We start from the raw sequence: 72089 nt of genomic DNA, 5'->3' as shown, positions 1-72089 counted from the left end.
GAAAGACAGGGAAGGAGGTTAAATAGAAACTTTAACCTAAGTATGAGCTATTAACAGCTCAGTTTCCCATGTCTTTAAGATGATAGATCAAATGAACAAATATGATCTAAAACTTATAAATTTCTATAGGTTTTACAACTTTAGCCTATTTTTTATCCCATCAAATAACAGAAAAGTTAATTACTACTTTGGAAAGACATGTCATTATCCCACCGTCAAAGTTGGGGACATAAAACTGAAAGCAAAGATAGTAGGGAATTAGAAGGAAGTAATTTAGAGTAGAATACAGAATGCTCATCATTCCCATTTAAGCTCATTGAAGGTCAATATATTAAGAAAGAAAGACAGATTTAAGACAGATCTATCTATTGAAGAGGATTATAAATGACTTTGTCCACTCTCCTGGTTTTAGCATATAGCATTCTGTGGACTCCACTAATTAGTTGGACTTTTCTTTCTTCTTTAATTCAAAAATATGAATTAAAACATCATTTCCCCTAAACTGCCCTTCAGTGGTGTCTTTTTTATAACTGGTTTTAATTTCTACCAAATCCAGTACATATACTTCGTTTTTAAACATCAATAAATGCCATAGAACTTATAAGAAAAAAAGCAGTAGCTTGCTCTGCCCCTTCTCACTTCTCAGTAGGGACCCTCAGAAAAAAACCACTGTCAACTTTTAGCTTTTCTTCTGACATTATTGCCCTATTTCTAAATAAAACACATACTGTGCTTTTTTTTAAAATTTATCTACTTTAGACACTGCTTATTGATTTAAAAGCTGCTCGGCCAAATTACTACCTTCTGCTTATATTTCCTTTCCTTTTAAAAACTTTTTTTGTTGAAGCATTTTATTAATTTTAAAAAACCCCTCAGCTTTACTGAGATATTATCAATATATATGCAAGTTTACAATGTGATGATTTGATACACATATATATACAAAATGATGACCACAATGAGGTTAATTAATACCTCATCCCCCCATGATATTTTTGGTGGGTCAACAGGACAACTTTCAAGTATACAATGCAATATTTTTAAAACATTTCTTTGTTCCTTACTTTGCTTATTATTATTTCATGACTCATAAATATTTTTTAGCAAACTCTTCAAATTAATTAAACTCCCAGATACATCTATTAGCTTTTTTTAAAATAATAATATGACCTTTCTGGTCAAAGGTAGCTGTTGTCAAGGTTTGCTTTCTGTCTTCCCAGAACTTGCCTTTACCTTTCTTCACTGTTGATTTTGTTTCCCATTATTTCTTTCTTGCTTCATTCTCATGGTTGGATCAAACAACCTCCAGACATTTCTGAGAAAAGCTGCACCTAAGCTGAACTTTTAAGCATGAATGTCTCTAAATGTCTTTATTCTACCCTCCATATTTGATATACAGTTTCAACAGAAATAGAATTCAAAGTTTAAAAATTTTTTCCAAGGAAACTTTGAAGTCATTTATCTTTTAAATTCTAATCTCAAGTGTTACACTTAAGGATATCAAAGTTATTCCCTTTCTCTATACTTAAACAATCTTTACTTTCTTTCAAATCTTCTAAAATCTTTAAGTCTCTGAAATGTTATAATGATGGGCTTGGTGTGGACCATTTTATCAACTTTTCAATCTAGTTACACATGTCCTTCAGAGATATGCTGCTTTTATTCTTTGAAGACTTCCCAAGAAATTACAACATGTATACTAAACAGATTAAAGTTTAATCAAAATTTCTACCTCACAGGAAGATTTATCATGGAGGTAATGAAGCTTAAATTTCAGGGACCCATGCCTGCCCAGACTCCTTCCAAGCCTGGCAAAGCCCTGGCAATGTGTTCACTTTGTCATATACTTTTATAAAATTTGGAAAAATAAGATGTTTTCATTGTAATTGCTTAAATTCCCTGTTTCTACTCCTACTTTCCCTCTTCCACATTTTTCCCTAAGTGTACTAAAGCAACTGTCATCATTTTGGGGCTCTAGCTAAAGAGAAATTGAGTTGAGAAGAGTTTAGGTTTAGGAAGATTTGTTTATAAGATTTGCTTGGATAATTATGATGAGTAAGTAACAGATCTAGGATTTTCAAGCAGTTTGCCTTATCTTGAAGAAGTGAAGTGAAGTCGGTCAGTTGTGTCCGACTCTTTGCGACCCCATAGACTATAGCCCACCAGGCTCCTCTGTCCATGGGATTCTCCAGGCAAGAATACTGGAGTGGGTTGCCATTTCCTTCTCCAGCGGATCTTCCCGACCCAGGGATCCAACCCAGATCTCCCGCATTGCAGGCAGACGCTTTAACCTCCGAGCTACCAGGGAACGCTTCACTATCCTGCCATGAACAGGTCTTTGATTCCTTAACATTAAGGCATGATGATTTATCCTTGTCCACCTGACACTATTTGTTTGATATTATTTTCCATTTTCTGCTTACCTACCTGTTTCCCATATACTTTTTCTGCCCATTTTTCTAATCTAATCTGTACATTACACTTTATCCAAACTGAATTTCCTTGTCTTTGCCAAACCATGTCTTTGTTTATGCATTTCTCTCAGTATGGAATGACTCTGCCCAATTACATCTATACAGATTCTTTTTAACTTCTTCTGATTCGACATTATTGACATCAGTGAAAAAAAACAAGACTCCCACAATTTACTAAATTAGACATCAACAATAAATTAGTGTTGTCAATTCAAACAGTATTTAAAATCAGTTACTTCATCAAAAAAAAAATCTTGATATACCCTGATCTTAAACCACATTATTGAATAAATTGGTAGAGTTTGTTTCAAATGTGACAATAATCCAAAAATATACATATAACATTATCAATAATTTGTGAAGTTGAAAGAAACTTTTCTAAATTAAAAGATAAAATTTCTATTAACTATGCTACAAAAAAGGTTGAATTTTTCTTTTCTACAGAAAGTATGAAATCATTATCAAATCAAAAGCCAGTCAGATACTAAAAATTTGTATTAAAGAGCATTAAAATAAGAAAAAGATACCACTTTTCTTTCTCTTGTGAAATTTGTGGTATTGGTCAGATTTCTTATCCCTGTAATTTGCTATTACTTATTTTTTATATTTTAAAAAATGCTTGTTTTCATACCTTTTATGGCCTGAATTATATTTTTCCAAAATTCATATGTTAAAGCTCTAACCCCCAATGTGATTACACTGAGATAGGCCCTTTAGAGAGATAATTAAGGTTCAGCAAGATCATAAAGATGGAGCCTGAATCTAACAGGACTGGTATCCTTGTAAGAAGACAAAGAGATACCAGAGATCTCACTTTTTCTCCATACATAGAGGAAAGACATGTGAGGACACAGCAAAAAGGTGGCCATCTGCAACCCAAAGAGTCCTCACCAGAAACCAACCCAACTGGGCCCCTTGATCTCATATTTCCAGTCTCCAGAACTATGAGAAAATATATTTCTGTTGGTTAAGCTGCCCAGTCTGTGGTATTGTTACCGCAGCCCAAGCAGACTAACATAATATCTAATTTTGTCTTCCTAATAATATATTCTTAAAAAAAAATAGGGTCTAATTGTTTAATTTTACACCTTAAAAAGCCCAGATTCATTTCTGTTTTACCTTTCTCCTGAACTGTACAAGGCATTTAAGACAGTTTAACTCCATTCATCTTCCACCTGTCTTGTATTATTTCTGTTTTGTATTTTCATTCTTTTCCTTAGCCACATAGTACTATTTTTGTTTATGCAGTCAATTTTCATTTAGAGGTAGGTAGCTTCACTTTTATCCTGAGGAGGGGGAAGGTGCCTTCTGGCACGTCAGCTTTACAAGTAGGATTTTCTACTAGATATCCCTCCCTTGTGAGGACCCTGAGTTTTGTCTCCAGTCCTCCAGACTCTGGGAAGCTATCAAAACTGAATCTGCTGTGTATAAGTTTCTGTAAAACTCCTCAGGGGTAAATGCCTTCACAGTCCTACTCAACCCTGCTCCACTCCCACTTTGATGCATATTTTGTTACATCGGACTATTTTAAGCTTTTATGAAGAATTTTGAAACTATATACCCAATTGTTTCAGATAATTTCAGGAGAATTGATTCAAATAATTTAGCCTTTTGGTGGTGGTGGAACTGATTTGAATAACCCAAGTTTTCCATCTGCTTTCCATCTTCTAAATATTTACTGATATTTCTAGTCTGCTGTTCTACTCTGCATTCTCTTCATCCTTATGAGTCTTATTGTTTTCACCCCTTTACTTTCCTCTTTAGCATGATTTCAGGGAGGAACAAAGATAAAAGAATATGTTCAGTTTTCTGAAGTCGTTCTATACACAAATTGATTTTTTTTTACATTTTGAATTATTCTTCCTGATTATCAAAACATGGTTACTATAAAAATTTTGAAATTCAGAAAAATATAAAGAAGATGAAATAAGTAAAATCATTCGTGATCCCAGCACACAGAAGCAGCCACAGTTAACATCAGCAGATCTACCAAAGCACAGGTTGTAAGCTCTAAATGTTGATCTTTAGCTTCAGGGACTATATAATATACAACCATTCTGGGCATCACAAGGAAAAAGAGATCTCATATGCTGTAGGCTCATTTCAGTGTTACACTAACAAATATGAAAATATTAGAAAGGACTACATCTAGAGGTTTATGGGAAATTGGGAACAGAGAAGACTGTTTAGGGGAATTAACTCATCTAACAAGAAAATCTAGCATAGAGAGAGGACAATCTGCTACTACTCTGAGGTGAATCCAAGACCACATGGAACTCTCATCACTAATGAAAAGAGCAACTATTTTCATCAAATAAGTAGTTTTTAACATCTCAAAATAAACACCTATTAAAATATTTTTTAATAGAAATACCAAACTGTCCTTTTAAAATGTGCATTTAACCATGAGAAAATCTGCTATAAAAAAGCAACATATTGACCAATTTGCAAAGCAAACATTAGTTTTGTAGCAGGTGCACATTTACACAATGATTCTAATTCTAGGAATTTACCCTATGGATAAACTTCACACATGCAAAAGGATGCATGCATAAGATTATTCACAGCAGAATTTTTTTCCAACAGTAAAATATTAGAAACAACCTAAATTAACATAAAGAAGCTTGTTAGATAATTCAGAATACATCTATAATTTATAAAACTATGCAGATAATAAAAATAAAATGTGGGCACTCTTTCTGTACCAATATGTTTAGATCTCCAAGACATACATTAAGTAAAAAAAAAAAAAAAACGAAGATAGTTTTCATGTTACCATTTCTATAAAAGAAAAAGAATAAATATAGGCTCTGAAAAAAAATTTTTCTGAAACAATCATTAAAAAGCTGACAATAGTTTCATTTGTAGGCAAAAAGAAGGAATAGGAAGAAGAGGAGAGAGACAGTACACCTTTAAATACTTTTTGATATTTGAACTATGCACTTCTTTTCAAAAATAACAAATTACTCTTTAAAAAATGATAAAAATAAACATAAAACCTGCCAAAGAGTTACACAGTTGACGTAAGATATCAGTGGCATCCATCTAACACAAGGAATTAAGAAAGACCTACACTGAGTGAAATTTGCTTGACCATGTTCCAGAAAGATGTAGAGCTGAAGAGCAAGTTGTGGGCAACCTTCCAGGTAGGTCTCAAACAGCCTTAGCATGCTCAAATCTGTCACCCTATCATTAATCTGTTTTTCCAGGAAGTTTTCAGTTTTGCTGCCATACTTGAAAGCCACTTGATAACCTTGTTTCAAGGCAAACCAATACCTGTAAAGTAAACATGAACATTTATCTTCAGTAATAGATTCTTCATGTGTGTTCATATACATAATAATTTTGAAAAAAATACGTGTTTAAGAATAGAATTTTCCCACAAACTTTTATCTGCTACAATTTTGTAAACATTTCACAGTAGTTGTATTGAGATTCAAGACTCCACAATTTTTATTGGATGTTTGATGTGTCAGTGTGTGCTAGCACTATTAAGCATACATGATCTTATTTCATCTTCAAAATAATTATGAGACATGAGTCGGTATTATTCCCAATTAACAGTCGGGAAAAGTAAGACTGAGAACTAGAATGATATGCTGAAAGATACACAAAGTGTCAGGAGCAGACCTAGAGTCCAAACTTTTATCTTATGATTCCTAGTCCTAACCACTACTTTCTGAAAGACAAACTGCAACGTCCACTTCACGCAATTTATCTTAATTATAAGACAGATATTAATACATGCCCTTATGAATATGTCAAGGTTGAAGATAAGACTGAATATTCTTTCAATTTAATCTAGCAAATAATTACTTGACCCTTGAACAACATGGGGGCTAGGGACACCAACCCTCTGTGCAGTTGAAAAATTCATGCATAATCGCTAGCTGGTAGTTGGCCCTGTGTCCTCAGTTCCACATCCATGGATTCAACCAACCTCAGACTGGGTAGTACTGTAATATTTACTACTGAAAAGATCTGCATATAAGTGAATCCACACAGTTCAAACCCATGTTATTCAAGGGTCATCTGTACTCCATAAATACAAAGCATTAGTCTCTGTGACCAACAGCATCCTGAAAAATATATAAAATTTCAAAGACTCCTAAAACATCCTTGCTCAGGCTCTTCTTTACAAGGAATTTTTAAATGAACATGAGTTATCATCATTCAAGTAAAATTAATGACAAAAATAATTGAAACAATTATTTTTAAAATATCTGAGGCTAGCAATAAGACAATTAGGATTCTAGCCCAAAGTTTATCAAAATTCTTTATTTATACCTCAATTTCCTCATATATAAAGTTACAATAGTGATATATATCCTGCTTCAACCTGCTCTGTCAATGTTTCCCATTTCAGTAAAAATGGCACTAATATTCATCATGTTGCTCAAAACAAAATGTGGGAATAATTTCCAATTTCTTTCTTTTTCTAACACCCTATAAAAATTCCCAAAAAAAAAAAAAAAAAAAAAAAAAAAATCCCCAGTGGGTTCTCTTGGTTCTTAGTTCAAACTCCAAATATTTCCAAATCTAAACACATCTTATCGCTTCCACTGCCTCCATCCTAGTTTAAGCAGCCAATGTCTCTGGCCTGAATTACTTCAATAGCCTCATAACTGGTATCTCTGATTCTACTCTTGCTCCCTATACAGCATCTAGGTTGAACCTGTTAACCATAATTTAGATGCTATCCCTCCAGTCAAAATATTCTAATGCTTTCCATCATACTTAGAATAAAACACAAAGTTTTTACCCCATCTTACAAGGCCCCCTGTAATCTGACTCCCACACACACTGTAACACTGCCTTTCCCTTTCAAGTCTCCCACACTTCCAGGGTACTATTCGTGCTGTTTTTTTCCAACTTAAAGGCCTTGGTCTTTGCTATTGCCTCTTCCTGGAACTCTTCTAAACCCCAGAGATTTTACATGCTTTCTCCTTAACTTCATTCAGGTCTCTATTCAAATGCCACATTCTTACTGATATCTTTCCAGATCACACCATCATATTCTCTTTATCCTATTATTTTTCTTTATTACCACTTGACACATTATATATTTTTATTTGTACCTTCTCACAAGAATGAGATCTGCATGAAAGCAGGGACTTTGTTTTGTTCATTGCCATATCCTAAGCAACTAGAACAGTCCTGGGACATAGCAGGCTCTCAGAAAATATTTACTGAAGGAATGAACAAATGAAAAACTCATGACAATTTTTCCATAAAGAGACAGTAGATATGAAAAGGCTTTGAAAAGTTGAAATACATAAGATATTCTGATTGTAAACATGATGTATACATATATGAATATGCAAAGATTCTTCACCTAGCAAATAGAAGTATATTTTTACCATAATAGTTTTAGGATAACATAGTCCATTATATTCCATGTGGACTAGATGCCAGGGCACAAGGTCTACAAAAATGATGAAGACATGACCTCCACCTTCAATGACCTTACAGCCCAGTAGGAAGATCAAGCCTATGAACTGCTAACTGCAAAATGAGGCAGAAGAAATAACCACTCAACAGAAATATAAATACTATTGATATATTGTAAAAGCACAGGAAAAAATGATTAACACTGTCCAGGATTTACAGGCAAGATTCGTAAGATAATTTGTGTTTGAGTTTTTTCTGGGTATCTGGCACAATAAGGGGGGCTTCCTGGTGGCTCAGACGGTAAAGCATCTATCTGCAATGCTAGAGACCTGGGTTCAAGCCCTGGGTCGGGAAGATCCCCTGGAGAAGGAAATGGCAACCCACTCCAGTACTCTTGCCTGGAAAATCCCATGGACAGAGGAGCCTGTTAGGCTATAGTCCATGGGGTCACAAAGAGTCGGACACGGCACAGTAAGGAGTTCCCGTGTGTACATTACGTAAGACTAATAAGCAATACAGTATGTGGTTCCTGTTTTTAAAGGTATCTATCCTTTTAAAGCAAGAGGATAGATACCACTAACTGAAAAACTTGAAAAACACACAAACATTATTGGTACATGCTCAGAGCAAATTAATATAGGTAGCACAGAGTGGGAGAGCTAGCAGAGTACAGTGATTAAGAGCAATGACTCTAAAAAACTCAGGATGCTTGGATTCAAATCCTTGCTCCAATACTTCTTAGTGATGTTTCAGGTTGCTCATTTGAAAAAGGGAGTAATCATCATACCTACCTCATTGGGTTGATATAAGGATTAAAGGAACTAATACATGTAAAATGCTTAAGACCAGTAACTGGCACATGTTAAGTGCTATGTCAATGCCTGTTAAACAAAAAAACAGATGGGGCTGTTCACAGATGTGCACATTAATATTTCCAGGGACTTTAAGGAGGAATATTTTCCAAATCTGCAGCACTTAGTGGCAAATGTATACAAAGTTCTGCTTATCTAAGGATAATTTCATGCAAAGGGGAGTATGAATATAATTTTTTAATCAACAGGATATTGTTTCAGTTTTATGGGATAAATGATGAAGAGGCCAAAGAAAAATAAACAGAAGGAGCTTTCTTAGCATATTTTATCATAATGTATTATTTTATTTGAGATAAAGAGGCAACAGCTTCTAGTAATGATGGATTCCTTTGCATCAAGCTCACCCTCCTACTGATGACAATGATAAATTATAAAGATAACAAGGCACTGAAGAGCAACCAAAAGTAGGAAGAAGCATGAGGTCACTTAACCCTTGAGAGAAGGGAACAATACTACAGGAGAAGCACATGTGGCTTTTCCTCTAAAAGCATCCCAAAGTCCAAGCGGTACAAAACAGACACAGTTCAAGCAGAAAGTCAAATTATTATTGGCTCAAAGTGTCAGAGGACTGAGGTTGAATCTGCCAGAGTGGTTAGAAATTAAGAGGGACCTCAGAAAAGAGGGAGCCACAGAGTAAAAGAAACCCCAAATCTGCATATACTCTTCTTAAATCCTCGGTCAAACCCTTACTATATATATATGTAGGGTGAGACTCCAAGGAACTGAGGAACAATGGCTAAATGGGACCTGGGCAGAGATTTCAGCAGCTATCTACCATAAGGAAGAGTATGGAGTTTGCAACCCACCAAATTCAAGGAGCTTGGTAAATACTTCAGGCATCCCATTGAAACCCCAAAAGGCCATGTTTTAGAAATAGAGACTATATTTTGGGTCTGTGAGACTTTCCCTAGGACTAAGGACAAAAGCAAAAAACAGACCTTCCCTAATAAAGCTTAAACCAAGTCTCTGTAATACATCAAGGTAATGTGCCAATAATTTAGCTATTTGCTTTCTCTTCAATGGAAGATAACAGCAATTACAGTCACTACAAGGTATCAATCACAATGCCCATTACACAATAAAAAAAATTACTTGAGTAAAATTTTTACTTGAGTAAAAAAAATTCACTCTTAATGCAAATTAAGAGTAAATGTAACTTATGCTAAAGGGGAAAACCAGGTAATAGAAACATATCAGTTAACAGAAACATACCCACAGATGACCCAGATATTGCAATTAGCAAACACACACAGAAAAAATTAGGAAAAAACTAACAGAACCTCATAACACAGGTGTAATTGAAGTCACAAAAGAAACAAAGAAAATGGGACAGGAAAAAAATAAAACTTGACAACATACTGGCCAAAAATATTTTCCAAAGTTGATTAAAAACAACATACAGCTCAATGAACACAAACAGAAAACATGAAAAGAATATAATATGTAGGCCAAGAAAACAACTATATCAATAATTGCAATAATATATGAAATGGAAATAGATTAAATACTTCAATTAATAAAAGACTGTCAAGCTGGAAAAAAAACATTAGGATTCAACTCTCTGTGATTTGGAAGAGACTCTCTTTATACATCTTGAGCTTCCCTGGTGGCTCAGATGGTAAAAAAGCGTCTGCCTGCAATGCGAGAGACCCAAGTTGGATCCCTTGGTTGGGAAGATCCCCTGGAGAAGGAAATGGCAACCCACTCCAGTATTATCACCTAGAAAATTCCATAGACTGAGGAGCCTGGTAGGCTCCAGGGGGTGGCAGAGTCAAACAAGACTGAGCAACTTCACTTTCACTCTTTATACATAAAGATACAGACAGTTTGAAGGGCAATCAGAAAAAATAGTTAGTATGGCTATATTAGTATGCCAGACAAAATAGATTTCAAATCAAAGAGCATTCATCATTCATTCATGATGATATGAATAAATTTTTCCAGCACACATCTGAATGTACCTAATAACAGAGTTTTAAGACACATGAAGCAAAAACTGTCAAAAGTAGGAGGAGAAAAAGATAAATCCACAGTCTTATAGCATTTTAACACTCATCTCTCAGTAAACGAAAGAAAAGGTAGGCGAAAAGAAAAAAAATCAGTGAGAATATAAACGACTTTAATGACATTATCAATATACTGCCCTAATTTATATTTATAGACCACTATGCTCAACCAGGGGCTTCCCAGGTGGCTCACAGTGGTCAAGAATCCACACGCAGTGAAGAAGTGTTCAAGTTCTTGGTCAGGAAGATCCCCTGGAGAAGGAAATGGCAACCTGCTCCAGTATTCTTGCCTGGGAAATCCCATGGACAGAGGAGCCTGGTGGGCTACAGCCCATGGGATCTCAAAGAGCTGGACACTCAACAAAGGCAAGTCACAAATTCTTTTCAAATGGAATATTCCATTTCAAATGGAATATTCACCAAGTTAGACTATGTGCTGGGAAATGAAATGTCAGTTAATTAAAGAAGACTGTAATCACACAAATTATGTTTTCTGATCAAAATAAAATTGAATGAGAAATCAACAACAATAACATATCTAGGAAAATCCCCACATATTTAGGGATTGAAGGGCCCAGACTCTCAAGTTTCATATATATTGCACCCTAGGAACTTGAACATTACCAGATGATCTCTATCTAAAGAGCTTTAAATAGAAGAATGGGTAAGGAAAAAATGTTCAACTATTTAATGCCCATTTAAGAAACTTCGGGCTTCCCTGATAGCTCAGTTGCTAAAGAATCTTCCTGCAATGCAGGAGACCCTGATTTGATTCCTGGGTCAGGAAGATCCGCTAGAGAAGGGATGGGCTACCATTCTTGTGCTTCCCTTGTGGCTCAGCTGGTAAAGAATCCGCCCGCGATGTGGGAGACCTGGGTTCAATCCCTGGGTTGGGAAGATCCCTTGGAGAAGGGAAAGGCTACCCATTCCAGTATTCTGGCCTGGAGAATTCCATGATCTCTAGAGTCTATGGGATCACAGAGTTGGACACGACTGAGCAACTTTCACTTTCACACTTTAAGAAATTCCTTAAAGAAGGGCCTAGGGACCTGTGGAGGAATTGAAACTCTTCTCCCACTGTACTCTGTTTCACACAATTTGAACCTTTTAACCAGCTATTTAAAAAGAGCAATAATAACTTCCATATTGCAAATAAAACAAATTCTTTTCATATATCCATCAAAGGAAAAAGTCTCCTTTGGCAAAGAAAAAGGTATTATCACAAGTCATACATAAAATAGAAATACAAAAGTGTCATATAATTTATATTCTGGAAAATAAATCGTTCTACCCCACAGATCACTAAGCAATAAGAACACACTTAGTAGCAAGACACTTATACCGAATAAATAATTCATGTTGACATTCCTTGTCTTTCATCTACCAACACAAACTCAATTTATCTATTCTGTAGGGAAATGAATCTGTAGTTTAGTATATTTCATGTTTTTGCATACTTAGTTTAGACAAATCCTTGGATAATTTGGCCACTTTTAAGAACCGCTTTAATTTTTCCTTATTTCTCACTATTCATGTCTGCATTGGGTCACTTCCTGCACCAAGAAAACACAAAGAAAAAGACAGACAAAAAGAGGAAAATGTTTATTTATCAAGTATCTGTTTAACAGTAATGAGTGAGTTCAGTCGCTCAGTCGTGTCCGACTCTTTGCGATCCCATGAATCACAGCACCCCAGGCCTCCATGTCCACCACCAACTCCCGGAGTCTACCCAAACCCATGTCCATTGAGTCAGTGATGCCATCCAGCCATCTCATCCTCTGTCGTCCCCTTCTCCTCCTGCCCCCAATCCCTCCCAGCATTAGGGTCTTTTCCAATGAGTCAACTCTTCACTTGAGGTGGCCAAAGTATTGGAGTTTCAGCTTCAGCATCAGTCCTTCCAATGAACACCCAGGACTGATCTCCTTTAGGATGGACTGGCGGGATCTCCTTGCAGTCCAAGGGACTCTCAAGAGTCTTCTCCAACACCACAGTTCAAAAGCATCAATTCTTCAGCACTCAGCTTTCTTTATAGTCCAACTCTCACATCCATACATAACTACTGGAAAAACCATAGCCTTGAATAGATGGACCTTTGTTGGCAAAGTAATGTCTCTGCTTTTAAATATGCTGTCTAGGTTGGTCATAACTTTCCTTCCAAGGAATAAACGTCCTTTAATTTCATGGCTGCAGTCACCATCTGCATTGATTTTGGAGCCAAAACAATAAAGTCTGACACTGCTTCCACTGTCTCCCCATCTATTTGCCATGAAGTGACGGGACCAGATGCCATTATCTTAGTTTTCTGAATGAGCTTTAAGCCAACTTCTTCACTCTCTTCTTTCACTTTCATCAAGAGGCTTTTTAGTCCCTCTTCACTTTCTGCCATAAGGGTGGTGTCATCTGCATATCTGAGGTTATTGATATTTCTCCCGGCAATCTTGATTCCAGCTTGTGCTTCTTCCAGCCCAGCGTTTCTCATGATGCATTCTGCATATAAGTTAAATAAGCAGGGTGTCAATATACAACCTTGATGTACTCCTTTTCCCATTTGGAACTAGTCTGTTGTTCCATGTCCAGTTCTAACTGTTGCTTCCTGACCTGCATACAGGTTTCTCAAGAGGCAGGTCAGGTGGTCTGGTATTCCCATCTCTTTCAGAATTTTCCAGTTTATTGTGATCCACACAGTCAAACGCTTTGGCATAGTCAATAAAGCAGAAGTAGATGTTTTTCTGGAACTCTTGCTTTTTCGATGATCCAGCGGATGTTGGCAATTTGATCTCTGGTTCCTCTGCCTTTTCTAAAACCAGCTTGAACATCTGGAAGTTCACAGTTCACGTATTGCTGAAGCCTGGCTTGGAGAATTTTGAGCATTACTTTACTAGCGTGTGAGATGAGTGCAATTGTGCAGTAGTTTGAGTATTCTTTGGCACTGCCTTTAACAGTAATAGGAAACCTAATTCAGTTTTTCTTTTTCTTCTTTTTTAACTAATAGGCAAAATATTCACATAAATCAAAAATCAAAAAAGAAGTTACTAACTTTTTGAAAATACTCTACCCCACTCCTATGACCTAACTAGCCAGTTTTCACCCTTCCCCATGACCATAAGAATTCATGATTACTAGTTTCATGTATACCCTTTCTAGAGTTTCTTTACACATATACTAACACATGTAAATATGCCTTTTCACCACCTTTTAAAAATAGACTGTATTATATCATGCCTGTTGTCTGCACCCTGTCTTTTCACTTAAAAGTACATCCTGGAGATTTTGCCATTTCAGTATATTAAGTACTTTATCATTCTTTGTAATAGTTATTGTAGTATGACATAGCATAGATATACTATAAACTCTACCAACAGACATTTCAATTGCTTCCAGTATTTTGCTCTTATAAACAACACAACTGAAAAGCTATGCATATGTCATTTTACATGTATGCAGGTATGATAAATCCCCAGAAGAGGAACTCTGACCTAAAGGTATGTGCACCTGAAATATGCTCAAACTGTCCTTCACGTGGATTGTACCAATCCATACTCCCATCAACAAAGTATGAGAATACCTGTTTTCCCATACCTTACCATGAGAGTGTATTATCACTTGGATTTTCACCAATCTGGTAGGTAAAGTATCTCAGTGAAGTTTTAATTGACAGTTTTTAAACTATGAATGTGGTATAGTATCCTTCAGACAACTTAAGAGCCATTTGTATTTCCTCTTCTCTAAAATATCCTCATTCTTTTTCCCATTTTTCAACTGGGAGGATGACCTTTATCTCTTTGACTTCAGAAGCTCATGAAATATTAAAAGACTAGGTCTTTTTCTATTAAAAATTACAAATATTTTCCCCTATGAAAACTGTTTTCCTTTTTGCTTTGCTTTTGTTTGTTGGGATATTTTTGTTTTTATTTATTGCATGCAATTTCTATTGTCAAATCTATAATTTTTATAGCTTGGGGATTTTGAGTTATGGTTAGAAAGGCTCTCCATTTCAAGGCTATAAAGGAATTTTCCTATGTTTTCTAATAGTACATTTCTTATATTAAATATTAGAGTCATTTGAAATTTATCCTGGTGTCTGGTATTTTACCTAGCTGTATACTCTATAATATGCAACCTTAAATTATCCCAACTCCAAAGTGAAACAAAACTTTTACTGTTCTTATGTTGCATATACTGGTTATTACTTCCTCTTATTTCCATTCTAGTCAATTTCTACAATCTGTGGTCTATCCATTTAAATGGCAAACGGGGGAAAAGCTGTTTCCTTGTCCATGTGGTTTGGGTTTGGTGTTGGGGGTTGCAGGTGGGTGATGCTTAGTGTCTCTCTGGAAACAAAGCTCTTCCAGTTTATGCTTTCAGATATTCTTCTGATTAGGAGGAGTTAGAGCCCATGACCTGTCATATAAAAGACTGAGGAACTGAAGACATAAACTGCAACATTTTAAAACTCTCCCAATACTGTACCCATCTCTATGTTTCTACCAATGTATTTCTAAAGATTTCACCTTCATTACAGAACAGGCTAAACTTCTTTTCAAGATCACATACCATGCTAGAGCATAAGCTAAGTATGACCTTTGTGTGAAGGTCCACTTATAGTTTATTTATTTTCTCCAAATGACTATCTACTTATTCCAACATCTCTAATTACTAAGCATAAAAATAAGTAAGAATGTAGAATCTCCATTGCATGTACAAGGGAATTCCCGTAAAACTATCAGCTGCCTTTTTCATAGAAATTCTACAGACCAGAAGGGAGTGGCACCATATAGTCAAAATGATGAAAGAAAAAAACCTATAAGCAAGAATACTCTACTCAGCAAGGATATCATTCAGATTTGAAGGAGAGAGATAAAATTTTACAGACAAGCAAAAGCTAAAAGAGTTTAGAACCAGCAGACCAGCTTTATAAAAAAATGTTCAGGAAGCTTCTCTAAGTGGAAAAGAGACCACCACTAGAAATATGAAAATTATGAAAGGAAGAATCTCACTGGTAAAGGCAAATATACAGTAGAGGTAGTAAATCATCCACTCATAAAGCTAACAGGAAGGTTAAAAGACAAAAGGAGTAAAATCACCTATATCCATAATAAGTATCCAAGGAACACACAAAACAAAAAGATATAAAATATGAAATCAAAAACAGTAAATATGGGTGGTGGGAAGCAAAAGTGCATGGTTGTTACAAACTGTTAGAACTTAAAACATCATCAACTTAAAATAATCACGTATCAGTATGATATCACATATCACATATCAGTATGATAATCAGATTGTTGACTTCCCTGGTGGCTCAGGCAGTAAAAGCGTCTGCCTGCAATGCAGCAGACTGGGGTTCGATCCTGGGTCGGGAAGATCCCCTGGAGAAGGAAATTGCAACCCACTCCAGTACTCTTGCCTGGAAAAAACCACGGATGGTGGAGCCTGGTGGGCTACAGTCTATGGGGTCATGAAGAGTCAGACACGACTGAGCAACTACACTTTCAGATGGTAATAATAAAACAAATATCTATAACAGATACACAAAAGAAGGGAAAGAAACCCAAACATAACACTAAAGACAGTCGTCAAATCACAAAGGAAGAGTGCAAAAGAAGAAGAAAACAAAGAACTGCAAAACAGTTAACAAAATCGCAATAAGACATATCTAACAATAATTACTTTCAATGTAAATCGACTGAAAGCTCCAGTCAAAAGACACAGAGTAGATGAATGGACACAAAAACAAGACCTGTATATGCTACCTACCAAGACTCACTTCAGAGCTAAAGACATATAGACTGAAAGACAAAGTATGGGGAAAAGTATTACACACAAGTGGAAATCACAAGAAAGCTGGGGTAGTAATACTTATATCAGGCAAGACAGACTTTAAAACAAAGACTGTAACACGAGACAAAAAAGGACTTACATAATGATAAGGGGATCAATCAAAGAAGAAGATATAACAATTGTAAATATATAAAAACACAACATAGGAGCACCCAAATACATAAAGCAAATATTGACAGACATAAAGAGAGAAACTGACATAGTAGGAGACCTTTAGATCAGGGGAGAGATGTAAGATCCAGATAGAAAATCAGTAAGAAAACACTGGTCTTAAATGACACTGAACCAGATGGACTTAACAGATTATATACTGACCATTCCATCCAAAAGCAGCAAGATACACACTCTTTTCAAGTGCACATGGAACAGTCTCCACGATAGATCACATAACAAGCCACAAAACAAGTCTCAATGAATTTAAGAATATTGAAATCATATCAAGCATCTGTTCTGATCACAATGGCATAAGACTAGAAATCAATTACTAGAATGCATAAAAAACAAAAATAATATGCTACTAGACAATCAATGGGTCACTAACAAAATTAAAGAGGAAATAAAAAAACACCTGAAGACAAATGAATATGAAAACACAATGACACTGAATCTATGGGACACAGCAAAAGCTGTTCTATGAGGGAAGTTTATAGCAATACAGACTTATCTTAGCAAACAAGAAAGATCTCAAATAAACAATCTAACAGTAACAATCATGTTGGATATAGCAAGAAAATCTATCTTAAGTTTGTTTGGAGTACAGAAGGAAAAGAGACAGAAATACAGTAAAGAAAATGTTAGAAAAGATAATGGCTAAGAATTGTGCAGAACTCATGGAAGCTAATAATTCACAGAATCAAGACAGCAAGCAAATCCCAAGTGAAAGAAATAAAAATAAATTCTTCATATGGATATATCATAAACTGTAGAAACCCAAATATAAGGAGAAAAATCATAAGAGCAACCAGAGGGAAAAGAAAAACCCTTTTAAAGAACAACAGCAAGACTGACATCTAACTACTCAATAATGACAATGGAAACAAAAAGATGAGAGAATATAACATACAGAGAGAAAATAACTATTTACCTAGAATTCTACTACCACTAAAATCTTTCTCAGGAAAGATGACTATTAAAATAGTTCAAATTCAAAACCTAACTGTATGTGAAGTAATTAGCCTCCAACTAATAAAAAATTTAAAAAAAAGAAAAAAAAACCTAACTGTAACAAAATAGCACATTATCCTCTTAATATTTGTCTTTAATTCTACTCCTTACCTTTAATATATATATATTGTTTTGAACAGAATTAAATCTAAGATAATGAAAGAAAAGGTCATGTGAAATTAGATATATGGATAATCATAGAATTCTCGGGGCTCATTTAGATTCTACTTTCTTTAACCATAAAATAGGTTTTAAACAACATGATTTTTTAAGTTTGTTTTTAGTTCTGAGTGATTCTGTACCTAGCTAACCACATGACTACTGCACTATTGCAGTAAAAATTTCATCTCATTAAATCAACAGTACAAGTTACTTAAAAAGTAAGTGCTCTATCAGAGTTGCAGGTGATAGGCTGTATTTATATAATCAGTTTTAAAATATAGAGGAGAAAAGATTCACAAGACATAGAAGTGAGTCCTTTTCTTTCTCATAAAAATGTGATATTAGAAAAAGCAACTTAATTAGGTAAATTAAAACATTCTATTAATGAACCTGGAAAATTCTGACAGTACGACGACTCATGCAAGCATTGCTAGTGAGAAGCAAGTAACCTTTGTCCTACATGCAAACAGAGAAACTTTGTACCTTGCACTAACCAGATACAGAAAGTAGCTTCTGTCTGAATCAGAGAATAACAGTATTAAAGATCAAAAGTATATGCTCACCTTGTAAAAACTCCTCCTTGCAAGCAATGAAGTAGAAGAAAACAATGATGACTTTCTTGGCCTGCTTCCTTGAAATCAGCCTTGAACCAAGAATAACTAAAACACTGGACCACAAGTGTTCCAAAGAGCATAAAGCTTACTGTTAAAACACCAAAAACATACTGTTTTTCATGAAAAAATCTGACAGACACCCAGATGTCCACAATTAAATCAGTTACATAGATCATAATGCCAAGGACTGACATCATAAAATTCAACTTAGTATATTTCATTATGAATCACTATATCTCTTGGTTATTTACCTCCTCCTCTCATACAAAAAGAAAAAAACAAATATTAGTGCATTCTGTGGTGTAGCACTGAATTTTAATTTCCACTCCCTAAATATTTAAAAAATTAAACATTATGAAATTGGAACACGAAAACCAAAGTGACTAATTTTAACTTTCTTTTCTCAACCTCTAGTCCAGTTGTTACTAGGCTTTATTCAATCTTGTTTCACAGTGATCTTCATTACAGATGATAACACCTAAAATGAAACATAAAAAATTCCAAAAATCTCGGTTCTAACATTAAAAATCCTAGGCCATGACTTTATCAAAGCACTACTTTTTCTAAAAATAATATATTACCACTAAATACATTTCTTACAATATATAGCTTTGGGAAAGTAAAGGGTTAGAAATATACTTAATAGTTGACAACTTCCTCTCAGACTATTTGCTTTTTAAAAAACATAACCTACTCACAAATATATTTACTAAAGGACTATATATAGTGGCAAAAAATTGGAAATAATCTAAATGTGTCAACAAAAAGAATTAAATAATTATAGATTCATAAAGTGGAATATTACAAAGCTACTAAAAATATATTTAACAAAGGTCCAGCAGTTGTGAAAATTCTTAATGTGCTTTGATACAGCAATCTAAGAATCAAGCCTAGGTAAATATCTACAAACATGCACAAAGGTATATGCTCTTTGCAAGAAACATTTTTAAAACAGCAAAAACTGAAAACAACCCAAATGACAATTGAGAAGTCTAATTCAATAAATTATGGTACATTCACACTAAAGAATATACTATGCAACCTTTAAAAAGAATGAAGTAGCTTCGTATAAACTGATTTCAGGAAGTCTCCAAGATATATTAAATGAAAAAAGCAAGTACCAGAAGGATAAATATAACATGTTGCAGTATATGCTTTTTTATTATACATGGAGAGGGAAAAGGAGTTGAGTGGGAAGCAAACGCAATTTCAATCTTTTAAATATTTTTTTCATATTGTTTGAGTTTTTTACAACAGATATGCACTAATGTGTTTTATAATTTCTTAAAAATAGTAGTAAATGATACTTATAAAGAATTTTGATGACTGGGGAAAATACTTATTCTATTAATAAGTTATTACATGCCAGGCATTGACCTGTATGTTGCAAATAAAATGTCCTCATATAATTCTTACATCAAACTTAAAAAGTAGATATTACTATTATGAAGCCTATTTTATAAACATGAATGCAATCTGAAGATGACATCTGTTCAACTCAACAGGGATTTCTTTAATTGTACTAATGAATTGCCAAGATTTCATATAAAAATCCAGAGTTTTCACTGCTATCAAAGAACTCAAAGATCTGCTACAGTAGACTATCATTTCTTAATAAGCAGTGGGTACCCACCCTAGATGCCAAAGGCTCTCTCAAGTTCACCACAGCAGCCAGTCACCCCACTTCAGTCATTTCAACAGTGAGGTCTCAGTGCCCATGCAGCTATCTAATAGCTGTGTATCCTTAAATATGTTCTTTTTACCTCCCTATCCCTTATTTTCTTCATCTGAAATATGGAGATAATAATGGTATATATTTCAGAGGGTTGTTGTTAAGGTTAAGAAAGGTAATATATATAATACATACAAGCCTCTAGAAAACTACATGGTACAGTAAGGGCTTAAAAACTGTTAGTTACCATTATTACTTTGCCTGTCTGCCTGATACCTGTAAGCATCTGAGTTTGCAGTCTTTGACTTCACTTTAAAGAATGTTAAGTGGAAAAAATACTGTTATAATCTCAAAGCTTTGAAAATGTAAAGGAAATAGGACTGGAGAAATAGCAAAAAACGTTAACAGTAGTTTTATCTGGGGAATTAATGGTATTATAGATGATTTTTTTCCTTCATCCTTTTCTATGAGTATGAACCTCAAAATTCATACGTTGACATACTAACCCTCAAAGTGACTGTTCCTAGAGACAGGCCTTTATGGAGGTAATAAGGTTAAAAGAAGTCACAAGGACAGGTCCCTAACCCAATAGGAGTGGTGTCCTTATGAGAAAGGACACAGCAAGAAAGAGCCATCTGCAACCCAAAGAAAGAGGCCTCAACAGAAACCAACCCTGCTGGCACCTCAGTGTTGGACTTCGAGTCTCCAGACTGTGGGAAAAATTATTTTCTATTGTTTAATCCACCAATTTGTTGGATTCTGTTAAGGCAGCCTGAGTAGACTAACATCCTATGTATTCTATAAAGAATATTTATTACTTTAAAAATTAGGAGGGGAATATGTTACGTAAAAAAAAATCTAATACTTAGCAGTGTTCCTGTCATTTCAGCACTTGTAAGTATTTTCTTTAAAAGTTTTCAGAATAATATTAAAAGATAGTTCACTCTTCTTACAGTAAAAAAAAAAAAAAAATACTCATTATTGCTACTTTTCCTACCAAGAATGTTGTGGCCAACAGGATGGAAAAATTTTTTTTTTAAGTCTGAGTATTTCCAACCTAATAGGGCATGAATTTCCCTGCAGTGGGTTTCTTATCTTAAATGAAAGACGTCATGTTTAAGCATGGAGTTTAGCAGGATGAGATTTCATCAAAAAGTTCTGCTTAATTAAATATTTAATTAAACCTACAATGTGCTATTTTAAGCTCTTGAGATATATCATGTGTAAAAGAAACAAAAATCCCTACCATTGTGGAACTTACATCCTAGCACAGAAAGATAATCAAATAACAATAAAAATAAGTAAAATTAGACATCATATTAGAAGGTGATAAGTGATACAGAAAGAACAGAGCATGTTAAGGGAAATCAGGAGTTGGAGTAGAGGCAGGTGCATCACAGGTTGTAATTTTAATTAGAATGGTCAGAGCAGGCCTCACTGAGAAGATAGCATCTGAGTAAAGAAATTAGCCATATTGCCATCATATGAAAAAGCTTGCCAGGTGGAAGGAACAGCAAGTTCAGAAGTCTAATGTACTAGATTTTGAGTATGTGGAACAAAATTCCCCAAAATGTTGTCGGATTTCTTAACAAGATTATATTGGATGTGTTTAATGTGTATCCAAGTCCTGTTTAACAGCATCTAAAAAAACTGCAATTTCCTAAGCTTTCTATTGAGGAAAAAAAATATTTCCACATATAGCAGAAGAATAGATAGTAAGAATAGTAGCTACCACTGCTGAGTATTTACTATGTGTGAAATGTTTTACAAACTTTAATTCTCACAAATTCCTGTAAGAAGATTATCATTGGCCCCATTTTATAGATCATAAACTGAGGCTTAGAGATGTTGGTATTTGCGTGAGTTATCTCTAATGAGTAAACTGATTTTAACGTACAGGCATGCCTTGGAGACACTATGAGTTCAGTTCCAGACCGCCACAACATAGCAAATATCACAATGAAGTGAGTCACACAGTTTTTGGTTTCCCTGTGCATATAAAAGTTATGTTTAAGCTATACTGTAGTCTATTAAGTGTGCAAATATGTCTAAAAACTGCATATACTTAAATTTTAAAATTCTTCATTGCTAAAAAACTTCTAACCATGATCTCAGCCTTCAGCGAGACAAAATCCTTTTGCAGTCGTAAAAGATCACTGATCACCATAACAAACATAACAATAATAAAAAAAAAAAAGTTTGAAGCACCGTGAGAATTACCAAAATCGAACACAGTAACACAAAGAGATCAAATGCTGTTGGGAAAATGGCACTGGTAGACTTGCTCCATGCAGGTTGCCAAAACGTTCAATTTGTAAAAACCACAATATCTGAGAAGTGCAATAAAGTGAAGTGCAAGAAAATGAGGTAGACCTCCTTGTGCACAATTCTTAATCACTCTCCCCACAAATATAGCTTTCTTTACCTGGCATGGAAAAGGAAAACTCTAGCCATTTTGAACCAAGATTTACAAGATGGGAAAAAATAATTTCTAAGAAACTTAGAAATTGCATTATTGGCAGAACATCAGACTCAATAAACTAATCTGATCTGGCAACTTTTAAATTCCCAATTTAGTGAAGCAGAACATAACGCCAACTGGAAAGAAAACTACACAGCAAAGTACTTAATAAATACAGCAGCTCTCATAAAAAAGGGCCTGCACTTCCTTCAATAACCACTTGGTCAGATAACTTGTATGAAGGATATTCATCTTTACCCCTACAACTGATCACTGTTCCAATACCACCTTATCAGAAATAATGCCAATCTACAAAATTTCACTTCACTTAGAGAATTCGGAACACTGACTGACTTAATAGGCGTTTCAATCCAGTTTTTCATTCAGAGGTCAACCCACCTGTGTGACTATCTGGCTGCCAGCCAAAATATATAAACTTTGCCCACTGTACAGCTCTCTTCCTTTCTTTGCAATAAAGAAGATAGCTGAAGAAGTACAAACTAGCAAATGTTCACTTGTCAATCAAATTTAACACACATAATATATAGACTTACTTGTCATATATAAAAAGCCTTCTTTAATTCAAAGTTCCTTCTGGAAAACCTTCATCCTGGGAATTTTTTTTTTCTTCCTCACGGAAAATAAGCATTATTAAGGAGTGTGTAAACCTTTAAGATCCAAACCAAAATGAAACTGAAATCACCTGTTAGTCATATGTGCAATATTCTAATCCAGTGATAAGAGTCTATATCATTGTGACCATAGTACATCCTTTTTTTTTTTTAACTATCACCTTGGGGGAAGGAATTACATGGCTCCTTTTACAGACTGATGAGTTTATAAGCTTTTACTATATTATCAATTAATTTTTTTAAAATACAATTTGCCTCACAGCATATCTAAGTGGACAATTCATGTTTGAAAGGGAGAGATTCCTGAATTTCAAATACTCTAATAAAGAATTTACAACGTATTATTAATGGAGCCCTACCTACCTAATTTTTCAAACTTTATACCTTCTCAAACCCTATGCTCCAAGAACATATGATCGCTAGTTTCTATTACCAAAATAAACATTACAGTTCTTATTTCCAAGCCTTTGCTCAAGGTTATTTACTGTCCAGAAAGCCCTTCTTCCTCCAGCTACCTGATAAAAGTTATATCAATCCTTCAAGAATCAGCTTACATCCACTACTGTTAAGCTTTCTCAGATCATCCTAATTTCTCTCCTTCCTTCTTGCAATCTCATCACTTTCACTATACTTCTATAGGATTCACCTGAATACGCTCTAAAATATCATGTACATCTCCTTTTTGGTTATAAGCCTCTATAAAGCTATCCTATTCATTTTCACACACATTCCCACACATCAACAACAATACATGTTAGAGGTAGTTGATCAATTATTGTAAATATAACTGAACAGAACGTAAAAATCATTGGTCATCTTTCTTGGGAACTTAAAACTTCAAGTTACATTGATATTCACAAAGACTCAGTTTTGAATCTGCAGCCTCTTTCTTCCTAGCTCAAGCCATACATCTAACTATTTGTGGATTTCTTTATGGGGATATCCCACAATGACCTCAACTTAAACGCCTCTAAACCAAGTTCATCACCTACACTGTTCTGCTCTTCTGCTAGTGTCTAAAGTCTCCTTCTATGACTCGACTCAAGTCACTTAACTTTTCAATTATTTGTTGGGCCCATTTCTTCATCTACCAAATGAAGACCCTGGCAAGGACCTAAATGAAATTGGGATGGAAGGTACAAGGAAAATTCTAATTAACGGGGGAAAGAAAAAAAAGGAATAAGTAAGTGGAGACCACGAAAATAGTTTCACTCTCTTCTCAAAGGTTTGCTGACTTTCCAGTAGAGAGGTTTTAAAATGGGAAGCCAGCTTCTTGCTGGAAGAGCTACTGATAGCAGACAAATAAATATTGTCGAGTTGAAAATACTTGATACAGGGAATTTTGATGATTACTCCAAGCAGTCTTTAAAGGACTTGTCGCTTGCCTTCCCATTACAAAGGGGATAATTCACATGGTTGTTTCAATGAAGGTTTTTGAAACATTTTGCTATTAAAAGTACATCTTGAAGACACAGGGAAAGAATTTGCCACACATAATCCAGGTGTGTTTTCAAGAAATCTGAAATATTAAACTCCCGATTTGTAATATAAATACTGCATACAAAGCAACAGTCCTTTCTCCAGAAATACCTGCCAAAAAGGATGTTAAAAATGCCTGCCCTACAACCTAGACGGGTGGGACGGGGTAGGAGGGGCATTCGAGAGGGAGGGGGCACGTATGTACCTATGAGGCATTCATGTTAATGTATGGCAGAAACCAACATAATATTATAAAACAATTATCCTCCAATTAAAAATAATTATCTTTAAAAATGCCTAAATTTTGGAACCACTAGCCATCTAATGTGTCAATTTATCATTTCTTTTGAAAAAGGCATGGGCTAGGATATCACATGTGTTCCACATCTTTTAGGGTGGTTACATACCCGTAACGGAATGAAACTGATCATGGGATCTGTGCATTTCCTTTTAGGAAAACAGTAACCGGAATTTTTTTTTTTTTTTTTTTTTTCAATATGGGGAGGGTTAGTTAACACTGGGGTAGTTAACTGCTCAGCAGATTAGAAAAGGACTCCTTACAAAGAAAAAGAAGTCCTTTATGTCTTGGACACAACCTCCCACCACAAGCACAACCCCAACAAACGCGCTCGCGGCCCCCCTAGTCTCGGGGTAGGTGGGGTACCGCAAGTGGCATAAAAGGAAGCGGGGCTCCTCGAACCCGCTGCAGGAGTGGCGTCGTGTGTCGGTACAAGGTCGGGGCAAGTCTCCAAACCTCCGTTTTGCGCCTGTAAAATGGTCATAAAAATATTGCCTTCCTCTTCACATTGTGAAGATTAAATGAGATAGTAGTGTTTGTAAAACGCACTCGGCACAGCAGTTAAGTGCTAAATAAACCTCCCTTACTGCTATTTATATATTTATATATAAAAGATAAACCAGTTCCCCCTCACACACTCACCCCAACCCTCGCCTGAAAACCCGACTAGCTACCCTTCCCGGGATTCCGTGCTCTGTAACTAACCCGAAACCTGCCTGCCCCTTGCTCCATCACAAGACTTCCCTGGTTAAAATGTGTCTTGCAGTCGAACAAACTCGCCTGCCTGAAATCAAACTCCTGCGAAACCACCACGCTCTGTGACACGCGGCAGCACGCAAGTGCCGGAGTCCAGCCTCGCCTCGGGCCGCCGCGCGCCTCGCGCCAGCGAACAACCTCGCGCTGCAGCTCACGAAACTCCGCCAGAGTCACGTGCCGCTGGCCCCGCCTCACCCCACATCAGCGACTCCCCCACCCGCTGGGCTTGCGCGTCTACTGGAGTTCTCCGGCCCCGCCCACGGCACCAGGGCTAATTTCCCCGGCCCGCCCACTTCGCTCGTGCTGCACCGCGTGACCTCTGTCCCCGCCCCCGGCACCGCTATGGGTCCACGCCCCACTCCACTCGCGCGGCGTCAGGTGACCGCCGGCGCCGCCCCCGGCCTTGTTGCTGGTTCCGGGATTGGGCGGTCCTGCCTTCTCTGCGGCGGCGAGCGGTAGAGGAGATGGCTGCCACCTTGCAGCGCATAGAACGGCTGTCCAGTCGGGTGATTCGCGTCCTGGGCTGTAACCCGGGTCCCATGACCCTGCAGGGTACCAACACCTACCTGGTGGGGACCGGCCCCAGGTAAACGTTTCTCCACGCTCGCCATCATACACACCGGCCCGCGGGACGCACGGAGCTGGGGCTGCGGGGACTGCTCGCGGCGGGCGGAGAGGCTGTGCGCCCGCAGCCTGCACCGTGGGGTCCTGCCCCAGCCCACCCCGATTCGGACACCCCCGCCCCTAAATAACTTCCTCCCGGGGTAGTCAACTGTCTTAACTTACAAATGGCTAAGGAAAAATGGACACGTTTCCTGTTTTCGAAACCCAGTTTACTTTGTTTGATTTTGAAAGAGTGTTTAAGCTGTTGAGACACTAGGATCGCCTGGAGTTAAGAATTCGGGAACGCGTCTACTTTCCTCACCTGACTTTCACTGGTATTTGGCTCTGAGTTTGACTTCCGTTCACAAAAGCGAGTGGTTGTATTGAGGCCTTTTTCTTAACTCGAGAGAGGATTTCCTTGCTTCAAATTGCTCGAGTCTGGGAAAACGCTAGCTAGCTTGGGGAAAGAAGAGCTAACTATGTTTCTTGTTACTGTTGTGTGGCCTTATTTTAAATATTTTTAACTTTTAAATTATTCTGCGAATGGAATAACCTGTCTGTATTTCCAAGATTTTTATCTTGTTCAACGCATTCTGTTTTAGTGGTATCATGGAGAAACAGGGACGTCATTTGCTTGCAATGCAGAAGACATGGGTTCGATCCCTGGGTCGGGACAATCCCCTGGAGAAGGAAATGGCAACCCACTCCAGTACTCTTGCCTGGAAAAACCCATGGAGGGAGGAGCCTCGTAGGCTGCAGTCCATGGGGTCACAAAGAGTCGGACACGACTGAGTCACCACACACACACACACAAGTGCATTGAGCAATCTTTGTGTAGTCCTTACTCTAGATAAAAAAATTGAAAATAAGATATAGTTTACCTTGAGCCCAGAATTTAATTATTCAGTCTGAACGTGTTCATCAGTTAAATTTAGTCACTCAGTCCTGGCCGACTCTTTGTGACCCCATGGACTGCAGCACGCCAGGCTTCCCTGTCCACCACCAACTCTGGAAGCGTGCTCAAACTCATGTCCATCGTGCCAGTGATGCCATCCAACCATCTCATCCTCTGTCATCCCCTTCTCCTCCCGCCTTCAATCTTTCCCAACATCAGGGTCTTTTCCAATGAGTCGGTTCTTCGAATCAGGTAGCCAAAGTATTGGAGTTTCAGCATCAGTCCTTCCAATGAGTATTCAGGGTTGGTTTCCTTTAGGATTGACTGGTTTGATCGCCTTGCTGTCTCAGGGACTCTCAAGAGCGTTCTCCAACACCACAGTTGAAAAGCCATAAATTCTTTGGTGCCTAGCTTTCTTTATGGTCCAACTCTCACATCCTTACATGACTACTGGAAGAACCATAGCTTTGACTAGACTGACCTTTGTTGGCAAAGTAATGTTTCTGGTTTTTAACGTGCTGTCTCCTTTGGTCATAGCTTTTCTTCCAAGGAGCAAGTGTCTTTTAACTTCATGGCTGCAGCCAGCATCTGCAGTGATGTTGGAGCCCAAAATAATAAAGTCTCTCACTGTTTCCATTGTTTCCCCATCTATTTGCCATGAACTAGACGTGTTACAATTAGTAAAATATAGTTGATTACTAAACAGTTTAATAAGTATAGTTTATTAGGTTTTCATTTGAAGTATCCACTGTATTTGCCTTTTTCTGGTAAATCACAATTTTAGAAGCAGCAACTTGGAGAATATGGAAGTATTAACCATCTAGCAGAAAGTGAAAAGTTGAGTCTGAGACAAATGACGCAGAGTCAGAGCTTTAAGCTGCCTCCAGGGTCTTGGTGAACAGAAAATTAAGCAGGAAAAAAAAAATACCTCATATGTAGCATAGAGTCAGGGTTGGCTTAGACTCACTCACCCCAGGAAGTCCACAGGTATGCTCTTCGCTTTTCAGTGCATCATCTTAAATGAGTTCTAAAGTCAGTATATAAGATGAAAATTGCCTATTGTCAAAATTATCCTGGGAAATCTCTCAGGAGAACACAACATAGGAGATCAGTGTACTATCTCTCAATAAGTTCAACACAGCCTGTTTTTCCTCCAGCGATGAAACATATGGCTGGCTCTGTTTGAAAATGAGATGAAGAAGTTGGCAGGGGTCGGGGACGATGTTGTATAAAAAATCTATACTGTATCTTTAAACACTAGAATCACACTCAGCATGGCAAAGTGCTGGTGCTAAAAGACGTGAAGAACCTGAAGCTGATTGAGGGAAGAACAGATTGACCGTCTTTGATGTCGCACTGCTTAGACTACTATGAATGGCCAGTGGAATCACTCACAGATGCGAGCGAGAGAGATGATGTTGAGCCGATGCAGCTGAGCCATGATAAGTTAATGTGCAGGTGTTGCTGCTTTGCTATATAAAGTAAATATCAAGTGGCTAGAAATGAATAGTAATTGGGACCAGGTGATTCTGGTAAGTGATATCCATCTATTCCACTAAGATCACTGGTGGCTCCTATATCACTAAACCCAGTGGCATTTTACCATTCCCATCTTATTTGAACTTCAGTATCTTCTGAAGCTGTGGCCCACTCCCTGATTGATCGACACGGCCTTCTGGCTTGCTCTCACCTCTCTAGCTACTCTACTCTAGCAATCTCCTTTATAGAATCATCCTCTTTACCAGATATTTTAAGCTTTTGAGTTCCTCAGGAGACAGTCCTACTCTTTCTTCTGTTCTCATTGTTGTATTCTCTACCCAGGGGATTTTGACTACTTCCTGGGCTTCACTTGTATTCATTAATAACTCCTGAATTTATAGCTCCACTGTAGACAAATCCAGGTTTCATCTTCAGACAAGGGTAGCCAACTGCTTTTTTATATCTCTAATTGAATACCTCAAAGCCACTCGAAACTTCCTGTCTTCTTCCAGTAGTCTGAATCTTAGTAAACAGAACCATCCCCATATATAATCAAGGTAAGTACTTAAGTACCCTCCTTGACCACTTTTCTTTGCTTCCTGCACACAGATATCCAAGCCATTATAAAGATCTCAACATTTCCACTGCTGTTAACCTATCCAGGCCAGTACAACTCTTGCTTTGGCTTTTAAAATAGTCTCTCACTGGCCTCTCTGCATCTACTTTGGTCCCTGTTCAATCCATTCTTGCCCACGTAGCCAAAGTAGTAGTGTATGGTTTTTATTTTTGTGTTTTGGTAACTTACCCTGCAGCAGGCTAGTCTAACGTATTCACTGGCTGATTGCAGGGTTCCAGTGGAATGAGAGGAAGTATGTAAAGACCTAGAGGCGAAGGCTTATAAATGGCAAGACATCACTTTCATGTCAGTCCATTGGCCATAGGAAAACCCAGTGTACATCCCTACTCAAAGGATAAGGAAACAGGCGCTAGTCCTTGGTGGAAGGAACTTCAGAGTGACGTTTCAAGAGACATTGTTATATGTAGGTGAAAAGTGAAACTTCCTTTTTTCCTTGCAGTATGCTTAATAAAATGAGATCCTGTTTGTAAAGTGTTAATACAACTTAGTCTTGATTCATTTGTGCTTTAATACAACACTTCTGGTATTTTTTTTAAATTTTTGGAGACATAGTATTTCTTACTGTTTTAAATGGGATTTGATTAAAAGAGAAAAAAGAAAACTTTCATTCATTCATAGTAGAAAAGTGCCTAAGTGCCTGCAGTGTTTCAGGTAGTGTATTAAGGGAGTCCTATGAACTTGGCAAAAAAAAAACACCCGTAACAATAGTTGGCTTAGAGACTTGTAGATACCATAAATCATCAGATAGCTCCCAAAATGAATATATAATTTAATATTTGATGTGACCAGTGAAGAGTAAGTCTGCTGCTGCTGCTGCTAAGTTGCTTCAGTCATGTCCAGCTCTGTGTGACCCCATAGACAGCAGCCCACCAGGCTCCCCCATCCCTGAGATTCCCCAGGGAGGAACACTGGAGTGGGTTGCCATTTCCTTCTCCAATGCATAAAAGTGAAAGTGACGTCGCTCAGTCATGTCGGACTCCTTGCAACCCCATGGACTACAGCCTACCAGGCTCCTCCGTCCATGGGATTTTCCAGGCAAGAGTACTGGAGTGGGTTGCCATTTCCTTCTCCAATGTGTGAAAGTGAAAAGTGAAAGTGACGTCGCTCAGTGTCCGACTCCTTGCGACCCCATGAACTGCAGCCTACCAGGCTCCTCTGCCCATGGGATTTTCCAGGCAAGAGTACTGGAATGGGTTGCCATTGCCTTCTCCAAAGAGTAAGTCTAGGATAGTATAATTAAAGGTTTTAATCCAGTCATCACTGTCAAGAGAAGTTTCCAGTGTGGCAATTCAGTCAACATGAGAAGTCACAGAAGAGATGTTATTAACATATAAACAGGTTGTTTTTCCAGGGCAAGATGGGTTTTGCCTTGCAAGACAAGCATAGCACATTTTTTATGTTAAAAAAAAAAAGTAAAAAACAGAAAAGCATAGCACATAGTAGATGGTTTGTAAACAGTTATTGAGGAATTAATGCACAAATGAATAACTGAGACTTTTCATCAAGACTAATCCTCTCTCCCCCAGTCTCAACTTGGGATGGATTCCTGTGAAACAGCATGAATTTAAGAAGTTGCTGAATTGGTTCTGGAGGAGGAAAATGTCACTATTATTTCTTCAAAAGAACTTGAGAGAGAAAGATTGTTGCCCCCATGAAACAGTGGTGTTCCGTCGCTCAGTCGTGTCTGACTGTTTGCGACCCTGTGGACTACAGCACGCCAGGCTTCCCTCTCCTTCACCATCTTCCCAGAGTTTGCTCACACTCATGTCCCTTGAGTTGATGATGCCATCCAACCATATCATCTGTGGCCCCCTTCTGCCCTCAATCTTTCCCAGCTTCAGGGTCTTTTCCAGTGAGTCCGCTCTTTGCATCAGGTGCCAAAGTACTGGAGCTTCAGCATCAGTCCTTCCAGTGAATATTCAGGTTGATAAAACAGGGAGGAAGAGCAAACAGCAGGAGGAGGATTCAGAGCCACGAGCAGAAAAAGTAGGTTGTCTGAGTGAAGGAGGGAAACAGCTCAAACGTCCCCCCACCCCCACCCCTTGCTCCCCTGCTGCCCTCACTTTCACATACGGAAACCCCAGTACTTCATTTTGTATATAGTGAAGACTAGATTTCCTTAGGGAAACCACTGAATCAGCTTCTTCCCTATTGCTCAACATTTGAGGATGCTGTAAAAAATCTCGAGAGCAGAGTGAATAAAAATGCATATTCTGGCACCAGAATACCTGGGCTTGAATGTTGGTTCTGCCATTTCTTTGCAAAGTAACCTTGGGCCAGTTACTTAATTTCTGGATATAATAATGAAAAGCTTACCTTCAGAGTTTGTTACAAGGCATACAGTTGTAAAAACATGTAAGATCCTTGAAACTATGCCTTATTTCTTTTTATTTCTTTTATATGCTGTGTAAGTGTTCAATATCATTGCTATTCCTTGTTGAGACTCAACATTTAGCTTTAAGTTTTTTCAAAGAATCTTCTTAAGGTGAGATGATTATAGTTAAGCTTATGTGCATCTGGTTTTCAAGCACTTTGGAAGCAAGGCAATTTGTGCAGTTTCTTACACGTACTGTAAATTATCTGTGTGAGAAATATATTGATACTATGTGTTCTGATTGTGTGATTATCTTCCATTTAATTTTCAGGAGGATCCTCATCGACACTGGAGAACCATCAGTCCCAGAATATATCAACTGTTTAAAGCAGGCTCTGACAGAATTTAACACAGCCATCCAGGAAATCATAGTGACCCATTGGCACCGTGATCATACTGGAGGCATAGGAGATATTTGTAAAAGCATCAATAATGGTAAACAGAAAATATTCGTTAAGCTCATTGAAGAAAACTGTGTTTTCAGGATCATTTAATTCAGTTAACAGAGCTAAGTAAGCTAGTAAACCATTTCCTGAATATCCCATAATTAAATGGTACTTTCAGAAACTACTATAACTTGAAAACTAGCCCCAGTTTTAACAAAGGAGGAAAGAAAAGTCCTATTTTCCACCTCTGATCTCTTTTTTCCTGGTATTTTTTCCCATTGCCCAGTAACAAAGGTCAGTTTTAATTTAGTTTATATGACACTTACTATTTCAGATTAAATACTAAGCAGCTACTGTTGAATGTTTTCTGTGTGCCCAGCACTGTGCCGATCACGTGGCCTGAGTACTGTGAGGTGGGTGTGTTCTTATCCATATGTCTTCCAGAGCATAAGGCAATCACCATGATAAACTGAACTACTGGGAAAGGGGTGTCATATTGGTAATTCTCTGTCCTTGAAACCTCTTAAGTACTGACGCTTCACCATCTTTCTCATTCCCTCATCCCACCATCACACAGTTTCATCCATCCATCCATTCCTTTACCAAACACTGCTATATGCAGGTACTGTTCTTGACACAAGGAACCTAGCAGTGAACGAAACATGGAGCTTTATTCTCACAAGGAAGGTAAATGGTAAATGAATCATAGATCAGTTGGTGACAGGTACTACAAAGAAAAGTAAAGCGACGACATGAAAGCAAGGGGAGAAAGGGTAAAGCAGAGGAGGGCGGTGGCAGAGATATCCAGGGTGGAGGGAGAGGCAGTGAGCCGGACAGCATCTGAGAGCAGGGCTTACTGGCTAAGGGCATTGCAGGGCCAGAGATACTGGAACGGGACTGTGCTTGGCCTGTCCAAGGCACTGGAAAGACAAGGAAGCTGAGAAAGTTCATTCACACAAGGGATGCATGTAGCATTCAACTAGTATTATTTGTATTACTATCTTTTTAGGCCTTGAGACTAATTGGGACACCAAGATATTCTCAGGCCCAGCACCAATATCACCAGGCTGCTGGTTGTGAAAACCTGTCTAACCTGACCGTTTTACCTTCTCACTTCCTTTCTTCCAATCCAAGGGGACTGTCCACCGCAGGAAATTATTCTTTCTCAGTCTGACCTGTCTTCGCCTTTCTTTCTCTTGTCCATCATTAAATTTTGCAAATTAAAAAACTATACTGAGGACCCTTAATTAGCTCTGGTCAGTTCTTTTAATGTGACAGTCAGGGTGGTGAATTAAAATACTTATGGCCCCCTTTTCCTCCTTCATGAATCAGCTTTATTGAGCTTGAATTCACGTACATAAAATGTACCCATTTGAAGTGGCAAACACTGATGTGACCACTCCAATCAAGATAATTCTCCCACCACCCCAAAAAGAAATCTGCCAATGGCCCTTTGTGGTGACGTCCCCTCCACCCTCAACAGCCACACATCTGCTTCATTTCACCATAGGTTAGTTTTGTCTGTGTTCTGAAGTTTCCTATAATGGAAGAATACAGAACCACTCTTTGGCTTCTCTCACACCACATCTTGTTTCTGAGATTCACCTGTGTTTCATGCATCAGTAGTTTGTCCCTTTCTTATTGCCAAATAGTAACTCATGGTAGGAATATACCACCATCTATGTGTTTCCATTCACCTATTAATGGCCATCTGACCCACTTTCTTCAAATTAAACATGAAAACAGGTTTGAGTTCCCTACAGAATAATATTTATTTAATAAATTAACTGTTATGTTGATTTAAAAGGAGAAATTTGACACAGCTTTATAGCCACAAACCTTTAGTGCTTATTTGAGACGTGGCTTGTGTTTCTTTCTGAACTCTGTGGAAACTAGACCAGCTACATGCAGACCTTGAGTTGCTCAGCACTAAAATTGTTCAGAAGTAACTTTCAGGGTCCCCTCCCCAAAGTTCCATATATTTCTTCATTCTCTCAATCATTAATCACTATCATTTTTGTTCCATTTCACTTTTTTTGTTCCATATTTTAATTATTAGTTTAAATTTTTTTATAATTTTGTTTAGCTGTTAGCATGGCAGAATATTTTCAACTACTTTACAGTGCTAGCAACCTGTTTCTAACAGGACACACCAAAATTATGAATGCCGTTTACAAGATTTTTGTGGTAAGGTAAGTTAATCGCTCAGTCATGTCCGACTCTACGACCCCATGGACTGCAGCCCACCAGGCTCCTCTGTCCATGGGGATTCTCCAGGCAAGAATATTGGAGTGGGTTGCCATGCCCTACCCCAGGACATCTTCCCACCCCAGGGATTGAACCTGGGTCTCTCACATTCTTGGCAGATTCTTTACCATCTGAGCCACCAGGGAAGACTGCCTCTTAAGCAACCTGCTTACAAAATTTAAAATACAATCAGTATGTGATTTGGGAACTCCTAGTGGCTTACAGGGAGAAGGCAATGGCACCCCACTCCAGTACTCTTGTCTGGAAAATCCCATGGACGGAGGAGCCTGGTAGGCTGCAGTCCATGGGGTCGCTAAGACTTGGACACGACTGAGCAACTTCACTTTCAGTTTTCACTTTCATGCCTTGGAGAAGGAAATGGCAACCCACTCCAGTATTCTTGCCTAGAGAATCCCAGGGATGGGGGAGCCTGGTGGGCTGCCGTCTGTGGGGTCGCACAGAGTCGGACACGACTGAAGCAACTTAGCAGCAGCAGCAGTGGCTTACAGAGAACCAGAATTTTACCAGACATGAGAACTAGATGGCCTCGGGCCGTCTTGAGTGTTTTGGTTTGGTTTGGTTTGGGGTATATCTTATAAAATGTATTTTGTTATCTGATAATTATTATTTTGCAGCTGAAGTTGGGCCTTTGCCATGTGTTTAACATCCAAGTCCTAGGAGTCAAACAGTTGCTTCCTGCTTTTCAATTAGAATGTTTTTATTAGAAAGTATTATACATGAGCAATATCACGTTTGTATCAGCTTAAATAATTAGCATCAACAATGTTGTTATAATCCATAAACCTTAACAAATGACTGAGGGTTTCCTCCTGTTTAAATAATTATATGATGGAGACAGAAAGTAGATAAGTTGTTGCCAAGAGCAGGAAAAAGGAAAGAATAAGGAGTGAATACCATTGAGTATGAGGATTTGAAAATGTTCTAAAATTTTATAGTGCTTATGGTGTATAGTTCTTTGAATATACTTTTAAAAAATACAAACAAACCTAACAACAATAGTGAGTTGCACATTTCAGAAGGGTCGAGTTTATAGTATGTGAATTCCATCTCAATAATAATATGATTGCTTTAAGCATGCCCTTCTTCATCTTGACTGTATAGATTGCTGTTGTGAATAGGATATGTGTTTTCAAATTTGCACATAATTTTATGATACAGACTTATTTTGTCATATGACGTTTGTTTTGTAATTTTGAGACAGTTGTGAGGTTTTTGGAAGGGTCGTCTGCCAAAGATCTCATAACTAGAGATATAATATCTCCACTGCTTCACTGAAAGGCAAAATTGTGTAGATTACAAAATAAAAACAAAAAACCCTCATTATCTCTCTCGAGAATGAGGACAGCCTTATTGTATAATGTCAGTTCCCAGCATAACATAGTATTTTTTGCTTCTGCCTCTTAAGATACAAAGTAATGGAGTTTGGAGCTGAGAAGAGGGAAGGTCTAGTTGCTGTTGTTTTATTTTCTTTTTATTATATTCACAATATTTCTGTCTCCTCCCTACCAGCCAGATTTCTATCCTTTGTCAGTTTTCCTCGGAATGTTTTTTTCTCCTTCCATATTCCCACCACCCTCACCCTGATGCTCACTATCTTTCAGCTGGTTTATTGCAGTCACCCCGCCCCCAGTCTTTCTGATCTCTCCCCCTGCAGTCTCCCCAGCTCCAGCCATCATACTCATCTACCTTTAACACTATTTCGTCTTATTACTGACGAGTGTACAGTAGCCACATACAGTGAAGCTTGAATCCTTCTGTTCTGTGAAGGGCACTTTAGGGCCCGCCATGATCTGAGCTCATCTTGCTTACCCCACTTTCCCTCCACATTTCCCACCCAGTGTTTTGCTTTAGACAAGTAGGCAGCGTCACGTTTGGCACATGCACAGAGCTCATCCTTGTTTCTATGCCTTTACTAACACCGTTCCCCACAAGTCTTTCTCTGAACCTTTTCCCATCCTACTCACCTGTAAGTCTCACATCAAGTTCTATCGTGTCTGTTAACCCCTTCCTGTCGCTTCTTTCTCTAAACACTTGTTGCTTTTGTTAGCTGCATTGTCCATTTAGTATATCCATGAAATAGGCCTGAGTATAGTCCTCTAATTATTGCCTGTTTGTGTTTTTATTTCCCCAACTATGACAGTTTTTAAGCACTTTGGGATCATGGTGCTTGTATTCACTATACATGATATACTGGTTATATGATTGCCCACTCAGCTGTTGATTGGTTAAGAAATTGATTGTCTTTGTGTCAGGGAGGGGGCTATGGTTTACATTGATTTTAATGTTTTCATATCTCAGCCCTGGGTTTGGGGCTTCCTTTCAGCATTCACAGAAGGAACCTTATGCTCTCATCCTTTTATTATTAAGTTCTGCCATGATGCCATATTTCTTTTACTTATGTTAGGCCCTTAGATTGGAGAAGGAAACGGCAACCCACTCCAGTATTCTTGCCTAGAGAATCCTGTGGACAGAGGAGCCTGGTGGGCTGCCGTCTATGAGGTCGCACAGAGTCGGACACAAGTGAAGCGACTTAGCAGCAGCAGCAGCAGGCACTTAGATAGAAGAAAGTTCCTGGGTTCTGTACTGCTGCTCCTTAAACACCCACTTTTTTTTTTTTATATCAGAGTATAGTTGATTTAGTGTTGTGCTAGTTTCAGGTGTACAACAGAGTAATTCAGTTATGCAGTGTCCCACACTTTGTAACCCAATGGACTGTAGCATCCCGCTCCAGGCTCCTCTGTCCATGGGATTCTTCAGGCAAGAATACTGGAGTGGGTTGCCATTTCCTTCTCCAGGGGATCTTATAGATAGATAGATAGATAGGGGATCTTATAGACTGACAGACAGACATAAATATATATATACATATATGTATTCTTTTTCAGATTCTTTTCCCATATAGGTTATTACAGAGCTTTGAGTAGAGTTCCTTGTGCTATACAGTATTCAATACCCATCTTGATCTCAAAGCTGAGACTGTGAAGTGCTATTTCCAAATTTTGCATAAAAATAAGAGGCTAGAGACTAGAGAAACTAGAAACTAGTCTCTAGTTTTCTAGAGACTAGAAAAACACAGAGGCTTTTATGTAGACCTGGAAGGGCATGACAGAATAACAATCTCTTTGTTAAGGTGGGAAAAAATAGTTACCATCTCAGAGGTATGCTGCTCTAATTCATCCCAATTTCTGTTGCCTGTTACTGTTAATATACTTTGCAGCCACTCTCAAGTGATTGTGGCTCTGCTCTTGTAAAAGGCTGAATTAACACTTAAAATGTGACTTCATATATTTTACATGTTTTGTGACTAGACACTACCTATTGCATTAAAAAACTCCCACGGAATCCTGAGAGAAAAGAAATTATAGGCAATGGAGAACAACAGTATGTTTATGTGAAAGATGGAGATATAATTAAGACTGAAGGTGCCACGCTAAGGTAAGTCAATGTCCTGGAGCTGGGGAAGGCAGGATGGGGATCTACATCTATGTGTTACAATAGCAGTAGGAGGAGGATTCCGTCACGTTGCTTGTCTGAGTGAAGACATCTCAGGGAGGATACAGATGTGCTCTAGGAAGAGAAAACAGGTTGCTTGATAAGCAGAGGAAAAGACTTTTCACTCTATATACCTTTCTAAAATTGTTTACTTGAATTAATTGAGCACCTTTTTTAATAAATCAAATTTAAATTTTTAAAAATGGAGTAGCTTCCTGCTAGAGTGATTTAGGGATCTTCCCATTAGGTAAATTCAGGGCTCTGTCATGCTCTCACTTCCAAAGGCTGACCCATCCCTAAAGTAAACACATTTCAAGCCAGACTCATCTCTCCTGAGACATGTCTGAGGGATTCAAAAGGTTTAAAGCCAAACTAATGCTGGTTTTCTGTCCCCCACAAACTGTACTTGCTTTCCAACTTCAGAAGAGTTACTTTTCATAGTACTTTATAGATTTTTTTTTCTCCTAAGATAGAAGCTGACTCCTCTTCACTCTTATGTTCCCCCTTCTCCCCTCCCCACCCTCGCCTGCTACATTTAATCAGGTTAGTTTTTAACCTCAGAAATATTTGGCAGTGCAGCCTCTTTTTCTCCATGTGCACAACCACTACCTCTTACTCAGTCTTCCTGTCTGCAGACTCCCTGCTTTCTAATCTACCCTTCGTACCCCGTGTCACCTGGAACATAGAATAGCGCTCCCTGCCCACAAGATAATGTTTGTTCCCCTGTGTGTCACAGTCTGGCCCCGCAGGTTCCTGGTCTTCGCTCTCATCACTGCCCTCACAGGCACAGTTACAAGGACATTCTGTGCATCCGTGCCTTGGCTCCTCCACCCCCTGTACCAGGCATTGCCCCTTCCCTTCAATTTGTCTCCCTGACAGATTTGTATCTGTTCATTCTTCAAACCTAATCCACCCATTACTTAGTTTAAGAACCCTTTCTGGGAAAAATTCATTGCTCCTTCCACTAACTTTCCTATAACCTTTATTGTTTTGTCATAGCACATATTAAATTTTAAGTTTTTTTGTATGGAAGTACCTCGGGTAATCAACTCCTTAACTTCACTAATTAATATTAGTTAATTCTCGTTGCTGTGGTCAACAAACCCAGAAATGAGTAATGGCTAAAACATAGAAGAAGTTTACTTCTCAGTCACAGAAAGTTCAAAAGGGAGTAGTGATTAGTGAGGGGCCCTCCTGCAAGTGAGGTTTCATGCTCCTTCCATCTTGTGATTCCATTACCCTCAGTCCTTGCTTTCAAGGTCACCATGCTCACCTCCCTCAACCCAGCAGGTGGAGGAGGAATTGCAAGCACTTTGACAGAAAAGGCAATTTGCAGACTCTGAAAAGAATGGTTTTCCAAATGAATCTTTCTCAATTTAAAAAAAAAAAAACAACACTGGGTCTGTTCATAAATTCATTTTATTGTGATTGTTCATAGGATTGTCCATAAGATATGATACACACCGACAGTATTTTTTCCATAGTGGTTTGATTTACATGTATTATGGTTCAGCTAACATCCATCATCTCACATAGATAAAAAGGAATGAAAAAAGAATAAAAAGAAAAAAAGAACAGTTTTCTCCTTGTGATGAGAACTCAGGATTTATTCTCCTAACAGCTTTTTTACAGATCATACAGCAGTGGTTAGTCATCTTGTTGTACATTGTATGACTTGTACTTATCTTAAAATTGGAAATTTGTACCTTTAACTACCTTTCCTCCATTTCTCCCTCCCCTTACCCTCCACCTCTGGTAACTGCATGCCTGATCTCTTTTCCTATGAGTTTGGTGGGTTTTTGTTTTTTGTTTTGTTTTTTAAGATTCCACTTATAAGTGAGATCATGTAGTATTTGTCTTTCTCTGTCTGACTTATTTTACTTAGCATAATGCCTTCAAGGTCCATCTATGTTGTCCCAAATGGTAGGATTTCCTAATTTGTTATGGCTGAATAAATACTGCATTGTGTGTGTATGCGTGTGTGTATCTCACAACTTTTTTATCCATTCGTACATCAGTGGCCACTTAGATTGTTTCCATGTTTTGGCTATTGTAAATAACACTGCTGTGAACATTGGGCTACAGATATTTTTTGAAGTTAGTGTTTTCATTTCCTGAGGATCTGTTCCTGGGAGTGGAATTGCTGGTGATATGTAGTTCTATTTTTAATTTTTTGAGAGTTCTCCATATTGTTTTCTGTAGTGGCTATATCAATTTACAGTCCTGCCAATAATGCACAAGCATTTCCTTTTCTCCACACACACAGCAGCACTTCGTATCTCTTATATGTTGATGATGGCCATTCTGACAGGCATGAGGTAATATCTTATTTTGGTTTTAATCTGGATTTCCCCAATGACTAATAATGGTGAACACTTTTTCATGTCCCTATTGATCTTTCATCTATCTTCTTTGGAAAAATGTCTATTCAAGTTTTGGGTCATTTTTTTTTTTTTTGTAAAGCACTTAACATTTAATGAATTTCCCAGCATGTGGCTTCAAGCCACCAGGACACAAGCCCCACCTACACCCTTAATCTTCTCCTCAGCTCTTCTGCTGAAGAATTTGGCCTTCACGATGACAGGCTGCTTTGGGAGCTTTCCTTTCCCCAGAACTTTGTAGTAACCTGATCACATCACATCAGTGATAGGAGCAGCCCCTGTCTTGTTCTTGGCAGCGTTTACTCGTGTCTGCTCACTAACCAAGGTCCACAGTTTATCAAGGTTGACAGTCGGGCAGAAACTCTGGTTCCTCTTTAAGTGGTAATGCCTCATACCAACTTTCCCAAAGTATCCTGGGTGATATTTGTCGAAGTTGATCCTGTGATGATGCATGCCACCAGCATTACCTCGGCCTCCCAGGTGCTTCCGGTGTTTGCCGATGCGACCATGGCCGTGGCTCACGTGACCCCTAAGTTTCCAGGTCTTCCTTAGTCTGGATGGCATGTTGGCAGCCTAGACAAAAGAGCTGGGTCATTTTTTTAATTGGATTTTTTTGCTGTTGAGTTGTATGGGTTCCTTATGTATTTCGGATATTAACTCCTTATCAGATATATGGTTTGCAAATGCTTTCCCATTCTGTAGACTGTCTTCACATATTTTTATAGTTGCTAGAAATATACCTACTAGAATCATTTTCATATAATATGAATACTTTCACTAACAGGTTGCAGCAGGTTTAATCAGACCAGATATGATTTCTAACATCTCTTTAATAACTTGACATTGGTGCAACTATAAAATTGTAATTGTTTGCAATATATAAAGCATACACTTAGAAACCATAAAAGCATAATAGTTCTTAATGTCAGTTCTTAATGCCTCTCAAAAGTAATTGCTCCCATTACACTAGTAGCTTATGTTCTTGTACCTTATATCTATTACACTTTTAGCAGAATTTTTTATAAGGATTTGTTTTTTGTTTTTTTTTTTCGTAAGGGAGAAATCATTCTAAGTTATACTCATTTATGTTTTCTTGTTGTTCAGTGGCTAAGGCATGTCTGACTCTTTGCAGCCCCATGGACTGTAGCACGCCAGGCTTCCTTGTCTTTCGCTATCTCCTACAGTTTGCTCAACTCATGTGCATTGAGTCAGTGATGCCACCCAACCATCTCACCCTCTGTCTCCCCTTTCTCCTTCTACCTTCAATCTTTCTCAGTCTCAAGGTCTTTTCTGATGAGTTGACTCTTCATGTGAAGTCGCCAAAATATTGGAGCTTTCAGCTTCAGCATCAGTCCTTCTAATGAATATTCAGGATTGATTTCCTTTAGGATTGACTGATTTGATCTCCTTACTGTCTAAGGGTCTCTCAAGAGTCTTCCCCAGCACCACAATTCAAAACTATCAATTCTTTACAGCACTCAGCCTTCTCTATGGTTCAACTCTCGTATCCGTACAGGACTACCGGAAAAACTATAGCTTTGACTGTACGGACCTTTGTTGGCAAAGTGCTGTCTCTTCTTTTTAGTACACTGTCTGGATTTGTCATAGCTTTTCTTCCAGGGAGCAAGTGTCTTTCAATTTCATAGCTGTGGTCACCGTCCACAGTGATTTTGGAGCCCAAGGAAATAAAATCTGCCACTGTTTCCACTTTTCCCCATCATTAGCCATGAAGTGATGGGACTGGATGCCATGATCTTAGTTTTTTGAACGTTGAGTTTTAAGCCAGCTTTTTCACTCTCCTCTTTCACTCTCATCAAGAGACTCTTTGTTCCTCCTCATTTTCAGCCATTAGAGTGGTATCATCTCAGTCAGTTCAGTCGCTCAGTTGTGTCCAACTCTTTGCAACCCCATGGACTGCAACACGTCAGACTTCCGTGTCCATCACCAACTCCCGGAGCTTACTCAAACTCATGTCCATCGAGTCAGTGATGCCATTCAATCATCTCATCCTCTGTCATCCCCTTCTCCTCCGGCCCTCAATCTTTCCCAGCATCAGGGTCTTTTCCAGTGAGTCGGTTCTTCCCATCAGGTGGCCAGAGTATTGGAGTTTCAGCTTCAGCATCAGTCCGTCCAATGAATATTCAGGACTGATTTCATTTGGGATGGACTGGTTGGATCTCTTTGCAGTCCAAAGGACTCTCAAGAGTCTTCTCCAACACCACAGTTCAAAAGCATCAATTCTTCCACACTCAGCTTTATTTACAGTCCAACTTTCACATCCATACATGACTACTGGAAAAACCATGGCTTTGACTAGATGGACCTTTTTGGTAAAGTAATGTCTCTTCTTTTTAATATGCTGTCTAGGTTGGTCATAGCTTTTCTTCCAAGGAACAAGCGTCTTTTAATTTAATGGCTGCAGTCACCATCTGCATTTCAGAGTGATTTCAGAGCCCAAAAAAGTCTCTCACTGTTTCCACTGTTTCCCCATCTATTTGCCATGAAGTGATGGGACCAGATGCCATGATCTTAGTTTTCTGAATGTTGAGTTTTAAGCCAACTTTTTCATTCTCATCAAGAGGCTCTTTAGTTCCTCTTCACTTTCTTCCATAAGGGTGGTGTCATCTGCATATCTGAGGTGATTGATATTTCTCCCGGCAATCTTGGTTCCAGCTTGTGCTTCATCCAGCCCGGCATTTCTCATGATGTACTCTGCATGTAAGTTAAATAAGCAGGGTGACAATACACAGCCTTGACATACTCCTTTGCCGATTTGAAGGCAGTCTGTTGTTCCATGTCCAGTTCTAACTGTTGCTTCTTGACCTGCATACAGATTTCTCAGGGGGCCGGTCAGGTGGTCTGGTATTCTCATCTCTTTAAGAATTTTCCACAGTTTGTTGTGATCCACACAGTTAAAGGCTTTGGCATAGTCAATAAAGCAAAAGTAGATGTTTTTCTGGAACTCTCTTGCGTTTTTAATGGTCCAGCAGATGTTGGCAATTTGATTTCTGGTTCCTCTGCTTTTTTCTAAATCCAGCTTGACCATCTGGAAGTTCGGGGTTCACATACTGCTGAAGCCTGGCTTAGAGAATTTTGAGCATTACTTTGCTAGCATGTGAGATGAGTGCAATTGTGTAATATTTTGAACATTCTTTGGCATTGCCTTTCTTTCGGTTTGGAATGAAAACTGACCTTTTCCAGTCTTGTGGCCACTGCTAAGTTTTCCAGATTTGCTGGCATATTGAGTGCAGCATTTTAACAGCATCATTTAGGATTTGAAATAAATAGCTCAACTGGAATTCCATCACCTCCACTAGCTTTGTACTCAGTGATGCTTCCTAAGGCCCACTTGACTTCACATTCCAGGATGTCTGGCTCTAGGTGAGTGATCACACCATCATGATTATCTGGGTCATGACGATTTGTTTGTATAGTTCTTCTGTGTATTCTTGCCACCTCTTCTTAATATCTTCTGCTTCTGTTGGGTCCATAACATTTCTGTTCTTTATTGTGCCCATCTTTGCATGAAATGTCCCCTTGGTATCTCTCATTTTCTTGAAGAGATCTCTAGTCTTTCCTATTCTGTTGTTTTCCTTTATTTCTTTGCATTGATCACTGAGGAAGGCTTTCTTATCTCCTTGCTATTCTTTGGAACTCTGCATTTAAATGGGTATATCTCTCCTTTTCTCCTTTGCTTTTAGCTTCTCTTCTTTTCTCAGCTATTTGTAAGGCCTCCTCAGACAACCGTTTTTGCTTTTTGCATTTTTTTTCTTTGGGGATGGTCTTGATGACTGCCTCCTGTACAATGTCAGGAACCTCCGTCCATAGTTCTTCAGACACTCTTATCAGGTCTAATCCCTTGAATCCATTTGTCACTTCCACTGTATAATCAAAAGGGATTTGATTTAGGTCATACATGAATGGTCTATGGTTTTCCCTACTTTCTTCAATTTAAGTCTGAATTTGGCAATAAGGAGTTCATGATCTGAGCCACAGTCAGCTCCTGGTCTTATTTTTGCTGACTGTATAGAGCTTTTCCATCTTTTGGCTGCAAAGAATATAATCAGTCTGATTTCGGCATTGACCATCTGGTGATTTCCATGTGTAGAGCCGTCTCTTCTGTTGTTGGAGGAGGGTGTTTGCTATGACCAGTTCACTGTTCTCTTGGCAGAACTCTATTAGCCTTTGACCTGCTTCATTTTGTACTCTAAGGCCAAACTTGCCTGTTACTACAGGTATCTCTTGACTTCCTCTTTTGCATTCCAGTCTCCTATATTTAAGAGGACATCTTTTTTGGGTGTTAGTCTTAGAAGGTCTTGTAGGTCTTCATGGAACCTTTCAGCTTCAGCTTCTTCAGCATTACTAGCCAGAGAATAGACTTGGATTACTGTGATATTGAATGGTTTGCCTTGGAAACAACAGAGATTATTCTGTCATTTTTGAGATTGCATCCAAGTACTGCATTTTGGACTCCTTTGTTGACATCTAATTATTATTAATTATCATTAATGCCATTAGAGTTGTGTCAGTTTTCTTAAATACAGTTACAGTTTGAATTTTGTCATCTTTGCAATGTCTAGGGCAGTGGTCTTACTAGTTTTCTCCATAGATTTATTATTATTTTCAGGGATCGTATAATATTGAAACACCCTTGCATTTTTTATAAACTTTATTTGATCACTGTGTTATTTTTAAATTTGGTTTTGCATTCTATTTGTTAATATTGGGTTGACCAAAAAGATCATTCAAGTTTTTCCATAGCAGCTTATGGGGAAAACCCAAACGAACTTTTTGGTCAACCTAATATTTTGGTTAAGATTTTTATAATAATATTCATTAATGAGATTGGGTAGTTGGTTTTCTTTTTGTTCAGCCTAATCAGGTTTGGTAGTTGTAAGTTTTCCTTCTTTACCTATGCTCTGGTGTAGATTATAGTGAAACTATCTGACTTTTAAATGTTTATTAGAGTTAGTCCATAAAAATACTGAGCCTTTAGTTGCTAACAGTTACACATCTTGTTAATGAAGCTTCATTGTTGCTTACTAGTCATATGGTCCTGTGAGTTAAGCTTAAATAAGACATATAATTTAAGCTTATTTGTCTACTTTTTATAGATTCTCTTTTTAATTCAAGATTAGCCTGGAAAATCCTATGGATGAAGGATCCTGGTAGGCTAGAGTCCATGGGGTTGCAAAGAATTGGACACAACTGAGCGACTTTACTTCATTTCACTTCAGACCTTAAAAAGTAATGTAATCTAACTTATTTTATTAAAAGAAGGTTTACCTGCATGTGCATGCTCAGTCACTTCAGTCATGTCCAACTCTTTGCAAACCTATGGACCGTAGCCCACCAGGCTCCTCTGTCCATGGGATTCTCCAGGCAAGAATACTGGAGTGGGTTGCCTTGCCCTCCTTTAGGGGATCTTCCTGACTCAGGGATCGAACCCAAGTCTCAGGTCTCCTGCATTGACAGGCAGATTCTTTACCACTAGCACCATCTAGGAAACCCAGAAGAAGGTTTACTCATTATAACTTGCTAGAATCTAAAAACCAAACTTGGAAATATGTTTATTAGATCATTAGGTAGGCTTTTGAAGGTCTTGAAGCAGAGGGGAATGCAGAATTACCTTTGGTAGTACAGCTTTTTGGGGTCAGACAGACACACACACACAAAAAAATTCAGGCACATGACATACATAATTAGCAAAAGGGGTGAAAATGGATACCTCTAGGGAGAAAAAATCAAAGAGGGTGGAGCAGTAACAGTAACAAATCTTGAAGGACTGTTTGATCCTTTGCTGCATCTTAACTTTCCCATTTAGTTGTTTTTTTTTTTTTTACTTAATTTCCCACTCTGAAAAAAATCAGAGTTGGTTTTCCCACTTCTCTTATTTATGGGCTCCATTCCTGTCTCCCAGTCTTCTGGGGTCATAATTTTGGTTAGCTCAGTATTCAGTGTTAACCTTACTAGGATTATAGATACTATTTACAGCTGAACCATGTAGTAAACTGTGCTTAATTTTCCTTTCCTGCAGTTAATAATTGTTTTGTTACTTGAATAATTTTCTATATACATATCATTAATTCAACTCCAGTTACATAAATGCTCTCTCAGAGTGTTTAAATGTATCTGGGATTCTCACGCTTCCGTGTTCTGGATGAACCTACCTCCGAGCCTCCTAACTTGCTGTCCTGGACGGGTCTCTTCCAGGCTGACTCTGTGATCCTCCCAGAAATCCCTCCGTGCTCACCCGGGGCTTCCCCTTGCCTCCCTCCAGTCTTGGATCACCTGTCCCCTCTACCCCATAATTTTCTTTCTTGATACTCCTGTTTTGGTGGAGCCCATCTCCAATAGCTTTCTAAGAAAGTGCATTTTTAAGACCTTTCATATCTAAAAATGTCTTTGTTTAATCCAACTTGATTTAAATCAAGTGCACTGTTTGTAAATTCCAGGTTGAAAATCTTTTTTCCTTCTTGGTTTCATATGCAAGATTCCATTGCCTTCTAGTTAATACAGTATTGAGATTGAGAAATCTGAAACCTTTCAGTTTGCTGAACTTTTTTGACCACCTGTTTGTTTGTTTTTTCTTTTTTTTTTTTTTTTCCTTCTTCACTATGTCCTGGAAATTCCCAATGCTTTACCTTGGAGGAAGTTTATAATGCTGGATCCTTGAGAGGCCTTTTCAGTCTGGAAACACGTGTCCTTCAGTTCTCACAATTTTCCTGAAGTTGTTCACTGATGTTTTCTCTAATCTGTTTTGTCCTGTTTCATTTATTAAAACCCCTCCTATTTTGTTAGAACGCTTAGACTCATCCACTAACTTTATTTTTTTTCTCCTGTTTTCTATCTTTTTTGCCTTTTTGCTGTACTTTCTGGGAGGTTTTTTATCAGCTTTATCTCCTACTCCTATTTTTCCCTTTCTCTTCTCACATTTTTAGCTTTCAGGATATCTTTTTGCCCCCTAAATGCTCTGTTCGTACTATTCTTTCTTGCTTCATCGTTGCAACTTGTTATCTCTCCTAGGACATTAACGGGGCTGTTTTTCTTTATGGCTGTGGAAGGGAGGTTTGTGTGTGTGTTTGTTTTTGTTGGAAGTTTTCTTCCTCATAATTTGTGGCCTGCAAATTAGTTTGCTTGTTTTTATTCACTCTCCTCAGTTTGAAGGGCTTTCTTCAGATGTCTGGTGATCTGGTGTTTACCAGTGTCTTCTTCCTTTAGCCTCTGCTCCCCGCTTCAGCCTCTACTTCTAGATTCCTGGCGTCCCACGTCCAGAGACTGGTGACTTCAGCAGTGTGAATCTGGTTGGGTCTCAGCTTTCACCTCTGCCAGCTTAAATGTCATTTTTTCTTTCATCTAATAAGTCATTTCTCACTCATGTGTCTTCTTTTAGCTTCTAGAATTCTAATGATATGGTCCATTCTCCTCACTCCTGTGGGTTTATGCCATTTTTCACATATCCCTTTAAGGTAATTTTATTGATGTTTTAGGAGGAAAATAAGAGATACAGGTGTTCAATCCAGTCTTAACCAGAAACACACTCTCAATTCCTATACAGTAAATACAAATATGCAATTATATCTGCCCTATCTTCCCCCCCAAAAAATCCATTATTGAGAAAAATTATTTAAAGTATTCCAGGCACATAAATTGCAATACTATTTAGAATAGGCAAAGAGAAGGACTTCCTTGGCAGTCCAGTAGTTAAGACTCCATGCTTCCACTGCAGAGGGCATGGGTTTGATCCCTGGTCAGGGAACTAAGTTCCCTCATGCTGCATTGAGTGGCTGAAAAAATAAAATTAATTCATTTTTTAAAAATAAAACCAAAAAAAAAAAATAAATAAATAAAACCAAAACAGAGCTCTGTTTTCGCAGCCAAAAAATAAAGTTATATTTTAAAAAGAGGTAAGGCTAATTAACCTCTCAAGGTAAGTAAAAGATAATTTAAATCTTATTCCACCAGACATTTTTTGCTATCTCCTGTGATTTCGTTATCTAAAACAGAAAACAGAGTGGTTAATAGTACCCACCCCGTTACTAGTAGGAAGGATTAAGTATAATGCTTGTAAATTCCTGAAGTCAGTGCCTGGCACATTGGAAAGCAATATATTGATATTAGCTACTACTGAGTGCTAAGCGCTGGGAATATAAAGATGAGAATAAGACAGGAGTCCTTCCTTTGAGAGTTCATAACCTTGTGAGGTAGAACGGTAAACAAGAAAACAGTGTGAAATCTGCAGTAATTCAGAGTACAGGAGTGATAACAGAAACAAATGACTGCTAGAGAGGGTTGCCTGTGTGTGGCTGAGCAATCAAGTACTCTGCAGAACAAATTATTTAGACTTAGATCTTTAACTGGTTTACTATTGGTATGGTCATAAACCTTCATGTAGAGGATTTCCTGGCAGTCCAGTGGTTAAGACTCCACTCTTTCTAGAAAATGTGTTGACATCATTTATTTGTGTCTTGTCCATAAAGAAGGAGAGAATAATTTATGTCTCAAAATTTCTTCTAAGCATACGAGTTCCAACTGTTACTATTTCTTCTTTGAACTAGAGTTATATACACACCTGGCCACACTGATGATCATATGGCTCTAGTCTTAGAAGAAGAAAATGCTCTGTTTTCTGGAGATTGCATCTTAGGGGAAGGAACAACCATATTTGAAGACCTCTATGATTATATGAACTCCCTGAAAGAGTTATTAAAAATCAAAGCTGAAGTTATATATCCAGGTGAGTCATTCTTTTAACCTAGCAAACCATTTGTTTCAAATGATGAGAAAGATTTTCTTTTGGTTTGTCTGTGTGTGTCTTCAGCCTTGAAGAGATACATATAAACTGCTTCTTTCTAAATTACACCCCTAAGTCTTGTCTAGCAATGCAATTAAAAAGAAGACTGAGAGTTCTATTAATAATTTTTTTAAAGATAGGGTTATTTTTTAACATCTACCGAGCTGTTAATAGAGCTCTTAAACAAAGGAAATAAACTTATTGGGACTAGAAAATGTTTTCATTTCATGACCTATCTTTAGTTTTGTTAACTTGATTTCTATTGTGGACTGCATTTTAGCCATGTAACCAAGTAACATTTGACCTCTGAGCTTTAGTTTTTTAACTCACACTATGGAAATCAATGGGGCTTCCCAGATGGCACTTGTGGTAAAGAACCCGCCTGCCAATACAGGAGACTAAGAGATGTGGGTTTGGTCCCTGGGTCAGGAAGATCCCCTGGAAAAGGAAATGGCAACCCTCTCCAGTGTTCTTGTCTGGAAAATCCCATGGACAGAGGAACCTGGCAGGCTATAGTCCGTAGGGTTGCAAAGAGAAGGACACGACTGAAGTAACAAGCATGCATGCATGGAAATCAAAATTTTCCATGTTAACTGTGAAACTGTACATTTATTTCAGTTCCTCAGAAAAAAAAAAAAAACAACTGTTATTAGTATATCAGCTATCACTGCCCTGCTCTACAGTATGAATCTCCCCTCCCTCCTAAAACCTAAGAAAGATACAGAACCCAACAGAAGGCCCCAGGAGGGAAAAGAGACTCAATTACTGACTCTCTCAAGTCCTTTAACTTGTTCCTAGCCAGAAAGCCATGAAAAGATCTGTAAATTCAATGTCTTCAATGCCTTCATATTCTCTCATGAGTTCCCACTGCCGAGGGATGGGAAACATACGTTTGGTGGGACTAGGCATTTGGATTAATGTTATGACATCAAAGAAGCAGAGGCTGACAACTGTTTCGAAAGAGAAGAGAGTAGACATTTGAATCAGTCACACTGGAGCGAAGCTAATGAGAGGGTGCCTGGTACAGGTTCTTGGAGTGTTGGCTTCAGTGAATTCAGTGAACTGGCTTATCGGTGCAGCAGGAGCCCTTGTGTCAATGGTATTCCATAGCCGTAGCTACCACGTGTTAAAGCCTGCCGCCCTACCTGCCAGGTACAGTGTAGGGACCTGCACAGAGTTGTCTTCACAAAAACCCAGTGAAGCAGGCAACTGAAGAAATAAGCTCCGAGATTCAGGGACTTTCACAGCCATACAGCTAGTAAATGGTAGTCAGTATCTTTTCAATCTTTGATAAGCATAGCGGTTAAGAACACAGAGTGGTTAAAAGCACCTGAGTCAGAATCCCAGCTCCACTTAGCTATGTAACTGCAGGCAGGTTATTTACCCTTCCCATGCCTCAGTTTCTGCTGTTCAAAGGGGAGAATAAGCATATGTACTTCATGGGATTTATGTAAGAATAAAGTGTATCAAGCATTTAGAGCAGTATCTGGCAAATAAACTCAACATTAAAAAAAAAAGACTAAGATCACAGTATCCGGTCGCATCACTTCATGGCAAATATTGGGGAAACAATGGAAGCAGTGACAGACTTTTTATTTTCTTGGGCTCCAAAATCACTATGGACAGTGACTACAGCCATGAAATTGAAAAACACTTGCTCCTTGAAAGAAAGCTATGACAAATCTAGACAGCGTATTAAAAAGCAGAGACTTCATTTCACCAACTAAGGTCTGTATAGTTAAAGCTCTGGTTTTTCCAGTAGTCATGTAAAGATGTGAGAGTTGGACCATAAAGAAGGCTGAGTGCTATGAAGAACTAATGCTTTTGAATTGTGGTGCTGGATAAGACTCTTTAAGAGTCCCTTGGACAGCAAGGAGATCAAACCAGTCAATCCTAAAGGAAATCAACCCTGAATATTCATTGAAGGACTGTTGCTCAAGCTGAAGCTCCAACACTTTAGCCACCTGTTGGAAAGAGCTGACTCATTAGAAAAGACCCTGATGCTGGGAAAGATTGAAGGTAAAAGTAGAAGGGAGCAGCACAGGATGAGATGGTTGGGTGGCATCACTGATTCAAGCAGAATGTAAGCAAACTCTGGGAGATAGTGGAGGTCAGAGGATCCTGACACGCTACAGTCCACGAGATTGCAAAGAGTCGGACACAGCGACTGAACAACAACTGGCAAATGATGAACACTGTTAATATTACCTATTGTTACTGTTGTGGTTACTATTTTTATTGTTAATTTTATTGTTATCTTTTAATTGTTACTTTTCTTTTTTCTAATGAACACTGTAATGTTTTATATAGATTTTGACATAATTCTCTAATAGTTTTTAGCTTGGTATGTAATTTTTAAATCTCTTTATTACCTATACAGGTAATTTTTCCTGTATAATTTTCCAAATAATTCTCACTTGCATATTTAGTATGCCTTTCCAGTACACTGTATGAAATATTTTTTAAGTAGAGTGAATTAACTTCAGTTGTACTTAAAATTTTTTATTTGGTTGAAATAATTTTTATAATTATTCTGATTCAGGACATGGCCCAGTCATTCATAATGCTGAAGCTAAAATTCTACAATACATTTCTCACAGAAACATCCGAGAACAGCAGATTCTTACAGTATTTCATGAGAACTTTGAAAAGTCATTCACAGCAATGGAACTTGTAAAAAGTATTTACAAGGTAATTTTTATTTATCTTATTTGTACATAGACACAATTTCAATAGAAGAATCTATTCATTAGACTATTTATGTGGTAAACTCATCGCATCTTAGAGCAGAATGAGTCTGTTAATTTTTTAAGTAATATTAGTCACTTGTACAGATTTGAGATCATCAGATCTCTAGTTTCCAGAACACAGAAGTTTGATAAACACTGGCCCACAGAATAACCCTTTGGAGCCATTATTAAGCCTTTTATACTTCATTCTATAGGATATCATTACCAATAGCCTGGTGATGAGGCTTTGTTATGATTTATGTTTTACTTGGAGAAGGGAATGGCAACCAACTCCAGTATTCTTGCCTGGAAAATTCCATGATCAGGCTACAATCCATGGAATCGCAGGGAGTCGGACACTACTGAGCAGCTAACAACAATAATGTATTACTCTGACCATCTTGATTATCTAGTGTCCTACTTGGCAGCAAGTGAGAAGGGGTGATCTACTGGAGACACCCAGTCTGGCTAATAGCACTGAGACACTGGAGACACTGGCTAATAGCAGTGAGAATTAGTAGCAGTGCCTATGAAGGTGAAAGTCGCTCAGTCATGTCTGACTCTTTGCAACCCCATGGACTATATATAGTCCATGGAATACAGGCCAGAATACTGGAGTGAGTAGCCTTTCCCTTCTCCAGGGGATCTTCCCAACCCAGGGATCGAACCCAGGTCTCCCACATTCCAGGCAGATTCTTTATCAGCTGAGCCACAAGGGAAGCCCAATGGATTAAAAGGAGAAAGGCCTCAGAGAAGAGTGTGAGAAGAGTCATTTAGTAGAGAAAGAGCCCCTCACACAGTGGCCTCTGAGCACATCCTTGTTTGACAGCAGCGTGTGGCAATCCATTGATAGGATTCAGTTTCTCAGCAAATGTGTGTTAGATAACTGATGTAGGCAGTATAGCTTAGGAGTTAAGAATGTAATAAGATTATCTGGGTTTTAAGACTCCCACTACCATAACCTATACAGCCATAAGATACATGAGAGTGTAACTAAAGATGAGCTTGAAAAGGAACCTGAGTGAGTTTCATTTAGTAAAGGTCTTTAACGTCCCATCAAACCAGTCAATCCCTGAATGTTCATTGGAAGGACTGACAGTGAGGCTGAAGCTCCAATACTTCAGCCACCTGATGTGAAGAGCTGACTCATTGGAAGAGACTCTGATGCTGGGAAGGATTGAGGGCAGAAGGAGAAGGTGGCGGCAGAGAATGAGATGGTTGGGTGGCATCACTGAGTTTGACATGAGTTTGAGCAAGCTCCAGGAGATAGTGAAGGACAGAAACCTGGCGTGCTGCGGTCTATGGGGTCAGAAAGAGTCGGATCCGACTTAGCGATTGAATGACAACAATGTCCCAATGTCCCGTAGGTCCAAGTTATCAAAAACCAGTTAAATCACACTCAATGTGCTTTGTGTTTAAAGGGAGGGATGAATAATTCAAAGGACTGAAGATAAAAAGTGCCAGGAGCAAAGGAGAAATGTAAATATTTAAATTCTGTGAAAGAGTTCACTTCCTAGAGTTTAGCCTTTCTAGATTATGCATTGAAACATGGGTAGTATTTTCTAACCCAAGTACAGACTGCAGAACTCTCTGATAACCCTCACAGGTGAGGCGGCCAGTGACTGTGCCTGCCTCAGAAGTGCCGGTTCTGCATTCAGAGGTGTGTTCAGGGATGTGTTCACTGTGCATATGTGTACAGCACCTGTCACATAGAGAACAGCGTTAGATATTGTGGAGACATTTATTCTTTCTACGAACATTTACTGAAGTTTGTATGTGCCCCTGGACTAGGTGCAGAGATACTGAGATGGCTGCAGAGATACTAAGATAACTCCAGATCTCTGCCCTCAAAGAACTTGGGGTTTAGCAGACAGACATGTTCATAATAGCTTCCATTTTTTTGAGCATGTTATGTGTTAGACACAGTACTACATGCTTCACATTACACTTGTATTTTGGGGTACTTAATTTCCAGTACCCCAAGTTTTCACTACATAAAGATACTATTATTCCAACTTAATAGATTTAAAAACTGACTTTATAAGTGTGAGCTAAGTAACTTTTCCAAAGGCACAAAACTCGCAGATGTCACATACTCAAATGTCAGAAGTCAGATGCTCAAACCTTGTGTTTTTCTGTAACACCAAGCTTCCCTCCAAGGACCATACACAGCACATTGGAGGCACAAAGGAAAGAGAAGTCAGTCCTACCTGGTGAAGATAAAACTTGTTTGGAACAGCTTCAGAAACTTAATCATTGAATCGGATCTTGAAGAAGGAGTAAGCATTTCCCAGGCCAGACACAGGAGAAGGGAAGTCATTCTAGATAGAAGGAAAGATGTGTTCAAACACTGGGGGTCATAAAAGCCTTTTATGTGTTCGAAAACCCCCAAAAAGAATGTGTGTTATTGGAGCACAGAATGCATGTTGCAGGTGGGTAGGGAGGGGGGTCCCAGGATATGTATGAGGCAGGAAAGACAGGCATGGTGGATCAGAGGAAGTCCTTGGTTGCCGTGCCAAAAAATGTGGGCTTCAGCCTATAAACTGAGAATGACCACCACAGATCTCAGTCCAGGGGGATTGCATAATTAGACTTAGAAATCATGCTGGTGGATATAATAATACATGGTGCTGGAGCTTCAAGAAGAGTTGGATTTGGAGGTTTTTACTTGGGACTCTTTAATGCAGTGGCAAGTTGATTGAGTAAAAAGAGAGTCAGTGATACAATTCATTGTAGACATCAGTGTTAAAGAGAAATCCCGGGAAGAATATCCAGAATGAAGACAAAATGATGAGAGGTAGGATAACCTAGGGAAGGGAAAAGAAAAGAGCTCTTCCAAAAGGAGAGACTCGCCTGCTGATTTCCGGTAAAATGAGGACTTAAAAGAATTCTTTGAATTTTCATTAAAATATAATATGATGACCTTAACAAAACATTTTCAGGGAGCTGAGAAATGGAGATAGTCAATTAAGTCAAGAAGCTTGACTTTGAAAAATTCTTATTTAAAGAATAAAAGAGACAAATAGTGTATGTGACAAATAAGTGTATGTTACCTCTTGTAATGTGGAATCTAAACAATACAACAAGCTAGTGAATTATAACAAAATGGAAACAGGCTCACAGCTATAGAGAACAAATTAGTAGTTACCAATGGGGAGCAGGAAGGGGGAGGGGCAATAAAAGGGCAGGGATTAAGAGGTGTAAACTGGTATGTAATATAACACAGGGAAATAAAGCCAGCATTTTATAATAACTCTAAATGGTATACCCTGGTGGCTCAGTGGTAAAAGAATCCACCTGCAATGCAGGAGACATGGGTTTGATCCCTGGGTTGGGAAGATTCCCTGGAGGAGGAAATGGCAACCCACTCCAATATTCTTGCCTGGAAAATCCCATGGACAGAGGAGCCTGGTGGGCTACAATCCATGGGGTCACAGAGAGTCCGACACAACTGAGCACCTGAACACGCATGCACACATAAATGGAGTACAGCCTTTAAAAATTATGAATCACCATATTGTAATTACATAATATTGGACAGAGGAGGCCTGACGTGCTGCAGTCTATAGGATCACAAAGAGTCAGACACGACTGAGCGACTGAACTGAATACTGTATGTCAAGTATGCGTCAATAAAATTAAAATATATATGGAAAAAAGAATAAAAGGAATATTTATTTTGTTTACCATTCAGGTAACAGTTGTCAATATTACATTACTAGCTTAGCAAAAGTAAAGGAAAAATTGTAAGTTTTAAGGTCAAAATATATATACTTTTAATAAAAATATGTAAAGATATTACCATGTCACCTAATAAGTAAACCATAGGACCAACTGTCTGTGGCATCATCAAAACTATCTAAATAATTTTTATGTTTATTCATTCACTTATAAAATATTCAGTTCCCACTGTATGTCATTTTGCTAAGCACTGGGTATTCAGTAGTGAATAAATTATACTACTGCATTAATGGAGCTTACGGTCTATTTTATCTGTAAATTATACTTCTAATAGTGACCCAAAGTGAGACATATATAGGATGCAATAGTTTTGGTTATTACTATATAAAAACCTAGAGTTAAAACTGTCTTCTTGACGGTATGGAGACTCCTTAAAAAGCTAGGAATAAAATCACTATATGACCCAGCAATCCCACTCCTATGCATATACCCCAAGGAAATCAAAATTGAAAAAGACACATGTACCCCAATGTTTATGGCAGCACTATTTACAGTAGCTAGAACATGGGAGCAACCTGGATGTCCATCGACAGATGAATGGATAAAGAAGCTGTGGTACATATATACAATGGAATACTACTCAGCCATAAAAAGGGATGCATTTGAATCTGTTCTAATGAGGTGGACAAAACTAGAGTCCATTATACAGATTGAAGTAAGTCAGAAAGAGAAATATAAATATCATATGCTGACATATATATGGAATCTGAAGAGACAGCACTGGTGAATTTATTTTCAGGGCAGCAGTGGAGAATCAGACATAGAGAACAGACCTATGGACAAGGTGGGAGGAGAGGAGGGAGAAGGGGAGATGTAGGGAGAGAGTAATACAGAAATTTACAATACCATATGTAAAACAGATAGCCAGTGGGAATTTACTATCTGACTCAGGGACTCTGTGACAGGCTGAAGGGTGGAGTGGAAAGGGAGATGAAAGCGTGGTCTGGGAGGGAGGGGACATGGGTGTACCTATGGCTGATTCTTGACGTATGACAGAAAACCACAAAATTTTGTAAAGCTATCCTACAGTTAAAAATTTTTTTGAAAAGTACCTCTCAACAACAAAAAAGACTGTCTTCTTTTGTCTTTTTTCTTTAAAAGTTTCGAAAAGATTAACACTGTTATTTTGTGAAAAAGAGATGTTGTAGGGACTTCCCTGGCGAGGTAAGGACTCTGCTCCTACTGCAGAGGGCGAGAGTTTGGAACTGAGGTCCTGCACACTGTGCGGTGTGGCCAGAAATAAATTAATTAAAAATTAAAAATACTGTACTCTCATCTTTCCTTTAGGATACTCCCGAGCATTTACATAAAATGGCCCAACATAACGTCTTGCTGCATTTGAAAAAATTAGAAAAAGAAGGGAAAATATGTAAGTATTCTTCCAAATTTTTTTTATTTTGGGCACTGAAAATATTTGTTAACAAATGAACTAGTTTCCTTTGAGGAAAAACACCACCCACCAGAGTTCTCCCTTGAATGTCACTGTGAGTGGGGTAGACAGTCATTAGGAAGGGTCAGTAGCGAAAAGCAAGGGAAGGACAAATTAGAACAAAAGCTCCCACAGGAGTGAGGGCCTTGCGTGGGGGCTCCAGTCCTCACCCACCCGAATGTAGCGGGAAGAGAACTTCGCCTTTGCCAGAGTGACCACAAAGAACTTTACATGTAGATTTGGGAACAGCCAAAGGTTTTGCGGTAGTAAAAGTAGTAAACGCGAAGATACTAAAGCAGTAATTCTGTAATTGTTCACTGGTGTTGACTTGTCAACTTAATAATCTTAGAAGTTTGCTGCTTAAAAAACAAGAGGTGCAATGTTGGCTTCTGTGTAGAAGTTTTAGCAACATTTTTATTTGTAATCCCCCACCCCCGCTGCAAGAGAAACCCCAACTTTATATTGAGCAACAAAATTTTTTGAGGAATTAATGCTTTTTCTAGTTACAAGAGAACTTAAAATCCAGTGATTTTGCTTGTCTGTTGTTAAATGTTTACTCTGTAATTTTCTTTCCACAGTTAGCAACACAGATCCTGAGAAGAAATGGAAAGCTCATCTTTAGTTTCAGCTTAATGAAAGATTGTGTTGTTTTGATTTTGGAGAATGAGATGTTCTGTTAACTATGAATTATTTACAGAGAATAGCCTGTGGAACACTGAAAATAACCCTAGATATACTTTTAAATAACATTATACCTATTCTAAAACGTGTAAACCACAATTTGCACCTACAATATTAGTGATTTATCTAACCAAGCTCTTATAACATTTTACCAAAAATGCAGAAATCCAATAGTTTATACATTTTCAATAAACAAAGTAACGGTTTCTTTTAAAATAATAAATTTTATGTCATTTAAACTGGATATTATTCTTGGAGATTATTTATCTATGGCCAGTGGTCAGTAATACATTTTTTTTCCCGGCTGCTTCAGTTAACAGCACAAATGTCTGTGTCATCCTTCCTTTTCTACAACCTTTGTCTATTTCTGTAGATTAGAGGCTTGTTTTCATGTTTCTGTCAATCATTTCATGATTAAATATCAGCTCTGTTCCTCTGTATCATATATATTTTCTTATAATGGCATCCTACAAGTGATTCATGCAAATCAATGTTTGGTAATAGAAAAGCATTAAATTCCCAATTAAAGTCATTGTATGTAAATAATTATTTCTGTAACCCATTAGTACAACCAATATGCTTTACTAATTTAGGTTTTAGTATATAGTGGCTCAGTTGGTAAAGAATCCACCTGCAGTTCAGGAGACCCAGGTTCGATCCCTGGATTGGGAAGATCCCCTGAAGAAGGAAATGGCAACTTACTCAGGTATCCTTGCCTGGGAAACCCCATGGACAGAGGAGCCTAGATGGCTACAGTCCATGGGGTTGCAAGACACAACTTAGTGACTAAACCACCACCATCATCAAAATATATATGAATTACATACCAAAGTTTTTTAAGATTAGAATATTATAAGAGCATTTTTTTATATAAGTAGTGTTTTTAAATAGTGGTTAGGTTCTAAGGTCATCCACCACTACTTATTTAACCCATAAGGTTGCCAAATAACAGTACAAAAATGAGCTCAGAATCCTAAAAGTCTACTTCCTTTTCTCTTTTCTAAGACTTTTAAAAAATTCTTTAAGAACTTTTTTTTTTGACAACCTCATCTCTTCCTGCCCCTTTTCCCAAAGTGAAAGTGAAAGTCGCTCAGTTGTGTCCACCCATGGGTTTCTCCAGGCTAGAATACTAAAGTGGGTAGCCGTTCCCTTCTCCAGGGGATCTTCCCAACCCAAGTGTCAAACCCAGGTCTCCCGCATTGCTGGCAGATTCTTTACCAGCTGAGCCACCAGGGAAGCACCTTTTTCCCAAAGCCTCTAGCATTTTCATATCGTTCTAAACTCTGGAGATCTGTTGTGTTCCTGAAACCATTCCATATTACAAAATAACTGGGAATTCAACGACTAACAACCCAAAATGAGCAAAAGGCTTAATAAGACATTTATCCCGAGAAGATATACAAATGGCCAATAAGCACATGAAAAGATTCAACATCAGTAATCATGAGGAAGATGCAAATTAAAACCACAATGAGTTAGGGGGCAGGGATGAGACGGGCTTTCCAAATTGAAAGGATCATATACACAAAGCCATGGAACCATTGTCTTTCTCTAAGGTACCAGAGCACACTTGAGGCTGCAAGTGGATCTAGTGAAAAAGGCCTGATAATGGAAGGTTATTAAACTTGGTTACTGACCCAGTCTATAAACAAGGTTTTTTTTTTCCTTCTTTCTTTTTATCCCCTTGGAGTTTTTTTGTTTAATTGGAGTATAATTGCTTTACAATGGTGTGTTAAGTTTCTGCTGTACAGTGGATCAGCTATAACTAAACATATATTCCCTCCCCTGGAGCCTCCCCCGCCCTCCCCAGGTCAACACAGAGCTGAGCCTCCTGTGCTATAGCAGTTTCCCAGGAGCTGTTTTATACATGGTAGTGTATATATGTCCCAGTACTCTTGCCTGGAAAATCCCATGGACAGAGGAGCCTGGTGGGCTGCAGTCCATGGGGTCGCAAAGAGTTGCACACGACTGAGCGACTTCACTTTCACTTTCATGCACTGGAGAAGGAAATGGCAACCCACTCCAGTGTTCTTGCCTGGAGAATCCCAGGGACGGGGGAGCCTGGTGGGCTGCCGTCTGTGGGGTCGAATGAGTCAGACACGACTGCAGCGACTTAGCAGCAGCAGCAGTGTATATATGTCAGTGCTACCCCACCCTCTCCTTACACCCCTGTGTCTACTCATCCATTATATCTGCGTCTCTGTTCCTGCCCTGCAAATAGGTTCATCTGTACCATTTTTCTAGATTCCACATATATGCATTAATATACATTATTTGTTTTTCTCTTTCTGGCCTAATTCACTCTGTGACAGCCTCTAGGTCCATTCACATCTTTACAAATGGCCTGGTTTTGTTCCTTTTTATGGCTGAGTAATATTCCATTATATATATATGTACCTCTAACAAAAACAATACCATCCACTGAATATCTGCTTTGTGTGGATCCTGGGCCGGCACTGGGGATACAAAGAGGAACAGAACAGCATCCTGCTCTCATCAGAAGCTCATCTGCTTGTGGAGACACACAGTTACAATATGCAATAGCAGTCTGTCTGGAGTAAAGGAAGAGTGTGTAACCTGGATGGGTTACAGAAAACTGCTTAGAGGAGCCTAAGCCCAGTCTTGAAAAGTAAGCAGCAGTGCAGCCAGGTGACAAATTTAGGGGTATTTTGTACATGAGAGGGCTTCCATGGTGGCTCAGATGGTAGAATCTGCCTGCAATGCAGGAGACCCAGGTTCGATCCCTGGGTCCGGAAGATCCCATGAAGAAGAGAATGGCTATCCACTTTAGTATTCTTGCCTGGAGGATCCCATGGACAGAGGAGCCTGGTGAGCTACAGTCCATGTGGTCCCATAGAGTCAGACACGACTGAGCAACTAACACTTTGGGACATGAGAAGATTGTTCTAGTTGGAAGAAATAATGTAGGCACATTAACAGCAAAACATCACATGGTTGGGGAATTAATTTATGACTACACTACACTGTATAGTGTTCGTGGGTTGAGGTCATAAGGATACAAAGCATCTCATGGGAACACAAACTCATAGGAACCAGTGTGCTGTCCTCCGGCCACACAGGCTAGAGTATACGCAACTTAGCAATTGAAAAGCAGGTGGTGGTCAGGGCCAGGACTAATATTTTGTTGCTTCCCCACCAGAGAGTTTGCCCCCAAACATGATGGTAATTTTGCTCTTCTTGTTTCTATCACTCCAGTCAATTACTTTACCTTCTATTCAGTATAGTTTCTTAAGAGTTTCTACATTCTTCTCATCACTTCTCTCCTTTCTCTGTAAATGTTCAACTTTTGTTTGGAACCACTGAGGAGCCCTCTAGGTGTCTCAGATTCGGATCGCCTCGTAGAAGACGACCTGATTGATGTAATTAATCTTCCATATCTCTTCTTGAAAACTCTCCTGCCATCTTTACATGTTATTGACCAGACCTTAGGGTAAAATTCTCGAGACCAATCACCTGGGACTAGAAAGGTCCCAGGAAATTTTATTAGAAGCATACCCCATTCATCAGAGACAATACACAGAGTAAGCATTCTGAGATGGCCTTTTCAGCACCACAGGGAAAGGAGAAATAGACCAAAGGAGTCTCAAATGTAGTAGAAGACAGAGGAACAGATAGGAGAAATATTTGTGAAGAGTAAAAGAACTTAGAGACCCGTTAGGTCCTGAGGGATGGGGATCAGGTGGAAAGGAAGAAACCCAGTGGAGCTGCAGGTTTCTGACTTGGGCAGCTGGCCAGTGGCTGAGTTGATAACCAGGAAGATAGAATACAGGAAATGGGGTAGATATAGGGAGGATGGGAGGAAAGATGCATTGTACTGCAGGTGTGAGTCTAAAGTACCAGGGGACATCCAGAGGGAGATTCCTGGTAAGCACTTAGGTATATAGAGCTGGGGCTAAATAGATAAATATATTCTATTGCAGGTAACAAGACTAGTGAAAGCAAAAAAGGAAGTTGGTTGGCAAATGTAACCAACCTGAGATGGATGAAGGTGAAGTCAGGCTTGTGAACAGGCTTGTGAAGAATTGGATCCTATCAACTCAACCCCAGACACCTCTCTGACCTTTTCTTGTTGTTTTGAGTCCAAGCCTGCACAACAGACTGGCTTCTTGACATGGTGCGGGACATGGTTATGGGCAGCTGTGAGCTCTTCACCAGCCAGGAAAGCTGGTTCTTCCAGCTTTAGTTTGGAAGCTCCTAGGGGAAGGACTCAATGACTTACACTGGCTCATTGCCCATTTGTTAAGCCAGTCCCCACGGTCAAGGAAGCAAGAAGTTCTGGATTTGGCCCAGCTCTGGTCACATGCCACCCCTGTGGCCAGAGAGGACAAGGGCTGTCCTCAGATGGAGAAAAGGGTCAAAGAAGGATTCTTGACCAGTATCAATTCCTTCTTGAATAGCTTTTCCTTCTGTCCAGTGTGTGTAAAATATCAATAGATAATAAATAAATTACAGCTCTGCAGTAGCTGATGGAATGACTGGGCCAATTCTCTGAAACCCGAATCTTTCCTGAGTGCTTCTGGGGGATCTTTTGAGTATTTTTAAGTTATTTGTGAGTATCTTCATATATCCAGGTTGTCACTTCAAAAAAAAGTAAACTTAATAACCTATATGGAAAACTCATTTGAAAAAGGATATATATATGACTGAATCACATTGTTGTTCACTGGAAACTAACACAACATTGTATATCAACTATACCCCAATGTAAAAATATAAAAGTAAAGCTGACTAGTAGCAGAGAGGCTAGAATCCTGGAGAAAATGAGAAAACATTTAAGTGTGGGTTTTTCTTAACTCTACAAGTGCTGGACTTCTGCACCGCATTCCCTGCCAGTCTTTCTCACCCACCAGCACAGTGCATCTCCTTGGATCTTGCTACCAATTCCTGGCCATTATTGGTGCAGGAAAATTCATTCATCTTTCCCATTTTGCAGGGAGCTTAAAATACTTGGGTTTGGTAGGAGGAAAAAAGTTCAATGTTTGAAATATTGATTGTGAAAGTCTTAGTTCCAGCCCACATTGATGCTGGGCCTTTTGAAACATCTGGAAATTAAAGCAGAGAATGCGATGCCAGTACCATACTCGTGGATAAACCTAAAGATTGTCACGGAGTGAAGTAAGTCAGAAAAACATTGTACCTGTTCACTGTAACGCACATATGTGGAATCTAGGAAAATAGTATACTTGATCTTATTTGCAAAGCAGAAGACAAGACACAGTTTTAGAGATCAAAGGTATAGGTAGCCAGGGGGCAAGGAGGGAGGGATTGGGAAATTGGGATTGATATTTATATACTACTGATATGTGTTTAAAATAGATGTCTAATGAGGACCTCCTAGGTAGCACAGGGACCTCTACTCAATGCTCTGTGGTGACCTAAATGAGAAGGCTATCCAAAAAAGAGGGGATATATGTACACCTGTGGCCGATTCACTTTGCTGTTTGGCAGAAACCAACACAACATGGTAAAACAACTATTCTCCAAAAAAATTTAAAAATAAAATTGAAGTGGAAAGTGAAGGAGGGGCCTATATAAGTGTATTTACTTGTGTACGCAGACAGTGTCTCTTGGAAAATACCCCCAAATTTAAAAAAAAAAAAAACAACAGTAACAGTGGTTACCTTCCAAGAGAACTTACGGGTAGTTGAGGGTCTGGGTATAGGAATGAAATCAAGGAGAAGCCCTTCAAATCTTTAGGCTATGGGGTATGTTGGTAGGATTAGGGGGTCAGACTCACTTAGAAGGAAGCATGAATCTAAATGGCACAGGCTTCTTCAATGTAACAATGGATTTTAGGACATGATGCCTTCGAATACCCGAGGGAGAAATTTTTTGTGTCCTAGAAGTTTTAACCAACCATCAACTATGTGCACAGGTAAGGACTCAAGAAGTATGTCTGCCATGAACCTCTCTTCGGGGAGTTGCTGGATAATGCATTTCAGGAAAACAAGGAAAAGGAAAGCCCACAGTTGAAATAGCAAATCCCACACAGAAAAATGTCAAAAGTGAGTTCTAAGGGAATTCCCTGGAGGTCCAGTGGTTAAGACTATGCTCTCTCACTGCCAAGAGCTCTGGGTTCAATCCCTGGTCTAGGAACTAAGATCCCACAAGCAGTGCTGTGCCCCCCCCCACAAAAAAAAAAAGTAAGTTCTAAGACAAAAGTGTCCCCAAAGCCTGTAGATTGAAGCAAGAGGAAATGAAGGCTTCAGAGAGATGGGAGCAGGGAGGGGTATGGGAAATGAAATGTTACCTGGGATGCTTGGGGCTTTGGGGAAAAAAGAACTGCTGGTGATCAGACAACAGGTCTAGTTGAGCAACTGAAGCAACAATCAGTTAGAAAACTATACTGGGGGGGGTGGGGCAGAATGGAAATGAGACAATTATTGATCCCAGAAAACAAAAGTGATGCTAGGAAGGAAATAAGTACGAAACACTATCTGACTCTTCAATTTTACATAGGCAATAACGTAAACATTGATTAAAATTGCCTTACAGGATAATGGAGGGGAGGAAATGGGAGGTCGAGACTGCTAAATCATCACCTGTGATAATAGAATGTCAATCCTATTATCCACTTCTTCCTTTCAGTGAGACTGACATCTATTCTAATGGCATATGATGCAGCCCATGCTTTTACAATTTTCCCAAGGGTTGAAGAAAATTTTTCACTGAAAGCAGCTCTCTGGTTTTATACCACAGAACTATTCCCAGCCTACTTTGTGGAAGTAGATTAATCCTGCTTCTTTCTCCTGCTTCAGTTTTCAAAAATGGTGAACATGTCAATCACAAATGGCGTATCTCAAGATTTTATATGTAAACCCAAAACTTTAAGGAATATTTTTAACCATCCATTCTCTTGATGCAAAAAAATGGTCTTGAACCACTTTCATCACTATCAGCTGGGGTACTACAGGAGGAGAAAGGGGCAACAGAGGATGAGATGGTTGGATGGCATCATCGACTCAATGGACATGAGTTTGAGCAAACTCCAGGAGATAGTGAAGCACAGGGAAGCCTGCTGTTCTGCAGTCCATGGGGTCACAAAGAGTTAGACACAACTTAGGGACTGAACAACAAAAACTTATTACAAATAAGCAAATTTCTGGTCCCTAACCAGATTTATTGAATCAGAATTCCTGAAAAGGACCAAGGAATATAATTTTTCCCATTGACCCATATCGTTCTTTACTCACATGAACAGATTTTAGTTTTATGTCGTGGGGTTTTATTTCTCAAAGTCAGTGTAAGATCCACACATATAAAATCCCTACCTGTTGTTGTTTTTTTTTATGCTATTGAGGACATTGTGTATTTCACTATTCAGTGTTCTGCAGTGTTCACAGAATGAAATCTGTTTCAGATTTTAGAGCTAGAGAAAAGGTTTTTCTTGTATGAACTGGTCTGTTTCCTTTATTAGTCTGTATGTGTGCTTAGTTACTCAGTTGTGTCCACCTTTTTGGGACCTGTGGACCATAGCCCGCCAGGCTCCTCTGTCCATGGAATTCTCCAGGCAAGAATACTGGCGTGGGTAGCCATTCCCTTCTCTGGGGGATCTTCCTGATCCAGGGACAGAACCTAGGTCTCCTGCATAACCAGCGGATTCTTGACCATCTGAGCCACCAGGGAAGCCCTTTTATTAGTCTAAGACTTATCAAATTTGACTATTAGAATCACCTAGGGAACTTTGGGCTTTCCTGGTAGCTCAGACAGTAAAGTGTCTGCCTGCAATGAGGGAGACCTCGGTTCAATCCCTGGATCGGGAAGATCCCCTGGAGAAGGAAATGGCAATCCACTCCAGTACTCTTGCCTGGAAAATTCCATGAATGGAAGAGCCTGGTAGGTTCCATGGGATCACAAAGAGTCGGACATGACTAAGCAACTTCACTGGTTGCAAGAAAGTGAGACTAAATGAGAGGGAACTTTGAAAACATGTATGGCTTCCCAGACCCACCAGAGTCTCCAGATTTGGTAGGATCCATAGGATATTAATAATTAACCATGCTTCATACACTCTGCATGGGACAAATATCTTACTTAATTCACCATGTTCACACTTTGCCTTCTTGGAATCTAGTTTTAAAGCAGTTTTTCTTGGAATTCAGTTTTTTTAATATAATCATTGTCCTTTTCTTCCCCTGTTTTATTAATTGTCTCATTTAATACTTTTTAATGACTTTCAACTTTAGAGGAAATATTTTATAATAATACTATTCTTTGGACCAACATGTTCCCTGCAATAGCATTTAAGCCTAAAATAAATCACTTGTTAGGATTAAAGACTAAGAGAATGTTGTGAGTTCTTAAAAGTTTCATCATCCAGAGTGTATGGAGACTTCAGGGAAATTACTGTTAGAAAAGTACTCTGAAAACCATTGTTATTAAATGCTGATATATAATTAAGATCCTGATTGCCCCGCTTTGGCCTCTTCACTACAGGCACTTCCAAGACTAAATTTGTTGTTCCTCTTTCTTTTCATTCACCACTTCAAAGAGCTAATCCATTTAGTCGTGTTAACCATCACCACCAAGTAGTATGCTAGAGCTTGAATCTTTTGCTATTGGCAGGAACTGTTCATGTGGCTCTCTGACCAAGTCCAGACTTCAGTGTGAAGAAATTCCATCTGTCTAAAACTGAACTCTTCTGCTTACTCCACAATCTCATGTTCCTGATCACATCCCCTTCCCAAGTCACCATTTGGGTTAAACAGTATCACCACTCTCCCATGTCGTCAGCCAAATTTGTCCCTGGTTGCTCATATTTCTTTTAATCCCTATACCACTTAACAAGGGAATATTTACATTATTGTTTGAGGATATAGCTACCATCTGCAGACCAAAGAAAATGCAGGTGAGTGTGAGAGATGCCACAGGGTGATAAACTGCTTAGGAAATGAAAGGGGCTTGCTTTACAGATATGAATACAGACTATCATTTCTCTTACACAGTCTCAGGGGTTTATCCCTATCTCTTTCCTTCCCTGGCCTAATGCTTATTTCCTGAGTTAAACTACTACTGATTGATTTCCCTGAACGTGGCCTAATCCTGTTTCCATTCATCATGGTAGTGGTGGTGGTTGTAATGGTTTAGGAATATTATTTGTCCAATCAGTTCCTCATCTATAAAGATTGACAGTGGTACCTAACTCAACGCAATGAGGAGTTGTGAGTATTAAATGTTCATTGTGTTTAGCACAGTGCTTGGCACCCCATAAATGTTAGTTGCTATTTATTTTGTTAACAGAACACACTCACATATTCCCAAATGATTTCACTTGGACTCACACCAATTAAGCTCCACAAAGCACCATGTTTACTCTTTAGTAAAATCTTACCATAACTCTACAAGATAAAATGCACATTCTTCATCTTGGGAATTAAAATGTAGTAGTTGTAAAGTCTTATGTTATTTTACTGAGCAGAAGCCTCCTTATTTGAAATAGGGAAAACATTATGTTCCTGGTTGATATGAAGATTAAAATTAATAATGCATATCAACAGTGCTTGGGGGACTGCAAAGAATTATACACATTTTAATTGTTTTCACTTGAGCTGGAAGCCTTGTCTTTGAGCACAAGGGCTGATGCAAACAGGGAAATGGCTCCAAAGCATCTTTGGCCACAACCCCAAGACCTTGGCTCTGGGCACTGAGCCATACACCATTTTTCTGATGGCTACAAGACATCATGTCAGCTCCACCAGTCATGAATTCCCTGAGGCATAAGACCTTCTAATTTTAGAAACAGTTGAGCAAAGCTTTTGGCACAGAACAATGCACTTATTATTTCACGCTCCTCAGGTGAACATGAATGACTGGGTGGCCTTCCTGTCAGAGGAGTTACCTGGCAGGTAAGTCTCCAGTTACTTCATGAAACATCCCCCCAATATTCTGCTGTGACCTCATGTACCAATCTTCCCAGGAACTGCTTACTAACCACTATTTTCCTGTCTGTTCACGAGAACTAAAACCCTCTTGCATAGTACAGTAGTGTGCCTGCATGCTTAGTCCAGTCCGACTCTTTCCAACCCCATGGACTGTATTGTAGCCTGCCAGGTTCCTCTGTCCATGCAATTCTTTTTTTTTTTTTTTGGTCCATGCAATTCTTCAGACAAGAATATGGAGTGGGTTGCCATTTCCTCCCTCCAGGGGATCTTCCCCCAACACAGGGATTGAACCCATGTCTCTCAGGTCTCATGGGATTCCTCTATCAACTGAGAAGCCCCTGAGACCCTCTTGCTGGTGAAACAAATTTAAAGACCCCTCCTCTATCTCTATCTGCTGAATTTATTTCAGAAATCCACCCTGTGCCCATCTCCAGAATCCTTGGCTATTGCCTCAAACACAAGTCATTTATTCTGTTCCATCCATCTATTATTCTCATTCACTCATGTTCATTTGCTGTTGGATTTTTCTCCCTTGATCCAACACCTGCTGTTGTTCCTCTACCTTTAGAACTTTGTTCTCTGGATCACCTATGTTGGTTCATGTTATTTGCTCAACACCCTTCCTCTACACCTTCTAATAATAGACACACCCTACCCATGGGAAAAGCACATGTCCTAGAAATGACCATACAACCAAGCCACCCTAGTCTAGATCTTTTCTTGGGATTGTTCTGATAAAACTTGCAAGGGACCATGCTCTCTGACATGTAAATAAAGTCCATTGACTATAGGGAAAGAAGCCAACCTGAAACAAAAGACAGAAAAAAAGATATATGGAGAGAGGGTCCTGAGAAGGTCAAGTGGCTGGTTCTAGTTCCTAAGATCCACATGTGTCCCAGTTCCCGAAACTTTTCTTTTGAATCTGTTGAATCTTTTGACTCTTTCTTTTCAGTCCCTTGCAACTAGGAGAGTTATAATAAGATAATGTACTTAATTATAAAGAAAACCTCCTACATCCTCCACCACTGCACCAAACATTCCTTTGATGGGTTGCCAAAACTATGTCCTAACCATCCCCTCGAATCACCAAGCCCCTTTAGTGGGGCTGACAGTCTCCCGTCCCAACCCCTCCAGGGCCACCCTGCACAACCACCATCTTTACTTCCACACTATGGCTGCTATGCCCCACTCATTCCTTCAGAATAGGATTGTAGCTCACAGTCTTCCTGGCACTGCCCGCCCTGATCTCAGTGCCGTGGGGAGAACCTCCACTCAGCTCCACGACTGCCTTGTGTCTACTGACCTCTCCTTCTCCCTCCATTTCAGTGTGAAAAGAGGGGTCCCCTCCTATAGAAAGTTAACCCTCTACCTATGTTCTGGAGGACCCAGTCCTTCAAGACCTCATCCCATCAATCTTCCCACCTCTCCCCGCTTCCCCAATGTCTTCAACCTCTTCCTCTTTTCCCTTCTCCCATCTAAACATGCTCAACTGTCACATCCTTCACAAGTGAACACAAAACTTACCTTAACTCCCTGTTCTTTAGTGACCTACCCCGCTCTCTCCCCCACTTCAAAACTAAACTTCTTGAAACCATTTGCGCTTCCTGTTTCCACTTCTGCACTTTGTGTTCACCACTTTATGAAACTGATCTCTAGTCTATCAGAGAAGCATTAACTTGGGCCCTTGGTGTGCTAAATTAAGTGAAACTAAAGTGAAGTAAGTTATACTTTAAAGAAGGATAGATGCTCCATCTAGGGTTCCTTAGGCTTCTAGAGGTCAGAAGGTCACAGTCCTGCCCTTAGCAGGACCCAAGAGTGGTAGGAGTAGGTCAAAGTCTTTTCATTACCAGTCAGCTCTCCCTGCCAATCTTTTCTAAGAGTAACAACACCATATTATAAATTTGGTCTATTGTTTCAATAGCAGTAACATTTATACTCAAGAAAATTATATCATTTCCAACTATTAAAGCAGTGATTTTGCTTCCTCATAGAAATACAATTTCTTCCTCACAAGTATGAGTGCAATTTTATATTCTTAAAACTTACTGTAAAAAAAAAAACTTTAAATGATTTGACAATAGCACGTAAACAGATAAATGATATGACCTGCTTTTTTTTTATTATTATTATTTGAGCTCCATCAGAGCCAGTTTCTTCAGTGGCTTAGGCTGAGAATCATCACTTTCTGAAAGTTCAAGGTCATCCTGATAAGTTAAACTCCTGGAGGACTGTTGATATTGAAGTAAGAATGGATCTGTCAGACAAACAGGTTGCCAGCGCTGGGACTTCGGGCAAATTACTTAACCTCTCTGAGCCTCAGTTTCCCCATTTTAAAATTTTAACAACAATTTCATAGGGTTTCTATGAAAACTAAATGATGTAACCTGGAGCATAGTAGTCATGCAACAAATATTAGTTTCTCATTTTCCATCCTCTGTCCCCTAGAAGATGGTAAAACCCAACAGTTACATGTTAGTTCTTCCTTTTATTAGACACATGCTTGTTGTACTTACTTTCACATCATCTCAGAACTGCTTTTTTCCCCTTTTTAATATGTGTCTTGTACAACCAACTAGAAATAACTCTTTGGAGGACAAAAATCGCCTTTCTGTTTCTTCTATATTTCTCATAATTACAGCAACCCCATGCCACAGTTTTTCCTGGACAGACTCAGTTTCAAACAATCTTCTCTTTGTTCTTTTTTAAATTATTAAAAATATCCTGAGGTCCAAGTGACACTTGCCAAAACATCACTTACCCAGAACATAATGCCTGTACATCACTTACCCAGAACAAAACGCCTGTTACACATAGGAGCCAGCACCATGCTGGACCATGATGGCCTCCAGAGGTGGACACGTCTGAGCGATCAGTCTGCTTAAGAGAGGTCTCTAGAGCCCTAAGGGCCTCATAAGACCACTTTACCACCATGACCCACCTTTAGAGGATTTCATGGCAGTCCCCCATCCCCCCAGTACGCTTCTGAAGCAGCCCACCCTTAAAAAGAAGCTAAAATTAGAATTGATTCCCCATTCTCCCCTAAATGGCCACCTGGGTAATCACCCCATGCGGCAGGATGCTCTCCACCTGAGTCCCCTTGGAGGCAAGCCTCCAGCATCAACCACCACCAGCACATCCTCCCCCACGTGGCTTTTCCTCCCCTTATTTGACTGATGCTAACCTCCCCACTCCCCACCCTTCCACTGCATCCCCTAGCACCCCAGCTCTGCCAGATCCTTCACAGCTCCCCACCCCCTTTGCATATTTTCTTCACCCTCTTGCATGGAAACCTGGTGCAGCTTAACTGGAAACTGAAACCTGCTCTCCTCCCACGCCTTGCCCGCCTCAGAGCCGAAGGGAGGAGTGGGTGTTCCCAGGGCCCCTGCCAGCTGCTCACAGACAGCTCTCTGTCTCATCTGCTCAAAACCCCCACCTCTCTGGAAGCCCACGCCCTCCAACTACACCACCCACTGTCCTCCACCCCACCACCATCACCCACTCACCAAGCTCCCAACTCCTCTTCATCCTCTTCATTCATGCCAGACGTCAGCACCTGGCTCCTTCACTGTCTCCCTTCTGTTCTGCTCCTCAGCTCCCTCTTGGTGAGAGAACATTCATGAAATGTGTAGAGGGCACCCTCCCCTCCCACTGCCTCACTCATCCCTTCCAATGTGCGCCCCTCCATCCCCTCCGCCCACCCGTGTCCTTCATCACGCCTTTCCCGTCTCATTGCCAATGACCACAGGCCCTCTGGATTCATCATCCCCAGCATCCCACTCTGTGACCATGTCCTGCTCGGCCAACTAGCCCTGCTCCAACCATCTTCCACCCCACAGGCACCCCCAAGTCTGAGACCCAAGCACTCTGTATCTGGGAATATGGAACCGGCAAGGCATAGATGGCTCACTCAGGAGAGGCCGAGATGGAGAGAGAGTCATGAAAGGCCTATGGACAGAGGAGCAGGCTGACTGAGGGAACCAGCTGGAGACAGGGCGGCTCCTGGGCACTAGGAACAACCTAAAGAGGCAGCGGAGAGGAGGTACTGAGCCCATCGAGAGCTAGAATGTGAGAGAAAGGCTGACAGGGGCTGTGGCCTCAGGAGAACATGGCCCCAGCGAGAACCACCTCAAGACAAGGAGGGAACCGAGGGAGAATAAACCCCCAGCTCTCTTCTGGTTTGGGGCCAGGGCCTTCCCCTGGCTGAAGTCAACTAGAAGTCAGCGCACCCAGGAGTCTCGGTGAGTCTTGCTTTTTACAGCAAAAAAGGATGGCGTGGAGGGTGGAGGGTGGAAGGAGCACAGCTACCTCCTCGCAGCCCGGGGCCTCATCTGCAATCGCCGTCCCCCTGCCCCTCCATCATGCTGGCCTGGCAAACCCAGCTCCCTGCCTTCTCCAGAGCTGTACCCAACCAAGGTGAGGGGACTGGAAACAATTATGGAACTCTGCTTACTAGTCTCACTTTTTTAAAAAAAATTTTTA

The 72089-nt window shown here is 39.1% G+C and overlaps 3 protein-coding genes across 3 annotated transcripts in view; 1 reads left to right on the top strand and 2 right to left on the bottom strand.

Moving 5' to 3' along the window:
* XKR9 (XK related 9) overlaps positions 1-18804 on the bottom strand; it is a 19903-nt gene extending 1099 nt beyond the window's left edge. The window contains exons 1-2 of the mRNA XM_043484110.1: positions 18471-18804; positions 5548-5750 (exon numbers count right to left, since the gene is read on the bottom strand). Coding sequence (XP_043340045.1) covers positions 5548-5750; positions 18471-18742 — 475 coding nt within the window. The 5' untranslated portion in view covers positions 18743-18804. The remainder of the gene's footprint in view (positions 1-5547; positions 5751-18470) is intronic.
* A 7421-nt stretch (positions 18805-26225) lies between these two features.
* Positions 26226-57952, top strand: LACTB2 (lactamase beta 2). Its single transcript, XM_043483802.1, has 7 exons — positions 26226-26405; positions 32079-32242; positions 37770-37896; positions 48893-49071; positions 51671-51819; positions 56886-56967; positions 57606-57952. The coding sequence occupies exons 1-7, from the start codon at positions 26284-26286 to the stop codon at positions 57647-57649; spliced, it is 867 nt and encodes a 288-aa protein (XP_043339737.1). The 5' UTR covers positions 26226-26283; the 3' UTR covers positions 57650-57952.
* LOC122451192 (60S ribosomal protein L27a-like) lies at positions 40397-40898 on the bottom strand. Its single transcript, XM_043483804.1, has one exon. It carries the CDS (start codon positions 40896-40898, stop codon positions 40584-40586), a length of 315 nt encoding a protein of 104 aa, XP_043339739.1. The 3' UTR covers positions 40397-40583.
* Positions 57953-72089: the final 14137 nt, after the last annotated feature.

The sequence above is a fragment of the Cervus canadensis genome, chromosome 12 (genome assembly GCF_019320065.1).
Source record: "Cervus canadensis isolate Bull #8, Minnesota chromosome 12, ASM1932006v1, whole genome shotgun sequence".
Taxonomy (NCBI): Eukaryota; Metazoa; Chordata; class Mammalia; order Artiodactyla; family Cervidae; genus Cervus; species Cervus canadensis.
Note: the sequence above shows the minus strand (reverse complement) of the source record. Positions and strands in the feature narration are given on the sequence as shown.

Excerpts from the sequence above, each read along its gene's own strand:
- LACTB2 (XM_043483802.1), top strand. The coding sequence starts at position 26,284 with ATGGCTGCCACCTTGCAGCGCATAGAACGGCTGTCCAGTCGGGTGATT. Across the intron at positions 26,406-32,078 it reads CTGGTGGGGACCGGCCCCAG|GAGGATCCTCATCGACACTG; the intron begins GTAAACGTTTCT and ends TTTAATTTTCAG. Across the intron at positions 37,897-48,892 it reads ACTGAAGGTGCCACGCTAAG|AGTTATATACACACCTGGCC; the intron begins GTAAGTCAATGT and ends TCTTTGAACTAG.
- LOC122451192 (XM_043483804.1), bottom strand. The coding sequence starts at position 40,898 with ATGCCATCCAGACTAAGGAAGACCTGGAAACTTAGGGGTCACGTGAGC.